The sequence below is a fragment of the Brachycentrus maculatus genome, unplaced genomic scaffold (genome assembly GCF_059751285.1).
Source record: "Brachycentrus maculatus isolate JH-2025_06_01 unplaced genomic scaffold, ASM5975128v1 h1tg000259l, whole genome shotgun sequence".
NCBI classification, from domain to species: domain Eukaryota; kingdom Metazoa; phylum Arthropoda; class Insecta; order Trichoptera; family Brachycentridae; genus Brachycentrus; species Brachycentrus maculatus.
This window is the reverse complement of record NW_028281010.1, coordinates 1,257,068-1,329,156: the sequence shown is the minus strand read 5'-3', so window position 1 is coordinate 1,329,156 and position 72,089 is coordinate 1,257,068. Positions and strand designations below refer to the sequence as shown.

At 36.0% G+C, this 72,089-nt stretch overlaps 4 protein-coding genes, 1 long non-coding RNA gene and 1 other non-coding gene across 8 annotated transcripts in view; 5 read left to right on the top strand and 1 right to left on the bottom strand.

Moving 5' to 3' along the window:
- Nucleotides 1–970, top strand: part of Nadk2 (NAD kinase 2, mitochondrial) — a 16,884-nt gene extending 15,914 nt beyond the window's left edge. The window contains exon 9 of the mRNA XM_088265937.1: nt 1–970. This exon is cut by the window's left edge and continues 71 nt beyond it. Coding sequence (XP_088122063.1) covers nt 1–42 — 42 coding nt within the window. The 3' untranslated portion in view covers nt 43–970.
- A 1,737-nt stretch (nt 971–2,707) lies between these two features.
- Nucleotides 2,708–7,236, top strand: LOC148305904 (uncharacterized). Its single transcript, XM_088265933.1, has 3 exons — nt 2,708–2,769; nt 3,528–3,768; nt 4,563–7,236. Exon 3 carries the CDS (start codon nt 4,762–4,764, stop codon nt 7,123–7,125), a length of 2,364 nt encoding a protein of 787 aa, XP_088122059.1. The 5' UTR covers nt 2,708–2,769; nt 3,528–3,768; nt 4,563–4,761; the 3' UTR covers nt 7,126–7,236.
- A 1,717-nt stretch (nt 7,237–8,953) lies between these two features.
- LOC148305903 (uncharacterized) lies at nt 8,954–10,429 on the top strand. 3 transcript variants are annotated; one of them, XR_015838092.1, is made up of 3 exons: nt 8,954–9,087; nt 9,385–9,515; nt 10,153–10,423. It is a non-coding gene; the product is annotated as an uncharacterized LOC148305903 (long non-coding RNA). The 3 variants fall into 3 exon arrangements; XR_015838094.1 differs by lacking the exon at nt 8,954–9,087 and adding an exon at nt 9,099–9,255 and having other exon boundaries at nt 9,385–9,828; nt 10,153–10,429; XR_015838093.1 differs by lacking the exon at nt 8,954–9,087 and adding an exon at nt 9,099–9,255 and having other exon boundaries at nt 10,153–10,378.
- Nucleotides 10,430–21,262: 10,833 nt separating this feature from the next.
- On the bottom strand, nt 21,263–46,889 carry Start1 (Steroidogenic acute regulatory protein-like). Its single transcript, XM_088265978.1, has 12 exons — nt 46,722–46,889; nt 43,414–43,496; nt 42,504–42,637; nt 40,220–40,378; nt 38,299–38,352; nt 35,383–35,509; nt 34,305–34,438; nt 25,922–26,077; nt 23,975–24,079; nt 23,023–23,198; nt 22,074–22,171; nt 21,263–21,657 (listed from the first exon to the last, which is right to left on the bottom strand). The coding sequence occupies exons 2-12, from the start codon at nt 43,493–43,495 to the stop codon at nt 21,548–21,550; spliced, it is 1,335 nt and encodes a 444-aa protein (XP_088122104.1). The 5' UTR covers nt 43,496; nt 46,722–46,889; the 3' UTR covers nt 21,263–21,547.
- A 1,346-nt stretch (nt 46,890–48,235) lies between these two features.
- Nucleotides 48,236–48,307, top strand: TRNAP-CGG (transfer RNA proline (anticodon CGG)). Its single transcript has one exon. It is a non-coding gene; the product is annotated as a tRNA-Pro (tRNA).
- A 2,379-nt stretch (nt 48,308–50,686) lies between these two features.
- Cdk4 (Cyclin-dependent kinase 4) lies at nt 50,687–64,810 on the top strand. Its single transcript, XM_088265971.1, has 7 exons — nt 50,687–51,011; nt 54,409–54,577; nt 55,909–56,050; nt 59,944–60,111; nt 62,273–62,433; nt 63,483–63,618; nt 64,153–64,810. Exons 1-7 carry the CDS (start codon nt 50,888–50,890, stop codon nt 64,237–64,239), a joined length of 987 nt encoding a protein of 328 aa, XP_088122097.1. The 5' UTR covers nt 50,687–50,887; the 3' UTR covers nt 64,240–64,810.
- The last annotated feature ends 7,279 nt before the right edge of the window (nt 64,811–72,089 follow it).

Below are 72,089 nucleotides of genomic sequence, written 5' to 3'. Positions count from 1 at the left end.
GAAGATTCCCTGAGGACCATAGTGCTGGACAGAACGCAATAACTGCACATGTGTACGCTCCTGTCGTTCGTCATCTCTGTTGAGACAACTTTGATATTATCTGAACGGGATTTTGTCTGCAATACTCGACACAGACTGCTAGCAAAGTCAGGCCAAGCGAGCTGACTTGACCTAGCGTTACGAAATCGTGTCTTTCCATAAAGTGTAAAAGTTTGTTCCAAATCTCAAATTTCGCGAGTTATTCACAGATTGCCTTGAAATTTCGACACTAGTTGCATTCGAATATGCTTGTTTTTTTAGGTAACTGAAAGTTTTTTTTACCTGTGTTGGATATTATGTTTTTTAACGCAACGGCTGCTCCATCTGGTGAACGAAACATCAACGCACGCAATACTCAATATTTCTCATGGCGGACTGCGTGCTTCTTGACTCTCGATAGCATTGATGTGTTTTTTTTTTACAATTTCATCATGTCCTACCGCAAAGTGAATGCCGAAACAATAAATAAAATACACATTTAAATTTATAATTTACCGGAATCTCTTTTCAGATCTGATTGCATATGCAAGAGATCTATTACATTTGTATTCATTACGCGCCGCGAGCGAGACAGTGATATGTTCTGTCCCTCACGACACCCTTCTAGATCCACACGACACAATTTGAATCATATAACTGTAGAAAATCCATATATGTATGTTGAAGATTGTTTCCGCAGATGTGGATAGCATGACGAATAACCCAGATATGTCTCTTGTGGGGTGCCAGGCGGGTGGAAGAGGTTCGGCTCACACTGTGTGCCGTAATGCACGGCCTACACTATACGAGCGACACAGACTGTGTGCCAACTGTTCAGTAAATACAATATGTTGCCCAGTGTCCATTTAGTGCGTAAGATTGTATTTCTACAAGTGTATATATTTAACAGAATCTGTATTACATATTTTAATAAATATTTTTAAAAATCATATTTGTTTTTGTTTGACTTCGTTATGAACCGTACCGCATTCGCCAGTATATAATTAAAATACTTGAAAATTATAAAAACAAAAATTAAAACTCAATTATGAAAAAAAATACTAAATTTAATATCCTAAATTGTCCTATTCCTAATGGCGGCTACAGACAGCCGAAATGAATATGGCGGCTGTAATTTTTTTCTGTATTGTATGATTCATCACATTCACTTGTGAATTTTGGGATGACTGGGACCACTAATTGGTTAATATTACACCGCTCTTTCACACACATAAAAGAGTGGGGGGGGATTATGGATTGCACGGATTATGATGCGCTCCAAACCTCCACTTGTTTCTCCCCAGAAGATGGGTTTATGAAGGGATTGCCATATAATTAAATAATTACTTACTTGATTCACAATTTATTCTACAATATTTAACAATGATAGGAAACACTTATTCCTACGTTATATTAATACAAATGAATGATCACTGATTATGTTGCACTTTGATTTTTAAATATTTCATTGAAATAACTGTGCGGCTAATGGTAACTGGAGGTACACCTGGTCCCGGTGGTGGCTGGAGAGGAGAGAGACTCAGTTCCTGGCAGTCTGTCTATTTAACGGTTCGTCTCCTTCTAGGCGCGGTAACGTCACGTTCGTTGGGGAGAAACCGATTTCTTGCTCGGAATGTTCACATAAACGTTATTTAAAAACGCAAACCCGCGAAAGTCTTTTATTGTGCCCTGGGTGCAAATATATTTGTTTATTCAAGGATCATCTTAAAAAAAACACATGCTAGCACAACCCATAAATAAATCGTTTTAGTGTTAAGAATGTACATACAAGTGCCTAAAAGGTTATTAAAAAAACAAATTATTCATACCGTCGAGAAACCATTCTCATGCTCTGAATGTCGGTACAAATTTTCACTGAAACCAGATCTCCGGAGGCATGTGCTCACCCACACTGGTATTAAACCAGCGGCAAGTTCTGAATGTAGTCATAGGTGTTCAACAAAAGGCGATTTTAAAAGGCATACTCATACTGGTGAAAAACGGTTTTCTTGCACAGACTGTACATTCATGTACTCAAGGAAAAGCGGTTTTAGAACACAAATCATGTCAATACATATCCTTTTTTGACATCTCATCAAAAATGAAGAAGAATATGGAAGTCTGGGCATTTACGGGGCTGACGACATATATATATTAAAAATTTAAATATTTTACTTTTTATTTTATCAATAAAATATACATAAAAACATTTCATATAAAAAAATAGATTTACATTTTAGGGTTTGTACATATTTTTGTATCGTACACATTGAAACGTAAATATTAAATTTCAAATTGTTATTTTCTTTGCCTACTGCATTATCAATATCACAAAATCAATGCACTATAAATGTTGATTCAATATTTTAATTCAAATTTACGTAAATTAGACAAGAGTAGAAAATAACATCATAAAAAAAGTTTTTACATGGAAACACTATTTGCCTGAAAGAATTTTCCCTATTAACCTACTCTCTACACACATCTCTTCTATACATACAAACGCGTGTACACTTCGTCAAACATACCTAAAGTACGCCTAGTAGGCGCTACCATCGCATTTTCGATACAAAACTGATTTTTACCACTCAAATATAAAAATATAATAATAAAAAATTGTAATAAAAAGTTTAAGCAGGTACCTACTTTTCTATTGTTCCCTAGTACATACTGACGCCATATTGTCTATGACAGACCTTATTGATTAATGGCCTCCCACTCCTCTCAGTGTCCTTGGCGCTCTTTGTGCAGGTAATTATTTGAATAATTTTACATTTATTGTAAATTTAGTAATACTTTTTTATGTTTGTCAATCAAGGAAGCTATTGATTTGTCATATGAATAAGCGCTCTTGTTAAAACTGATTGATTCCCCCTTGTTGATGACAAAAGTGTTAGCTGTCAAAATTTGAACAACAGGTTCTTCCGTTTTCAAAGGCGTGGATTTAGTAATTTGATAGGTAAGTCGTAAATGCGTGTATGAGATGAATTTTTTGTAGATTTAGATTATATTAGCCTAAAAACTTCTGTAATTTATTCGCCTTTACTCCGAACCTTGAGATAAAGTGATGTCCATATGGTAAATACAATATAAAATATTACTTTATTATAATAAATATTACAAATATCTACCGGTTTCGAAGCTAAACGCTTCTTTTTCAAGACTTATTAATACTAAAACACTATCTACTTTACAAAAATTTTTAAATTTACCGTTAGACAAAAGAGCTTCGGTAGATCTCAGGTGGCTTTATTTTTTGTGTTGATTAGCAGTTACAACCAAAAGGGATCAGGGATGTTGAGCGATTGGAAACGTATTTAATAACGGACTTTTAGAACAAAATGTTAAAAAATGATTGGATTTAAATTATTTTTAATTTCTAATATTTCTAAGTTTTCTAATTTAAGTCGTCTGTTGCATGCAAATCAGTTTTAAATAGAGTGTGAAAGCCTCCATAAGCTGTATGAAGTATTTTTAATTTATTATTATACTATTTTATTTTATTTTAGCAATTGTACGAGACGTCTTCGTCCGCACAAGACTGTAGTAAACTGCACAAGGGATGATCTCTCCTGCGGCCCAAGAGGGGCAAGCCCCGATGGTAGCGGTGTTGCAAGGACCACGTGATTCGGCGAAGTTCGAGACCGAAGTGTAGAACAATTTGGTGTCCAAAAAAACTCCAGTTCGCCACCAAAACCTGGTACTTGGTGTCAGCTCCGTAGTTCTTCGGATTTTACTCCTAAGAAACCGGTACTATACTAGATCCTTAATGCTAAATTGCTTGCTTACTTGTGTATATATATTTTTTAGAATATATATTGGTATCTGACTTTTTTAATGTATTGAAAAAATATTTTTACTTATTTTTTAACTCCTTACCTTTCAATAACTCTTTTCTTTTCAAAACGATATACAGTCGAACTCGTTTATTACGAGCACGGAAATAGCGATATCTCGGATATAACGAGGAAACTTTCGTTGATAATTTGGTTTATGATTTTCTCCATACATTTATTCACGGTTATAACGAGCAACTTCTCGGTTACATCGAGCAAAAATATAGTCTTTTTTTAAAAGTTGTAAACACATATTTATTTCGAAGAAAAACGTATTTTTTTCAATACAAAGTATTCCATCTATTTTCTGATTGTAAATTATAAAAATTAGCTTCCTACCATAGTTTATACTGTATTATATTTTGTTTATTTTAAATTAATGCATGTATAATGAAAAATAAAAGGTACAATTTTTCACACTGTGCAAGCCGTGACTGAATGGGTCGTAAGGGTAGCGAACTGATAGTAAGGCCCCGAAGAAATGTAAAAAACCAATGGACGTTTGTTCGAGTATGCTATTATCTTATTGAAAATTCAGCAACAAGCTCAAAAACAAACAAAAAAAATACAGATATTTAATATTTGATTACGTAAATTGTGATCTTTCTATTGTGCGACGCGGTTATAACTCGGTAATTAATTATTAGAAGGTCATCCGTCTTGCAATCTTGCACGCGTCGTACTAATAATAATTTAATTTGATTACAGATTTGGTCAAACGTGCAATAAAACCTAAATAATTCAGAGAACACAAATGACTCTCCACCTAACGGTCGCCCGGGAATGAAAACTTCGCGCCCAAAGAAATGAAATCTATGTATGTGCATTAAGTAACTCTACATCTCTATCAGTATATCTTGGGAAAAAACATTCTCCTGACAAGAGTGTGATTATAAATTTTAACACAATGGAATATACAACAGTGTACGTGTTAACTCATATAATCGAGTCCCCGCAAATTCCAGAAGGGGAGTTGTTGGGCCTCTCTAATATGAGTTGTTCAGAGCAAGACAGTTTAAACACTCGTACTATTGAGACCCAAGTCCCAGAAGAAGGTTTATGGGGACAAGATAATATGAGTTGTTTAGAGCAAGAGAGTTTAAATACTCATATTATGAATACCCAAGAAGTCCCAGAAGGGGATTTGTTAGAACTAAATAATGTGAGTTATTTAGAGCAAGACAGTTTAAATACTCGTACTATTGAGACCCAAGTCCCAGAAGAAGGTTTATGGGGACAAGATAATATGAGTTGTTTACAGCAAGAGAGTTTAAATACTCATATTATAAATACCCAACAAGTACCAGAAGGGGATTTGTTAGAACTAAATAATGTGAGTTATTTAGACCAAGAAAGTTTAGCAACTCATACCATTGAGACCCAAGTCCACGAAGAAGGTTTGTGCGGATTAAATAATATGAGTAATTCGTATCAAGAGTATTCAAACACTTCCATTATCGAGACCCGACAAATCCCAGAAAGGGGTTTGTTGGGACTCGATGAAATGAATTATTCAAAGCAAGAGGAAAAAGCAATAAAAAAAGACGTGGCGACTCAAACTGGTGTTATAAAAACTTTGTTTTGTCCAGTGTGTGATTATAGTTGTGCAATGGAACGGACAATACAGAAACACTTGCTGACTCACACTCATGAAACACCGTTCTTTTGTACAGCGTGTGATTATAAATGTCCACGGAAGAAAGATTTACAAGAACATATGTTAATTCATATTGGGGATACATTATTCTCTTGTCCTTTGTGTGATTTTAAAACTTCACACCAAACCTCTCTAAAGTTACACATGTTCTCGCATACTAGTTACAAACCATTCTCTTGTTCATTGTGCCACTTTACATGTGTACGAAAAATAACTTTTAAATCACATATGTTAATTCATAAAGGAGACAAGCTTTTCCCTTGTTCAGAGTGTAATCATAAATCTACATCAAACAGTAATTTGAAGGTACACATGTTAAGTCACACTGGTGAGAAACCACATGCTTGTTCAGAATGTGGTCGTAAATATTTAGAGAAAGCTAAATTGAAAGTGCACATGTTAACCCATACTGGTGAAAAACCATTTTCATGTTCAGACTGTGATTATAAATGTTCAGAAAAACAAAGGCTAAGAAAACATATGGTAATTCATAGTGTCGATAAACCGTTCTCTTGTACACAATGTCATTACAAAAGTTCACGGAAGTTGAATTTAAAAAATCACATGTCTATCCATACTGAGGAGAAAGAATTTTCCTGTTCATGGTGTGATTTTAAGAGTTCTCGTAAAATGTCATTAAAGCTACACGAATACTCGCATACTGGTGGGAAACCATTCTCTTGTACAGAGTGTAATTATAAATGTTCACGGAAAAAACATTTGGAAACACACATGTCAACCCACACTGGGGATAAACCGTTCTCTTGTTCAAAGTGTGATCATAAATGCTCAGGCCAAGGGAACTTAAAAAGACATATGCGAACTCATACTGGGGAGAAGCCATTCTCTTGTGCACATTGTGACTATAAATCTTCCGAGAAAGCAAGATTAAAAAGACACATGTTAGTTCATAGCAGTGAGAAACCGTTCTCTTGTACAGCGTGTGATTACAAATGTTTAATTAAAACGGACTTACAAAGACACATATTCAGTCATACCGGAGAGAAGCCATTTTCTTGTTCGGAGTGTGATTATAAATGTACACGTAAAGATAATTTAAAGTTGCACTCGTACTCGCATACTGGTGAACAGCCATTCTCTTGTTCAAAATGCGATTATAAATGTTTACGGAAAACTCAATTGAAACAACATATGTACACCCATACTGAGGACAAGCCATTCTCTTGTTCAGAGTGTAACTATAAATGTCTAAATAAACTAACATTAAGGAGGCACAAGATAATTCATATTGGGGACAAGCCATTCTCTTGTTCAGTATGTGATCATAAATTTTCAGAAAGGGGAAATTTAAACAAACACATGGTTGTTCATACAGGAGAGAAGCAATTCTCTTGTTCAGACTGTGGTTATAAAAGTAATGAGAAATGTAATTTAAAGAGACACATGTTAACCCATTCTAGAGAAAAACCATTCTCTTGTGCACATTGTGATTACAAATGTTCACGGAAAGGGGATTTATCACAACATATGTTAATTCACAGTGGTAAGAAATCGTTTTATTGTGCAGGGTGTAAATATTCAAGTTTACGGAAGGCCGATTTAGGTAAACATGTGTTAACTCACACTATTCAAAGTGGTAAGAAGCGCCCTTAAAGTAGTATTTTACGAAAATTGACAAATTTTATTATTATTATTGTCAAACAATTTCTCTTGTCAATTATGCGGCTATAAAAATGCACGGAATACGGATATACAGAAGAACATGTCAACTAACACCGTTGAACCATGATCTGTCGCAAAGGGTGAATGTTCAATGAAACAATGTCGAGAGAATTGTATGTTTACCCATATTGAGAAAAAAACATCTTATTCAAAATGTGATTATGAATATTAAGAAAAAATCAAAGAAACACTTTGTTACCATGTTGATTTACACTCGTGATAAGCGATTAATGTTTAGAATGTGATAAAAGAATATGCAAAAATGCTTTAAGATGCAAAAATAACCCCATACTGATTGTTCAGAGTGTCATTGTTATTTTAATAATAATTTCTTCTACTCAAACATTGATTTTTATAACGTAGTCATACAGGAGAAAGTGCATTTTTTACAAAAATGTGGTCATTGACTATTACTAGCTTCATATTGCTCTGAAAAAAATCCCAAAGTATTTTTAACTTGGATATTGACTTGTTAAAAATGACTAAACTGCATAAGTTTATTTTCTTGCCAAGAAAAAGTGGCAAGAATATATTTAAATAAATAAATAAATATATATGTATATATATATATATATATATATATATATATATATATATATATATATACATATATATATATATATATACATACATATATACACACATGAAGTTAACGTAATAAATGTTCAACCTGTATTGTGAATGTAAATTTAAAATGAATAAATACATCTTGTCATACTGTACATTACTGTAGTAAGTGTGTCACTATATCCAATATAATGAACTCGACTTGTGATACCAATGTTCTTGTTATGGTGTTCATATATCGCTCACTCCTTTCAAGAACGTCATAAATCAAAATACTTGATTTTTCAGGAGAACGATTTTAAAGTTTTAAAATATAACACAATGTATTAAAAATAAATATCAAGCCACTTTTTGAACTTTTTACTGTACAACAGATCTTTTTAGGTAAAACCTGAAGGTTTTTTCTACATTTGAAAAATATTTAATTTATTTATAAAAATAATTAAACAATACATTTTCTTCAAAATGCAAAAACAACATTTTCTGCCCTGTAGCGGGTAAATATTAAGTTTAAAATATGCCTCTTTTTCTGGGATATAGTACATTTTCTGGGCATTCCGAAAACATGCACAACTGAAAATCGACGATTTTTTATTTATGACGTTCTTGAAAGGAGTGAGCGATATGTTGAAGAAATATTACGATCCAACAAATTTGAGTTTCCCAGTAAAATGTTGCTTTACTCCGTACTAATGAAACGTACTAACCATGTTATCATTTTGCGGCAAAACGTTGTATGATAGATGTTCGAATGGCGATGTAAGAATGAATGCAAGGCTGGCATTATACAGCAAACTAAAGGTGTATTGGGATGTTATGGGCAAGTAGAAGGAATGAGTGAAAAAATAATGGATGAAACAAATTTACGAGGTGAATCCGGTTGGAAATAAGAGTAGAGAGAGATGGGAAAACTTGGCATGATCAATGTCATAGACAAAAATAGATTTTGATTATGGATTAGTCATAGACATTTGTTTTTTATTTACACGGTCAAACAGTGTGATGCTGGTCACTCACGACGAGGAAAATAGTAGATTTTGTTACATTTTCTCTGGTTTTGTAACGTTCAAGTACGAATTTTGGAAAGACGAAAGATTTCACTGCCAACCTGGCGATGTGACGCGAAATCGAATACCTACAGCGCCATCATTAGTATATGATATTTGTATATAAGCTTCGTTCGAGTCTAAAATAGTTAGTCTGTGTGAGTCTGGCCGGGCGACCGTCATGAATTCATTGCACAAACTAATTTATATAATTCATTGTAAACGATAAATGACACGCCGGGTGATCTCGTGTTGAAAATAACTATTATGTATTGGAAATGTGAGTACTTCATTATTGGTAAGGCGTTTCCTCTTATTCCGCCGTTTGCTAAACAGCTGTCAAACAAATTACGCAAGAAATTTGTCTCGACTGCTGCTCAAATAAGCGCTAATTAGAAGAAATATGTATTCTATAACCTCCCGAATGACCCCATCAACAGCATTGCAGGTAATCAACTGTTTTTGTTGTTGTTTTTCATGCCTGAAAAACTGTGCAATCTTCTTTGTGTGAAATGTCATTCTGACAGTCCGTTGACAGCGAGTCTGTTTTTATTATCGTTTTTATGTTATATTTTAGGTAAAGTACGGACAACCGACTCTGAGCTGTCGGCAGAGCCACCTGGGAAATTTCGGAACATTGTCGGGATGGCAGAAGCCGAGTTTAAATATCCTTTAAAGAAAATACCCTGCGTGTCCAGCGCTCAAGAGGTGAACGATTAAATGTTATTTGAAGCCCACCTTTCATAAAGAGTTACACTAATCGCGCCATATCATCCGAGCATGGACTCGTAAGAAAGAAGCCAAACATAATTACAAGTACATTTATTGTCATATAATGTTGTTTATTGCAATATATGCATATAAAATAAGATTCAACAAACACAAAAGATGTCATTCAAAAATAACTACAGCACGTGGCGTATAGATTTTGAAATGGTTTTCCAGTTTTACTTATACAGTTACAAATGTCAATTTACTAGTGGGTGCAATGCTTGGCCATGTTTTGTTCACAAAGAAATAGGTATGGATGATAATTAATAAATAATATTGGATATATGATGTAAGAAGACCAGCCCGCCGAAGCTTGCAATCGCAATACCGGACTGGACTCTTGATGCTGACAAATTTTCAGCCCCCATCTGTGCTCCACGAGCAGTTTTATGATGAGGTTGGAACTCTTCATATCAGCCCCTCCGGGAAGCCTGCCACTGTATACCTTATAAGACCATCTCAGTGTATACCGGTGTCTGATATCCTCATAATCGGAGATCGCTCAATGGGTCGTAATGCTCGCAATTATTTTTCAAACATATAAACTAATTCTGTAACTTTGTTACCTTTTCAGACTCGTACAACTATTGGCAAATGACTTGTCGCGGCAGAAGGGTTCCATTTCCCCCATTGTGTTGGCGCTTTGGACAGTTTCATTTCCTAGCGCTGGATCAGAATATATAAACTACAGAGGACGATTCGGCATTGTTTTATTTGGATGTGTAGCCAGTAATTACTGTTTTAGTGTTTGCAGATATGTATAGACAGATAGATGATATAACCATGAAACGTGTGTTATTGCACAATTTTCTTGGGAGTTATTCATCGTGACTAATATATGTATACTCTCCCCCCTGAAAATAAACATATTATGCTCTTAAATATGTTTTTATTTTGTTCATTAATGACCGAGATCCTTGAAAAGTATCATCCTATCCCGCTCTCTGTGATCTTACAACATTGACCTTAATTTTTTACAGAAATGCAATCTAAAGTAACTAACTGACCATCACGCCGCTTCCGCAGGGATAGGCAGAGAGAATAGAACACCACACCACGCTACTCTTGTCTTTGTACACATTCTTCTTTACGCATCCCCTCACACATCCTCCTCCCAACCCTTATCCGCACCCCAAAGGTGCATAGGGCACTGCATTATATAGAAGCAGTGTTATCTTGATCGTTAAATACACGAAGGAAAGGTGATCAGCCTTTCGCTTCAGGTACCAGTCCAGGGTCATATTAAATATATATTTGACTGAAAAATCAATAATATTTATTGCGACCCTCTTGGGAATCAAACCCGGGACCTCCAGCATGGTAGCCTAGAGCGCTAACCGCTACACTATGGAGGCGGACCTCATACATACCCGCCGATTATTCGGATTCCTGAATTGACCACTTTCAATTATTTTAAATACTTGATCATGCCAAGTTTTGCCCGGTCATCCTCTGCTCATGTTCCCAACAAGATTCGCCTCATAAATTTCTTTTACAGTCCTTTCTTCGCTGGTTCGTTTAGATCTTTTATAACTAACTAACTAACCATCACGCCGCTTCAGGCAGGGAGAATAGAACGCCACACCACTCTGTCTTTGCAAACATTCTTCGCCTCTTCCACGTTCATGCATCTCCTCATACATACCCGCCGATTACTACGACTCCTAACCTGACCACTTTCAAGTATTTAGCATACCTGATCGTGCTATGTTTTTCTTGGTCTTTCTCGGCATAAATTTGTTTTACCGTTCTTTCCTCACTCATTCGTTCCACATGTCCAAACCATCTCAACGCACCTTTCTTAATTTTATTGATAATGGTTATCTCCGCTTTGCATTCCTTCCTTATTTCACTATTCGAACATCTATCATGCATCGTTTTGTCGCACATTCTTCTGAGAGATTGCATTTCGACTGCACTCAGTCTACTTTCATCCTTCTTTTGCCAACTCCATGTTTTACTTCCATACATTAGAGTTGGAACCAGGACTCCGTTGCGCACTGCCAGTTTAGCTTCCGCTGATAGGTTTTTATTTGCCATAACTGATATTATTAGAGGGTATTTCTTTTTCATCGACAATTTTAATGACTTCCTTTAATCTGACTCTATCGAATGCTTTAGTAAGGCCTGCAAAGCAGAGGTAAGCTGTCTTATTGAACTCTCTTGCTTTTTTAACTATTTGTCTAACAACAAATATGTTGATATTATTTATGTCCGAGTTCACTCGGTTTCTCACCGTCACATATTTAGCATATTCTTCTGGTGACGGTGAGCTTCTGTATTTCAGATGGTTTTTCTTCGGCGAGTTCCTTGACTTCATCAGTACACCATTTTATCAATAATGATTATCTCAGCCCTGCATTCTTTCCTTCTTTCACCATTCGAACATCTATCATACATATTTTTGCCTCACATACAAATAATGTAAATAAAAATAAAAATAATAGCACAACCTGGCTGAACGGTGGAATACGCGTGAATAGCCAATAAATAAAAAAAAGACATTCATAACAACAGCAATGGGGGCGCGAGATAGAGACAGGCATGAATTAGAAAGAGATAGAAAGGCATTCGCCGGAGCTAGCGATTGAGTTTGGCTTAGTCCCCAGAACCAAAGATCAAAGACGAATATCTATTTACTTATATTTCTTCTTTTTTTATGGCTGTTCACGCTTCTAGCCAATGCGAGTTATTTTTTATTTATATATTATTATTTTACACTTTTTACAATTTAAAAAAAGATAATTGTTTGAGTTTTTATTATTTACAAAAAAAAACTTCAATTTCATACTATTTCTGTGAGCCTAAGCGGCTCATTATTAGAAAGTGGTATCAAATTGTGGTAAAGTGGGTTCGAACCGAAAAACTTTGATTAAAAAATCCGAGACACTAACCACGGGACCACAACCCGATACGATTTGAATTCAAATGCAATTCGCCGCGCCGCACATAGGGGCAAGATGACTCGAAAACAACAAAAGCGCGGTCGTGCGGAACAGCTTTTGAAGATAGTTCTGAACGATGCAATCGCCGCAGAATTGAAAATCTAGGGAACTCCACTCTACTTTCACAACTAGGTTATGCAACGACAATGAATCTGAAAGCTTCTGGATAGCCAGTTGCATCCAAATTATTAGCAGAAATAAAAATTATTGCAAACAAGTTTGGGAGGTTAATAAGGTTGAGATGTTAGTGGAAAATGGAATGCTAATGCTGGAGAGGTCTGAAAGGAAGCCGTCATTAACTCTAGAACACTACCCTCAACTTTATAGGCATGAATACTACCGTGGGGTACCTGAGTACCCCGTAGATATTTATGAGTTAGAAATAAAACTTTAAATTTATCAATTAATTTCTTGTATTTACTCAAATGTACTATTACTTAGGCCTACAAATAAAACGAATTGAAATAATTTTTAAAATTTTTGTTTGCAAAGATTGCATATTTTTATTTGATGGGTGCACAAATATGACGACGACAAGAGGAGCACGCGGTCCTCGATTTCCTATCTTTTATATGCGGACAGAAGCAGCAGCGATCAGGTTTGGTATCTCGAGGGACTGGTTCAGCAATGTCCATTTCATTTTTTAAAATACCATGTATAGATTTCCTTATATCCCGGGGCAAACATGGCCATTGTAATTTTTCTTGCATATACGGTGTTATAAGAGATTTTGCCATTTCCTTAAAAAATAGACGTCTTTTCGGAATGAGTTTCTTGTCTGGACTTCTTGACATAGTATAAAAAATCCAGGAGTTTACTCCTACTGTATTTAAGAGGGTATAGAAAATACACAAAGGCTATCTTCTCGTTTTTTCTAGACGTAGAATACTTTTTACTCATCTGGTCAAAAACATCTACCCACATTTTATTTTATTATAAAATGCTATAATTTCTGGCAGTAGTACTTTATTTTCTTCATTGATACGATACCACGAATGTCATCTTCATCGCCACTATCAGCGTATTTGCAAGCAACAAGAGTGGAGTAGTGATTTTGAGAATTAACACCAGGCTCTTCTAAAAGCTAAAATCTTGAATGAGGTCATCCAGTTCATCATCTGAAGCACCTCTAGTATTCATCTCCTCATTATCCAAATCTTCTAAAAACACTGCTTTTTCACCATCAGTTCTAAGACGTCGATTTGATCTATGAGACAAATGACTAACAAAAACGTAGATTACTTGTCATGGAAAATAACAAACTTATAAACATATGTAAAAAGAATAATAAAAACACGATTTTAAGTGATAATAAAAACATAATATACCTAATAAAAGAGTTAAATATTTATTTCAAGAATAATATTTAATAAAACTTACCAATAAATAACAAAGTTCAGCCGCCTTCGAATTTGAAAAAACTTTGACAACTACTACCGTGGGGTTCTAGAGTACCCCGGAACACCCGCCCACACGTCTGTACCTGCGCGACACTTCGATGGACAGTTCGTCGCAGTAACTAATAATTAGAGATTAGCTTGAATGGCGCAAGTGTGGATACGATATTTTTTTAAATACTGGGTTTTTAAAATCCTGTGGGGTACTCCAGTACCCATGGTAGCGTTTAAGAGTTAAACGGGTGCCCAATGAAATAAGATCTAGGTCTCCAATTAATGCCCTGCAAGTGCAGGCCTCTGACGCCCCCTCGGAATTATTAACTATCATTTTTTTAAATCAGAATATTATATTTTTTAGTCGAAAATTTTAAGATAAATTTATATGTCAAGTATTGTCTTCTCAATCCAATTCCATTTTCTACTAACATCTCAATCTCATCGACCTCCCCTAACAAACAAAATTAATTGAAAATCATTTGTAAATGTGTATGAAATATATTAAATAACTCACTAAACAAACCAACTTAATAATGAAACTAACCCCAATTACAGGAAAACAAACGATTTGAATTCAAATCGTATCGGGTTGTGGTCCCGTGGTTAGTGTCTCGGATTTTTTAATCAAAGTTTTTCGGTTCGAACCCACTTTACCACAATTTGATACCACTTTCTAATAATGAGCCGCTTAGGCTCACAGAAATAGTATGAAATTGAAGTTTTTTTTTGTAAATAATAAAAACTCAAACAATTATCTTTTTTTAAATTGTAAAAAGTGTAAAATAATAATATATAAATAAAAAATAACTCGCATTGGCTAGAAGCGTGAACAGCCATAAAAAAAGAAGAAATATAAGTAAATAGATATTCGTCTTTGATCTTTGGTTCTGGGGACTAAGCCAAACTCAATCGCTAGCTCCGGCGAATGCCTTTCTATCTCTTTCTAATTCATGCCTGTCTCTATCTCGCGCCCCCATTGCTGTTGTTATGAATGTCTTTTTTTTATTTATTGGCTATTCACGCGTATTCCACCGTTCAGCCAGGTTGTGCTATTATTTTTATTTTTATTTACATTATTTGTATGTGAGGCAAAAATATGTATGATAGATGTTCGAATGGTGAAAGAAGGAAAGAATGCAGGGCTGAGATAATCATTATTGATAAAATGGTGTACTGATGAAGTCAAGGAACTCGCCGAAGAAAAACCATCTGAAATACAGAAGCTCACCGTCACCAGAAGAATATGCTAAATATGTGACGGTGAGAAACCGAGTGAACTCGGACATAAATAATATCAACATATTTGTTGTTAGACAAATAGTTAAAAAAGCAAGAGAGTTCAATAAGACAGCTTACCTCTGCTTTGCAGGCCTTACTAAAGCATTCGATAGAGTCAGATTAAAGGAAGTCATTAAAATTGTCGATGAAAAAGAAATACCCTCTAATAATATCAGTTATGGCAAATAAAAACCTATCAGCGGAAGCTAAACTGGCAGTGCGCAACGGAGTCCTGGTTCCAACTCTAATGTATGGAAGTAAAACATGGAGTTGGCAAAAGAAGGATGAAAGTAGACTGAGTGCAGTCGAAATGCAATCTCTCAGAAGAATGTGCGACAAAACGATGCATGATAGATGTTCGAATAGTGAAATAAGGAAGGAATGCAAAGCGGAGATAACCATTATCAATAAAATTAAGAAAGGTGCGTTGAGATGGTTTGGACATGTGGAACGAATGAGTGAGGAAAGAACGGTAAAACAAATTTATGCCGAGAAAGACCAAGAAAAACATAGCACGATCAGGTATGCTAAATACTTGAAAGTGGTCAGGTTAGGAGTCGTAGTAATCGGCGGGTATGTATGAGGAGATGCATGAACGTGGAAGAGGCGAAGAATGTTTGCAAAGACAGAGTGGTGTGGCGTTCTATTCTCCCTGCCTGAAGCGGCGTGATGGTTAGTTAGTTAGTTATAAAAGATCTAAACGAACCAGCGAAGAAAGGACTGTAAAAGAAATTTATGAGGCGAATCTTGTTGGGAACATGAGCAGAGGATGACCGGGCAAAACTTGGCATGATCAAGTATTTAAAATAATTGAAAGTGGTCAATTCAGGAATCCGAATAATCGGCGGGTATGTATGAGGTCCGCCTCCATAGTGTAGCGGTTAGCGCTCTAGGCTACCATGCTGGAGGTCCCGGGTTTGATTCCCAAGAGGGTCGCAATAAATATTATTGATTTTTCAGTCAAATATATATTTAATATGACCCTGGACTGGTACCTGAAGCGAAAGGCTGATCACCTTTCCTTCGTGTATTTAACGATCAAGATAACACTGCTTCTATATAATGCAGTGCCCTATGCACCTTTGGGGTGCGGATAAGGGTTGGGAGGAGGATGTGTGAGGGGATGCGTAAAGAAGAATGTGTACAAAGACAAGAGTAGCGTGGTGTGGTGTTCTATTCTCTCTGCCTATCCCTGCGGAAGCGGCGTGATGGTCAGTTAGTTACTTTAGATTGCATTTCTGTAAAAAATTAAGGCCAATGTTGTAAGATCACAGAGAGCGGGATAGGATGATATTTTTCAAGGATCTCGGTCATTAATGAACAAAATAAAAACATATTTAAGAGCATAATATGTTTATTTTCAGGGGGGAGAGTATACGTATATTAGTCACGATGAATAACTCCCAAGAAAATTGTGCAATAACACACGTTTCATGGTTATATCATCTATCTGCCTATACATATCTGCAAACACTAAAACAGTAATTACTGGCTACACATCCAAATAAAACAATGCCGAATCGTCCTCTGTAGTTTATATATTCTGATCCAGCGCTAGGAAATGAAACTGTCCAAAGCGCCAACACAATGGGGGAAATGGAACCCTTCTGCCGCGACAAGTCATTTGCCAATAGTTGCAAGAGTCTGAAAAGGTAACAAAGTTACAGAATTAGTTTTTATGTTCCAAAAATAAGCGATCTCCGATGTGAGGATATCAGACACCGGTATACACTAAGATGGTCTTATAAGGTATACAGTGGCAGGCTTCTCGGAGGGGTTGATATGAAGAGTTCCAACCTCATCATAAAACTACTCGTGGAGCACAGATGGGGGCTGGAAATTTGTCAGCAAAAGAGTCCAGTCCGGTTTTGCGATTGCAAGCTTCGTCGGGCTGGTCTTCTTACATCATATATCCAATATTATTTATTAATTATCATCCATACCTATTTCTTTGTGAACAAAACATGGCCAAGCATTGCACCCACTAGTAAATTGACATTTGTAACTGTATAAGTAAAACTGGAAAACCATTTCAAAATCTATACGCCACGTGCTGTAGCTATTTTTTGAATGACATCTTTTGTGTTTGTTGAATCTTATTTTATATGCATATAGTGCAATAAATAACATTATATGACAATAAATGTGCTTGTAACTATGCCGGTTGTCCGTACTTTACCTAAAATATAACATAAAAACAATAATAAAAACAGACTCGCTGTCAACGGACTGTCAAAATGACATTTCACACAAAGAAGATTGCACAGTTTTTCAGGCATGAAAAACAACAACAAAAACAGTTGATTACCTGCAATGCTGTTGATGGGGTCATTCCGGAGGTTATAGAATACATATTTCTTCTAATTAGCGCTTATTTGAGCAGCAGTCGAGACAAATTTCTTGCGTAATTTGTTTGACAGCTGTTTGGCAAACGGCGGAATGAGAGGAAACGCCTTACCAATAATGAAGTACTCACATTTCCAATATATAATAGTTATTTTCAACACGAGATCACCCGGCTTGTCATTTATTGTTTACAATGAATTATATAAATTAGTTTGTGCAATGAATTCATAACGGCCGCCCGGCCAGACTCGAACGAAGCTTATATACAAACATTATATACTAATGATTTCGCGTCATATCGCCAGGTTGGCAGTGAAATCTTTCGTCTTTCCAAATTTCGTACTTGAACGTTACAAAACCAGAGAAAATGTAACAAAATCTACTATTTTCCTCGTCGTGAGTGACCAGCATGACGTTTAATACTCAAAAGTTTATTTACACGGTCAAAAAGTGTGACGTACAATATGCAAGGTTAGAACTCACTAATTAACAAGTCGTCACGTCGCTCCGCAGGGTAGGCTTAGAGAGTAGAACGCCCCACCGATCTGTATTTGTAAACAATCTTCGCCTCTTACACATTCATGTATCTCTTCATACATACCCGCCGATTATTCTTACTCCTGATGGCTTTCAAGTAATCGACATACTTTATCGTGCTAAATTTTAGCCGGTCTTCCTATGATTCTTTTTAAACCGAATTCGCCTCATAACCATCACATCACACTTTTCTTTATTTTATCGGTAATGCTTATCTCAGCCCTACATTATTTCCTGGTATCACCATTCGAACATCTATTACACATTGTTTTAGCATACGTTCGTCTGAGAGATCGTATCTCGTTTGCATTCCGTAGGTTTAATCCTTCTTTTACCAACTCCATGCCTCACTTCTGTGCAATATCTCTCCTGCACACTGAGTGATTACTTTCAACCTTAAGCATGGAGTAACATATATATTGATGATACCGTAAAAGGTAGGTACTTTTAGGCTTTCATTTCATTATTATAACCCCTACCTAGACCTAGTGATGCATTATTCTTTTTCAAACCCTTAACTGCATCCCAATGGTGCAAAGGGCACGGCATGAAATAAATACAGTGGTATCTTGATCGTTGTGTTTATATGTAAGAAAGGTGATCAGCCCTCCGGTTCAGGTACCAGTCCAGGGTAGTATTGAATAAATATTAGAGTGAAAAAATCACTTATATTTATTTGACCTCCCCTGGGAATCGAACCCGGGACCTCCAGAACGGTAGGCGAGTATGCTGACCATTACACTACGGAGGCGGAGTGCTGCATAAAGCATTGGAAAGTAAAAAAACATCGGAGGAAAAAATTAATAAATTAAACACGGTATTAATTCATGTTCCTCCCTGGGAATCGAACCCGGGACCTTCAGAACGGTAGGCGAGTATGCTGACCATTACACTGCGGAGGCGGAGTGGTGCATAGGGCATTGGAAAGTATAAAAACATCGGGGGAAAAAATTAATAAATTAAAAACGGTATTAATTCATGTTTCAAATTTATTACAGATAAAAAATTATCTTATACAGGTATAATTTTCAAGGTATACTCTAATGATAGAATTTTTTTTAAATACATACACCAAAAATGACTTAAAATTTAAAACATTACAGCGTCCCGATATTAAATTATCTAGTGAAAAGAAGTGATTTTGTTGATAAATATTAACCTGTCCGGGAGTATGGACGTAAATGAACGTCAGTGCGAATTTTCCTTAAAGGAGTATCAACATTAATGAACGTCCAAGTCCGTCTGTCAGTTAGTATGATGTATGACATCTGTGGATATCGCTCACTCCTTTCAACAACGTCATAAATCAAAAAACTTGATTTTTCAGGAAGTGATTTTTAAATTTTAAGAATATAATAAATGTATTAAAAATAAATATCAAGCCACTTATTAAACGTTTTACTGTGCAACAGATCTTTTTTAATTAAAACCTGAAGGTTTTTTCTCCATTTGAAAAATATTAAGTATATTTTAAAAAAATAATTAAACAATACATTTTCTTCAAAATGCAAAAACAACACTTTCTGCCCTGTAGCTGGTAAATATTAAGTTAAAAATATGCCGCTTTTGCTGGGATATAGTACATTTTCTGGGCATTCCGAAAACACTTGACGATTTTGGATGTATGATTTGTTTGAAAGGAGTGAGTGATATTTGTGTGTAATTTTGTCACAATTCAAAAATATTTCGAAGAGGTGTTGTTTTTTTAAAAATTATTTTAAAATAATTTCTATCTTCATAATACATTGTATTAATGGAAAAAAAATTCCATGTAAAAAGAACCCAATCCCCAGAGAAAGTCGGACATCAATTTTTGTACTCCCGGAAAGGTTAACGTGCGTATGGCTCTATCTTAGGGTTCTACCGGATAATTGTCTATGGATGATTTTCGTTGGCGGGCTCAATGCGACATCTTCCAACCAACGAAACCGTGACTATGTCATGATTAGAGTATGAATGACTCGCAGAACACTTTACACATAAATGAGCGTCACAGACGTCCATCATCTATGCTAATAAATATATAAATGTCCATTTGTTCAAAATCTTAAAGCTCCTAAAGGTTTTCACCGATAACATTGAAATTTTGACAGAATGTTGACCCATGAAAATACCCATGACAGGTGAAACCGTGTTTTTTTTGGCAATGGCAGCGCCATCTGTTCAAGCTAAAAGCGAAGTCTGGTTAAACAGATTATTAAAAAAGAAAGCACGTCACTAATATGTATAATTTATTGAAAACTATGAAACATTCGACAGATGGCGCTGCCATTGACGTAAAAAAAAATTATCCGTCCCGGGTAGAAACATGTGTCACAGGTGTATGTAAAACACGCGCATGTTCAAGCGCTAAATTGTGTCCAAATTTCAAAGCAACCCGTGAATAGCTTGAGGAGTTTTGAGATTTTGATCAAAGTAACATTTGTACCCTTATATATTTATCCTAAATAATCACATATAATGCAAAACAAATTAGGTTTTTTTTGGTGTCACATTTTTGCCTTACGCAAATTACGTTGTCATGAATTGTCCGCCACTTGATGCCCGGCTGCCAAACAGCACTACACTCATCAGTTGATACTCTAACATGTTGTTATATTACTAACCGGGTATTGTTATATTACAAACCGGGCATAGTTATATTACAAGCCAGGTATTGTTATATTACAAACCGGGCATTGTTAAATTACAAGGCAAGTATTGTTATACTACAAACTGGGCATTGTTATTTTAAAAGTCAGGTATTGTTATATTACAAACCGGGCATAGTTAAATTACAAGCCAAGTATTGTTATATTACAAACCGGGCATAGTTATATTACAAGCCAGGTATTGTTATATTAAAAACCGGGCATAGTTATATTACAAGCCAGGTATTGTTATATTACAAACCGGGCATAGTTATATTACAAGCCAGGTATTGTTATATTACAAACCGGGCATAGTTATATTACAAGCCAGGTATTGCTATATTACAAACCGGGCATAGTTATATTACAAGCCAGGTATTGTTATATTACAAACCGGGCATTGTTATATAACAAGCCAGGTATTATTATATTACAAACCGGGCATAGTTATATTACAAGCCAGGTATTGTTATATTACAAACCGGGCATAGTTAAATTACAAGCCAAGTATTGTTATACTACAAACTGGGCATTTTTATATTAAAAGTCAGGTATTGTTTTATTACAAGCCAGGTATTGTTATATTGAAAGTCAGGTGTTGTTATATTACAAGCCAGGTATTGTTATATTACAAACCAGGCATATGTGTAACGAAGCGACCCATCACCAACTTGCTAAAACGCCATAGTTTCGTATCCACGAGAATTTCGCAAATGCAAGAGATCTTGGGGCGTGTTGAAATCGATATTTTTTCGCGAGTGAATGGGCTCCGCTCGCTCGAGTGTGGAAGCCTGGCTGCAGTGGTCCAGACCCCCTGATGATGGAGGGCAGTCGGGTGATCAGAAGCGGCCGTCGGCGTGGCAGCTGGCCGCGAAGTCCCGCAGGTAGCGGAGGAAGTCCAGCTGCGCAGTGGAGAAGGCCGTGTCCAGCACGTACTGGGGGAGCCAGCCTGCAGGCAGAGAGAGAGAGTGAGATGGGATGCTATTCCCCTTGCTCCCATGGAGAGTGGGAATGAGACGGGATGCTATTTCTCGCATTCCCATATACCGAAGGAGAGTGGGAGTGAGACAGGATGCTATTTCTCGCATTCCCATGTACCAAAGGAGAGTGGGAGTGAGACAGGATGCTATTTCTGGCATTCTTATATACCATAGGAGAGTGGGAAGGGTTGGCAGGGCTTGGCAAGGGGTAGGCAAGGGTCAGGAAGGGTTGCCAGGGCTTGGCAAGAGGTGGGCAGGGGTCTGGAAGGCTTGGTAAGGGTCGGAAAGGCTTGGCCAGGGGTGGGCAAGGGTCGGGAAGGGTTGGCAAGGGCCTTCGGTGGCCCAGCGAGGCGCCCGGCAGGTGGGGAGTGTAAGGGGTACTCACCCTTGAGGTCGCAGGCCATCAGCCACTGGAAGAGCACCTTCTCCCGGCCCTCCTCCTGCGTGGCCTGGATGCTCCAGCACCCCACGTGGTTGTGTCCCCTGCAAAGCATATTCAATCGGTCATTCATTATACATAGCGCAGTTGAAGACAGGCGCCATGGCGTAGTTGGGTAGACGCTCGAATACGAAACTAGAGTTGCGGGTTCGATTCTTGCCAATTGCAAAATGAATTCAAGAAAGATTTATTTTCAGTGGGTCTGTGAGCGTGTAATGTATTTTCATATTTACCTTCCCTATCCTTACTAACCTACCTGCGGACAAGCATCTAAAATACACGCTTTGCGGGTTATTACTTTAAAAAGAAATAAAGAAGAAATACAGAAAAACAAATTTATGACGCGAATGTAGTCAGTGATAGAAGAGAGGAAGGTCTTCTTCTTCTTCTTTCCATGTTCGCTCCCTAGGTGACGTCTCCAAGTCACTCTGGCACGCGCCATCTCCTTGGCTTCCTCCCAGGTCAGTCCGGCGTCTCGAAGTTCCGCTGAGTATAGTCGGTGAATGGTCGTCAGCGGCCTTCCGGGGCGCCGGAATCCTCGTGGTTGGAAGAAGAGAAACGAGGGGTTGATGCACTCAGGTGGCATTCTAAGGACATGTCCCAACCATGTCCACCTTCTCCTCTTCAGGACCAGTATGAGGGGCTGTTGAGTTCTTCTCCTCACATCGTCATTCCTGACCAAGTCATACCACTTTTTACCCAGTATTTGCCTCAGGCACCTATTTTAAGGTAGGTAGAGGAAGGAAAACTTGGCTAGCAAAAACCCCTACAGCTGGTGAGCTCCTGAGCAGGCCCCCTACCCCTAGAGCTAGTGAGCTCCTGAGCAGGCGCCCTACCCCTAGAGCTAGTGAGCTCCCGAGCAGGCGCCCTACCCCCGCAGCGAGTGAGGCCCTACCTGATGTAGGTGTCCAGCGGCGGCAGGCCGGGGTACTCCACGCTGACGGCGCTGCTGAGAAGCCGCCCGTCCACGCGCGCCACGCGCCGCACGTTCACAAAGTCCCGCGGCTTCACCACGTTCTGCGGCCCGCCCGTCGTCACCTGGTACGTGAGCGACGTGCTGGCGTCCACTTGCTGCAACACACGCACAGTCAATAACAGATCCACAAATATCGTCGTTAATGTTTTCATTAATTATTTTATTATCGTCCGCCTCCGTAGTGTAATGGTCAGCACGTTCGGCTACCGTTCTGGAGGTCCCAGGTTCGATTCCCAAGGGGGGTAAAATAAATATAAGTGATTTTTTCACTGTCATATTTATTCAATACTACCCTGAACTGGTACCTGAAGCGGAGGGCTGATCACCTTTCCTTCATGTGTAAACGATCAAGATAACACTGCGTTTATATGACGCAGTGCCCTATGCACCATTGGGGTGCGGATAAGGGTTTTATTATTATTTTATTATTATTATTATTTTATTATTCATTAGTTGCCTAAGAAAATTTTCAGTGTCTATGTATGTACAAGGACTTATAGCACAACTGTCGTCAAGAAGAGGCGATTCAGTTGGCTTGGCCGTACTCCGCATGCCTCCCGAGAGCCGCCATCAAGCTTGCCTCCTTTACAAGGCATCAGGTTCCCGACCACTGCTGACAATTCGTCGGCAGTTCTCGTCAGAACTTCGGGACGCGGACTTGACTTGGGAGGATGCAAGGGAGCTGGCAGCCGACCGAAAAGCCTGGAGACAGTTTGTGGACTCCGTACGCTTCACACAGGGAGCGGATATATATATATATATATATATATATATATATATATATATATATATATATATATATATATATATATATATATATATATATATATATATATATATATATATATATATATATATATATGATGCATACCTTGACTATCTTGCACTCCAGGATGGTGGGGTTCCATTGGTTCATCTTCTCGATGCCGTCAGTCATCTCCTTGAAGAGGAACTCCACCGGGCAGTCCACAACTCCCTACGATAACCATCAAACAAGAGTTAAACACCGTAAGAATGGGAACAGACCTAATAATAAAGGGGCATTATTTTTTTCATTTATACAGTAGAATAACGAATCTTCCTCGATAAGCAAAACACTCATTACAGGAAACACTCAAATTGAGTGTTTAAAACTATATATATATATATATATATATATATATATATATATATATATATATATATATATATATATATATATATATATATAACTGGTGAATGTTACACGCGTGTAAAGCAATCACTTAAACCAGCCTATGACGGTCGTAAGCCCCGTAAATGCCCAGACTTTCATATTCTTCTTCATCTTCGATGAGATGTCAAAAAATTGTATGTTTATTATCTCATTTGGTCCAATTTCCTTATCAATGGATGGATAAGTCATAAAGATATGACGTTATAACTTACATATGGCTCTCCGTACAGTTGATATGTGTTGTGTAACTCTACTAATAAATCACGGTGAAATGGATTCATATCTTACACTTGTCAAAATGATATCAAATTAAAAAATCATATTTGATTTGCGAATCATTCATGACGTTCCATATTACCTAATAATCTACAGTATGATCTTCTGAGCTACGAGTATATTAATTTTTAAAGATGTGTGTATGTACAATGGAACCTCGCGTAACGAGTGCCTGACACAACGAGGCAAATTTGCATAACGGGCAAATAAAATGTGAAAAAGTCGCTGCTATACGAGTGATATTTAGCATAAAGAATCACAGAGAAAAGGCAAGTCCCTTTTTCATAACATTTACTAGTGAAACCAGTGGCGGTACTTCCCTAGAAGCCCAAAAGCCCGAAAACTCCAAATAAAAATGACTAAATCTAGACCAAATGATTAAAAATACATAATTAATAATGTGTGACTGTTTTTAAATTATCGTGCGCTTATATGTTTATTAAACACTACGCATGCCATTATATGGTGATGGTACTTATTGATAATGGTTGATATCTGAGGAAGATATTTTATTATGGTGAACATTTTCTTTGTTTAAAGGTGATGGCTATACCTTACAAAAGTTACATGTATGCATATTTTCACAATGATTACAATACATTGTTTATATTTATAATACTTTCTGGGTGCTTACTATACTGGGAATGATATGAAGTGAAGGAATTATAGGTACATCATGTATTCACGAATGTGAAAAATAGTGGGTTTGCCTTACTGGTAAACCCTAGGCACGCCACTGAGTGAAACTGACTTTTGCAACAGACAAAATAAAATATGTTCGCTAAATGAGTAAGATTCTGGGACGAATTATGCTCGTTGAGAGGTTCCACTGTACTAGGGCGTTGTCAGGTTAGGTCAAGTTAGGTCAGGTTGCTGCCTCCCTGAAGTAATGGTTAGGTCAGGTTAGGTCAGGTTGCTGTCTCCCTGAAGTAACGGTTAGGTCAGGTTAGGTTAGGTTAGGTCAGGTTAGGTTAGGTTAGGTCAGGTTCCCGGTGAAACAGGCGAGGCGCACTAGGTGGTCCTCCGTTGCGTAGGTGTGATTAGGTCGGTGGTCGGTAGTAGGCAGCTTTAGGGACGCCTGTCACTGACCGGGCCGGGCAGACCGTAGTGCCCAAATCGAAAGAGGCGAGGGAGAATACCTCACAGACCGGCAACCCAGCGAAGTATATTCATCATTGAGATCCGCTGGGTTACGCCACTGCGAGAGGGGGGAGTTTTTAGCCGGTAAAAATCTGGCACTACCTGGCAGTACGGGCTGCCAGGTTTCTACGAAGATTTTCTCCCCCTTCGCAAAAAAAAAAAAAAAAAAAAGTTTAGGTCAGGTTAGAACGCTGTCGGCGCACTGACCGTGAGGCGGAAGATCTTGCCGTAGCGCGGGTGGCGCAGCGCCTCCACCAGGTCCCCGGGGCGGGGGCCCGCCTTCTCGCGGCGCCACTCGGGCGACGCCAGCAGCTGCAGCGCCTCCCGCTCGCAGGCCGCTCCGCTGCGGACCAACTCCTCGTCCTGCAAACACAGAGACACAAACGTCACAAAATGCCATTGATAAACATGCCACGATGCTGAATAGTGCTTTTATAGGACATATTGTCTGTCAACGATTAACTTAGTCCAAATCAGTCTTTCAGTTACAAAATCATTGTTGGGCCATTTTCTAGGCGATTACTCTAGGCACAGAATTAAGGGTATTCTATGTTAATATATTAATGATGTTACTTAGAATTCCTTCTGAAATATCTAGTATATCGCTCACTCCTTTCAAGAACGTCATAAATAAAAAAAACTTGATTTCTCAGGATAACGTTTTTAAAGTTTAAAAATATAATACGACGAATTAAAAGTAAATATCAAGCCACTTTTTGAACTTTTTACTGTGCAACAGATCTTTATAGGTAAAACCTGAAAGTTTTTTCTCCATTTGAAAAATATTTAGTATATTTGAAAAATATAATTAAACAATACCTTTTCTTCAAAATGCAAAAACAACACTTTCCGCCCAGTAGCGGGTAAATATTAAGTTAAAAATATGCGGCTTTTGCTGGGATATAGTACATTTTCTGGGCACTCCGTAAACACGCACAACTGAAAATTGACGATTATTGATTTGTGACGTTCTTGAAAGGAGTGAGCGATACTCACAGACAGGAGTCGGGGGTTGAAGGCGGGGCTCTCCCCGAAGGAGAAGAGCCCCTTGAGCCAGCGGCCGAAGCCGGCCAGGCCGGCCTTGTCGGCGCGCTCCTTCATCAGCTCGCGGTGCCGGTCCTCCGTGAAGGTCAGGTCGCCCTCCTCGAAGGTTCGCGCGATCTCCGCGATCTCCGCGCTCCCTTCGCCCTTCGAACCGGCGCTAACCCTTTTCTCGCCCTCCATCGCTTCGTGTTTCAAAACCACTTTTTTTGTTTAAAATAACTTGTTTTAAAACAACTTTTTTTGCTTAAAATAAATTGTTTTACAACCACTTTTTTATTATTAAAATAACTTGTTTTAAAACAACTTTTTTTTGTTTTAAACCACTTAATGTTTGTAAAAAAATATATATACATATATTTTTAAAATTTGTATTTTAACCAGTTTATAGTTGTAAATAAACCTTGTTTTAACCCTTTGAACGCGTTAAGCAAAAAAGTTGATTTGAAAAATGCAAATTTTCCATAAAGAATTAAGTATTCCATAAATTTCCCTTATATTTATATATATATATATATATATATATATATATATATATATATATATATATATATATATATATATATATATATATATATATATATATATATAATGTAAAAAACTTGTACCACTTTATTGTCGAATGTTATTTTTATAATTAAGTTATAGAGTACATAAAAATGATCTCCCCATTTTTTCTACCACATTCGAAATCGGATTTTTTTAAAAATATTAATTCGTTTGACGTGGTTTTAAACCGTACACTTTACTGAGCAGTGTAAAAAATTACGCAAAAACGCAGTTCTGACGCAAATCGAGGAGAAAGTAAGCTGATAGTGTGAAAAATTATCGATACTTATTGGGTGGCGCAAAAACAATCACCAATGTTATAATTTTTGCAAATGGCGTCGTGCGCCATTCGTATTCGACTTTTTTTTGTTAATTTTAAGAGAAATTTTTGTGTTTTTACTACGCGAATTTCTTCAAAGCGATTTTTTTTAATAGAATCTCTTACATATATTTTTTTTATGGAGCCTCTACTTAAATTTTACATGCATTACAAATTTTTTCATGTCAATTTTTAAGATATCGATTACTCCTCTCAAGAACGTCATAAATCAAAATACTTGATTTTTCAGGAGAACGTTTTTAAAGTTTAAAAATATAATACAATGTATTAAAAAAAAATATCAAGCCACTTATTGAACTTTTTACCGTGCAACAGATCTTTATAGGTAAAACCTGAAGGTTTTTTCTCCGTTTGAAAAATATTTAGTGTTTTAAAAAAATAATTAAACAATACCCTTTCTTCAAAATGCAAAAACAACACTTTCTGCCCTGTAGCGGGTAAATATTAAGCTTAAAATATGCCTCTTTTGCTGGGATATAGTACATTTTCTGGGCTTTCCGTAAACATGCACCACTGAAAATTGACGATTTTCGATTTATGACGTTCTTGAAAGGAGTGAATTTTTTTTAGTATTTTGAGCTCTGTTTTAGACGTTTTATATAACTATCGCCATGATAATGTTTGAACTTTGGTAAGTGACGCCAGGAGACGTGTTATCTCTCGTTACATGTGTGTTTATTCATACCATCGGTCATAAACAACGATATGTATGTTATCTGACATGCATAGCATTTCGAGTGTGTCCAAATGCTCGTTCACAAATCTGAATAATCTCCAATCGGGAGTTATTTTTGACATACGGTGGAACCTCTCATAGCGAGTTTAATTCGTTCCAGCATCTCACTCGTTAAACGAAACACACGCTAAGTGAAACTTATTTTTTTTCCCTTAATGTGCCACAGCATTATCATTGAATAAATGGATAAATATCACGATGTGTGATTATTAATAGCTATTAAATTAATACTATTATGTGATGTCCGCCTCCGTAGTGTAATGGTCAGCACGCTCGGCTACCGTTCTGCAGGTCCCGGGTTCGATTCCCAAGGGGGGTAAAATAAATATTAGTGTTTTATTTTCACTGTAATATTTATTCAAAATTACCATGGACTAGTACCTGAAGCGGAGGTCTGATCACCTTTCCTTCATTTATAAACGATCAAGATAACACTGCGTTTATATGACACAGTGCCCTATGCACCATTTGGGTGCGGATAAGAGTTATATATATATATATATATATATATATATATATATATATATATATATATATATAACTATATATATAACTATATATATATATATATATATATATATATATATATATATATATATATATATATATATATATATATATATATATATATATATATATATATATATATATATATATATATATATATATATATATATATATATATAACTATATATATATATATATATATATATATATATATATATATATATATATATATATATATATATATATATATATATATATATTTATTTATATAATAAAATTTAAATAAAAGTAATTGAATGCAAATAAAATGATTTTTCTTAAAAAGAAAACTAGACTAATGTGTCATTTATTAAATTAATTACGTCATTTAACACTTGAAACCATTTTTTTATAATTCGAGAGTGTTTGACGCAAATTTAGGGACATTTAGACAGCGATATAGGTTTGTAGGTATACTAATTTATAATTAAATGCATTTAAAATGAGAAATTTTAAAGAAAACTAGACAAATGTGTCATTATTTAAATTAATTACGTCATTTAACACTTGAAACCATTTTTTTTATAATTCGAGAGTGTTTGACGCAAATTTAGGGACATTTAGACAGCGATATAGGTTTGTAGGTATACTAATTTATAATTAAATGCATTTAAAATGAGAAATTTTAAAGAAAACTAGACAAATGTGTCATTATTTAAATTAATTACGTCATTTAACACTTGAAACCATTTTTTTTATAATTCGAGAGTGTTTGACGCAAATTTAGGGACATTTAGACAGCGATATAGGTTTGTAGGTATACTAATTTATAATTAAATGCATTTAAAATGAGAAATTTTAAAGAAAACTAGACAAATGTGTCATTATTTAAATTAATTACGTCATTTAACACTTGAAACCATTTTTTTATAATTCGAGAGTGTTTGACGCAAATTTAGGGACATTTAGACAGCGATATAGGTTTGTAGGTATACTAATTTATAATTAAATGCATTTAAAATGAGAAATTTTAAAGAAAACTAGACAAATGTGTCATTATTTAAATTAATTACGTCATTTAACACTTGAAACCATTTTTTTTATAATTCGAGAGTGTTTGACGCAAATTTAGGGACATTTAGACAGCGATATAGGTTTGTAGGTATACTAATTTATAATTAAATGCATTTAAAATGTGAAATTTTAAAGAAAACTAGACAAATGTGTCATTATTTAAATTAATTACGTCATTTAACACTTGAAACCATTTTTTTATAATTTGAGAATGTTAGACGCAAATTTAGGGACATTTAGACAGCGATATAGGCTATTTTTTTTAATTTAATTTAGCTATTCTAATTTTTAATTTAATGCGTATAATTTTTTTTAATGAAAAAGAGACAAAAGCGTATTTTTTTATTGTAAAGAAAAACACTTGTTTTTTACAACCTGAGTTATATTTATTTAATTATAACGACTAGTTTTTAAATGAATTACGTCATTTAACACTTGAAATATATATTTTTTATAAGCTGAGAATGTTTGACGCATATTTAGTTACATTTAGACAGCGATATAGGCTTGTAGGTATAATAATAATAATAATAAATCCCTTACCGCACCCCAATGGTGCATAGGGCACTGCTTCATATAAACGCATTGTTATCTCGATCGATTACACATGAACGAAAGGTGATCAGCCCTCCACTTCAGGTACCAGTCCAGTGTAATATTAGAGTGAAAAAATCACTTGTATTTATTGAACCCCCCTGGGAATCGAACCCGGGACCACCAGTACGGTAGGCGGGCATGCTGACCATTACACTACGGAGGCGGACTGAAAATGTAGGTATACTAATTTTTTTTATTTAATGGATTTTATTTAAAGAAAACGAGACAAAAGTGTCATTTTTTAATTGAATAACTTCATTGAACACTTGAAACGCATTTTTTTATAATTTGAGAACGTTTGACGCAAATTTAGGGTTATTTAGACAGCGATATAGGCTTGTAGGTACGCTAATGTTATTTATTTACTTGGATATTTATCGTTTTTCGATTCGATTAATTAAACGCGGCTCGAAGCGACACACGACCGACGCGCACGAAGGCTCGAAGGACACTGAAGAATCGTGTACCGTGTACACTGTACAACTGTGTCTTGTGTCATCCGTATAACTTGTTTTGGTCAGTTATCAGTGGTCCTCAAAGTTTTAGAGCTCAGGCGCCTGACGATTGCTCTAGTAAATTACAAGTACAAGGACCGAAACGGTTTTATTATTATTTATATGAGAAGATATCTCCAAAATTGTGTACACAGAGAATGTTTACAGATCGAAGTTGTGTTTTTATTTTTTTTATGTTTTTATTTAAAAAACCAACAGAATATTGGTTAGTATAAAATAATTTAAAAAAAAAAAAAAAATATATATATATATATATATATATATATATATATATATATATATATATATATATATATATATATATATATATATATATATATATATATATATATATATATATATATATATATATATATATATATATATATATATATATATATATATATATATATATATATATATATATATATATATATATATATATATATGTTTTTTTTTTATTCATTTAATATATTTACATTTTATTTATAACATAATACATTTGAATCATTAATACATATAGAGAACTTTTATATTTCGATTCGCTGTGCCTCTCCATAAAAGAGACTGTGCTCTTGTGCTTGGAGAGGGACTTACACTCGTGGTTTAATGTTATATAATAAAAGATATAATAGTCTTTTTTTGTATATTTTTTCCAGATTTAAATGTATGGAGCTTTAATTTTTTTCTTAAGTATTTTTATACCATCTATTTTTTTTATTTCTTTAGGGAGTTTATTGAAATGTTTGATTGCCAAATATTTGAGGTTTTGCTGAAATTGCTATAAATAAATAAATAAATAGAAAAAATTAATTTTAATTGTAGGTTTCCGCATTAAAATAATGTGAAAAAAGGCATGTATTAGTATATAGTATATAGGTCGTGGTCCCGTGGTAGCGTCGGGGACTCTTGAGTCAGAGTTTCTCGGTTGGAACCCACTCTACCACAATTTGATACCTATTTCTAATAATGAGCCGCTTAGGCTCACAGAAATAGTATGAAATTGAAGTATTTTTGTAAAACTATACATGTCAAGTTTCCTCTAAATTCACACGTGTTGAGTGCGTCCAAATACTTGTTCACAAATCTGTGTTTTGCCACTCATCCACTGCTAAGAGTGAGAGAAGTTTAAATAGCATTCAACGCAATAGAATACCGTATATGCTGGACTTGACTGTTATTTATATCTCCAAGGCTTGTAATAATACTGTATTCTGCGGTCGGATGTTTTATAAAACAAGCTATGCCTCAAAGGGATCCAATTCAAATATATAATAATATTTTTATACGGTAAAATGATGTTTATTCGCCGCGTTGTGTAATGAGTCAGCACGCTCGTCTACCGTACTGGAGGTACCAGGTTCAATAACCATGGGGTCAAATAAATATAAGTATGTGCATGTTTGACCCCAGCTCTTAACGGGTGTTTGCGCTGCAATCCTTAGTGTATGTTGGTCTTTGGGTCGATCAAAAATCGCATGCGTTAAACATTTTGTGTAGTTTTAAGTGTATAAATAGACTGAATGCAGTCGAAATGCGATCTCTCAGAAGAATGTGCGACAAAACGATGTATGATAGATGTGCGAATAGCGAAATAAGGAAGGCATGCAAAGCTGAGATAAGCATTATCGATAAAATTAAGAAAGGTGTGTTGAGATGGTTTGGACATGTAGAACGAATGAGTGAGGAATGAACGGTAAAACAAATTTATGAGGCGAATGTTAGTGGGAAAAGAAGCAGAGGAAGACCGAGAAAAACATGGCATGATCAGGTATGCCAAATACTTGAAAGTGGTCAGGTTAGGAGTCGTTACAATCGGCGGGTATGTATGAGGAGACGCATGAACGTGGAAGAGGCGAAGAATGTTTGCAAGGACAGAGTGGTGTGGCGCTCTATTCTCTCTGCCTACCCCTGCGGTGAAGCGGCGTGATGGTTAGTTAGTTAGTTAGTTAATAGTGCTATGATAGTAAAGTATAGTATTGTTTGCATGCTGTGGTAGTGATTGTCCTGAGGAAGAGACGGGTACGTCTCCAAACCGGTAGACATAAAAATCTCGGTGAGTGGTTATTTACTAATATTATTACCATTAAAAAAAAATAATAATAAGTAGGTTAGGTTAGGTTAGCTTTTGAATTAAATAATATTACTAACATTTTTGTAAAAAAATACAAAAGTAAAAATGACTAACCACAAAGTAAATGCTTTAAATATTAATAATATTGAAAAAAATATAAATATAAGTGTTTTTTCACTCTTATATTTATACAATTCAAATTAATTTATTTAAAAATTGATATATACATTACAAACTAACATTTAAGGAGTATAAATTAAAAAGTAAGCAAGAAGACTCTTGTTAAAGATGTAGAAGAATCCCTTATGGGAATACCCCCTCAGGCGCATGGAACAGGTATTGTTCAGCATATCTTCCTACAGGCATAACCATCGGCAGGTTGCTCCTGTATATAGGAATGGGAAACCATCTATGCCGACGCTGTCTTAGGTAACTGTCGGGAACATACAGACCAATGCTCCGGATAGTTTCAGGATTATCCATCATAGCGCGCAACAATGGATAGAAATGCCTCATCAAATACACATTCCTTCTAGTCTGTAGACTGTTGTAGCCGAGCATACCCTGGAGAAACTGGGTCGGGTAGAGCCAAGGATAATAGCCGTACTCTCTCATGTAGAGATACCTCAGGAACTTTTTTTGGACTTTCTCTACCATAAGAGAGTACTTGAGCTCGTGTGGCCCCCAAATCATGGAGCCACTCTCGAGTCTACTTCGCACCGAGGATTTATAAAGATCTGTTATAAAGTTCCCTCAGATCATGGTCTATCACTAAGTTCTTCCCAAGAAAGGACACTTTCCATTCCTCGCCATAACACATCCTTCAGTAATTTCTCCTCTGTCCAAGCGGCCAGACTATGGTATGAATTACCTCTCCGCATAAACAAATGCACCTTCTCTATATTTTTAGTCAGTGTTTGATAATGTCTTAGTAAGAAGAAACGCGTCATATATTATCATATTTATGTAAATAAAAGTAGAATTCAATCCAATAACCGTGTTTTTATTTTGGATATATTACCCAACAATTAAAATAGAATTTTACCAACTGTCTGCAGTTACAATAAATGATTACTCTGTTTTTGGTCGGTCGGTAGACATCGCTTTTTAGCAATAAGTCCGCCAATGTACTAATTTCTTTTCTGTACATGAAGTTTAAATAAATAAATAAAGAGTACAAGATGACGGGATGGACTCACCAGGCTGGGCAGCTTGCGGTCGGGCCGGGGGCTCCCGTCGGGGCTCTCCGCGGGGCTGTAGAAGTCCCCCACGCTGGTCAGGTCGCTGGGGCCCAGCCCGTGCGGGGGCGCCGGGAACAGCAATGGCCCGGGGCCTGCCAACCGAAGAAGGAGCTCAAATCAGAGATTACTAGTTCGTTTTTCAATCCCTAAGGGATACGTTTACCTTCCTTCTCTCCGTCCAATAAAACAATTTGATGAGATGTCAAAAAATAATATGAAAATAACTCCTGTAATTGGAGATAATCCAGATTTTGTGAACAAGTATTTGGACACACTCAACATGTTGTAAATAAATTAACTGGTCAAATTATAAGCTAAAATAATAAAAATGAAAATGGTATTTTCTGGCGTTTCTCATGTGTGTGATTGAAATCCAGGATTTGGACCTCAACAACTAATATAAGAGTTTCTGCTTAGTAAAGAGCTTCTTTACATCTCACCAATAGATGTCTCTAGTGAAGTTCTAGTGATTCAAGAACAAGGTTTCTAAATTGGTTCATACATATACATAGAACTTCCAAGAATTTGAGCAGTGTGGTTGTCAATAATGGGTAGAATTGGTGAAGAGTGACACACGATGCGTGCTTTGATTTATTTGTGTTACGATCTTATTTGTTTATATTACGATATATTTCAAGAATAATGTGACACAAGTGTGAGGTTATGGAACGAAATAAACAGAATGACAGGTGAGTTACAGTCATAATAATATAATACTAAAAATAAGTAGTGTTTTATATTACCTCATATTTTCAAGAATAAATGCTTTTATTTATACTTTATGAAACATGGTCTTTGTTGCTAACCACCAGGCACACAATATGTATTTTCAATTTTATTGAGGGATAAAAATTGTATCAATCTGTGTGCACAACTTTCAGTAAATTTTCAGTTGCTTTATACACTTATTTGTAAATAATTTCTAGAAATAAAAATGTGTTAAGTAAAATATTTTTTATTCTGTCCTCAAAGGGTTAAAAGAAGGGTATATAATAGCAATAGGACGAAGGTCGAGGGTTGAGTGCCAAGTACATACCTGGTCCGGAGAAGAGCTGCTCCTGCGGCAGCACTTTGCAGTCCAGCAGCCACGCCTCCGCCCAGCAGAGAGAGAACGACACCAGCACCAACAGCACCTGGAACACGGGCTGCGCGGATCCCAGCCACTGCGCAACAGCATCAAACAAGGATATCGTAGTCGTACAGGAGAAAGTGGGCCATTTAAGTCACTTTTGCTTGGCAAGAAAATAAACATCAATGCAGTTAGTCATTTTTAACAAGTCAATATATTATACTGCCAAGTTTAAAATCCTTTGGGATGTTTTCAGGGCAATATTAAGCTAGTAAGATATCAAATAGTCAATGATTACGGTTTTGTAAAAAAATGCACTTGGTCACTTTCTCCTGTATGGCTACGATATACACATACTTATTCGCAAAAATTATTTGCGAATTTTAAATTTAAATGAACTTTATAAGGGGATACAACGCAATACAGAATTCAATCACCGGCCAACTGCCGTAGAGGTAACGTGTCTTGGATATTTTTTTTGTTTTTTAGAATATATCACTCACTCCTTTCAAGTCATATATCGAAAATCGTCTATTTTCAGTTGTGCATGTTGTTTTCGGAATGCTCAGAAAATATACTATATCCCAGCAAAAGAGGCATATTTTTAACTTAATATTTACCCGCACAGGGCAGAAAGTGTTGTTTTGACATTTTGAAGAAAAGGTATTGTTTAATTATTTTTTTAAATATATTATATATTTTTCAAATGGAGAAAAAACCTTCAGGTTTTACCTAAAATAATCTGTTGCACAGTAAAAAGTTCAATAAGTGGCTTGATAGTTATTTTTAATACATTGTATTATATTTTTAAACTTTAAAAATGTTTTGAAAAATCAAGTTTTTTGATTTATGACATTCTTGAAAGGAGTGAGCGATATGTATATGGTAAAAATTTGTTTTTAATTTTTTTTTTTTTATAAAAAATACAGCTTTTTATACCTTTTTTGAAAGTTTATGAAACAAGGACATTTTTTAAGTACTACTACTACTACTACTACTACCATCACGCCGTTTCCCCGCAGGGGTAGGCAGAGAGGATGAAACGCCACACTCTTCTGTCCTGACATACACTCCTCGCTTCCTTCACATCCACACATCTAGTCATACATGCCCTCCGATTACGCAGACTTTTGACACCGCCAGATTTTAGGTTCTGATTGATCTGATCGTGCCAAGTCTTTTTCGGTCGTCCTCGTTCTGTTTTCCCTCTCACATTCGCCACATATATTTTCTTAGTCATTCTCTCGCTATCCATTCGCTCCACATGTCCATACCACCGCAAAGAACTCTTCCTAATCTTTTCAATTATTCCTCGTTCAGCCTTACATTCCTTTCTTATATCGTCGTTTTTAATTCTGTCATACAATGATTTTCCACACATTCGTCTGAGGGAGCGCATTTCAACAGCGTTCACTCTGCTTTCATCCTTCCTTTGCCAGTTCCATGTTTCGCTTCCATACATTAGTGTCGGTACTAGCACGCCGTTGTGAACCGCTAGCTTGGCTTCCATGGATATATTCTTATTCCCAATCACTCTGTTAAAAGCACCATTTATTCTATTCCCTGCATTCACTCTTTTCTCAATATCCTTATCCACTTTTCCATCCCTTGTGAACATGCTTCATGAACATTGCCAGTTCCACGTTTCGCTTTCATACATTAGTGTCGGTACTAGCACGCCGTTCTGAACCGCTTACTTATTTTTTTTCACACATTTTTTTAGTAATTTTTACATTTAATGTCATAATGTTTTTTAAAACTGTATGAATTTTTTAAGGCCTGTTTAGAGCGCAATCTGTCACTCAGTGTGTTTACAGCAGCTGTTAGTAATAGGCGACCTCAGCAAATTTGAAAATGAAGCGTTTCTTTAAAATTTTGTGTCCCAAATGAAATTTTGTGTGCCGATTCATTAACAAGTTGATTTGTGTATGTCCAAAATGTTCTGGAGGTCCCGGGTTCGATTCCCAAGGGGGGTAAAATAAATAAAAGTGATTTTTTCACTGTCATATTTATTCAATATTACCCTGGACTGGTACCTGAAGCGGAGGGCTGATCACCTTTCCTCCATGTGTAAACGATCAAGATAACACTGCGTTTATATGACGCAGTGCCCTATGCACCATTGGGGTGCGGATAAGGGTTTTATTTTTTATATTATGTCGAAAATACATGATTTTTATATATTATTTATTTTTATTATGTCCCTTATGTCACTGCGACTATATTAGGTCTATCGTGACCTCCCTCTGTGTCATAGCTCACTCTCAAGACCTACGTGAGTCATGTAACTCACGACATGTCTTGGTGGTAGGAGCTTCACCTTCTCGGAGTCCAGTAGAGGTCTTCCAAGGATGTGACTTGGTTTACGAGCGAGTGCGTCACAATTATAGAGAATGTAGATTGGTGTTTCGTTATCCTCCATACAAAATCTGCAGACTGGGGAGTCGTGTAGTCCAATACATGGTTACAAGTAGTCTGATTTATTATCAGCGTATGCATATTACATGGAGTATTGTATGGGCAAAATGACCTGCCCCGAGTTGAACATGTTCAAAGGTTGATCTGCCTAGAGTTGGACATGTTCACAGGTGATCTGCCCTGAGTTGGACATGTTCACAGGTGATCTGCCCCGAGTTGGACATGTTCGCCGGCGATCTGCCCCGAGTTTGACATGTTCGCCGGCGATCTGCCCTGAGTTTGACATGTTCATATTTGATCTGCCTCGAGTTGAACATGTTTGCCAGTGACCTCCTCGAATTGGACACGTTCTCCAGTGACCTGCCTCGAGTTGAACATGTTTGCCGGTGACCTGCCCCGAGCTGAGTGTTCCCACCAGTGACCTGACCCGAGTTGATGTATTTAATGTAATTTTTTTCAACTTACCTCGAATATGAACACCTTGGCAATTAAGAATGTGCAAGTTCCACTAGTGGTGAGCTGAAAGGAATAAAATAATAATAATTAAAAGGAGAAAACCAAGAATAGCAGTACGGCTGTCCAAACTCAAAACACAGTAAGCGACACTTTTTTTGTAGTACGTTTTTTTTGCATTTTTGGACTAAGTAGATTCTCTCAAGTAGTTCGGACACCCGAGTAGCTTTGTCTAAAATAATGACTGTCTTTCGTATTGCGATGTAAGAATCAGGTAAAATATCATACTTTCCTTCCTCGAGGGCTCACTTGACCCAGTGATGCATAGGGCACCGCATCGCATTGACAAAATGTTATCATGATCATTAATTATGTTCTCCATGACATTTTAGGTATGTATATCTAAGCCTTTATCCACTTGGGAGTCATTTTCACGTGAAGAAGAATATGGAAGTCCGGGTATTCTTCAAACCCTTTTCCGCACCCCAATGGTTCATAGGTCATCATGTAAACACAGTGTTGTCTTGATCGTTAACACACGAAGGAAGGGTGATCAGCCCTCCGCTTCAGGTACCGGTCCAGGGTAATATTGAATAATTATTAGAATGAAAACATCACTTATATTTATTTATTGATTAGGTGTTTAATTTGTAGAACTCCATTTTAATTTATGTATTAATTTTTAAATCGAACACAGATTTATTGAGACTACTAAGTTGCATTTTATAAAAAAAAAAAACACATAGAAATTAATATTGTGATAATAGTTTAGCCTAGTTATGGCATTTAAAAACGAATGCATTAATTCGTTTCAAAATGCCATAACTAGACTGTACAATTCGCTCACTCCTTTCAAGAACGTCATAAATCAAAAAACTTGATTTTTCAGGAGAACGTTTTTAACGTATGAAAATATAACACAATGTATTGAAAATAAATACTAAGCCACTTATCGAACGTTTTACTGTGCAACAGATTTTTTGGGTAAAACCTGAAGGTTTTTTCTCCATTTCAAAAATATTTAGTTTATTTTAAAAAATAATTAAACAATACATTTTCTTAAAAATGCAGAAACAACATTTTTTGCCCTGTAGCGAGTAAATATTAAGTTAAAAATATGCCTCTTTTGCTGGGATATAGTACATTTTCTGGGCATTCCGAAAACATGCACAACTGAAAATTGACAAATTTTGATTTATGACGTTCTTGAAAGGAGTGAGCAAACTGTCACAATATTAATTTTTTATGTGTTTTTTAATAAAATAAAACTTAGTAGACTAAAGAAATCTGTGATTGATTTAAAAATTAATACATAATTACTGTAAACTTGTTTATTTCAAAACTATTGTTTTTAGCTTGCGGCTATTTACCTTTGCACATTAGTGCATCACTTATATTTATCTGACCTCCCTGGGATCGAACCCGGGACCTCCAGAACGGCAGCCGAGCGTGCTGACCACTACACTACGGAGGCGGACCAATAGTCCAATAATAGAAAAATAGTCTTCTTCTAGACTCTGGCTAATACGTGACTCTTGGACACGTTGCGCGTGGCAACGAGGATAGTTAAATGGAACGACTAGTTGTGATCGGTAGCCTGGAGGGAAAAAGAGGGAGAGGAAGATCCTCCACAAAGTGGACTGATCAAATTAAGGCAGCAGCAGGCACCTCGGTGGTTGGAGCGCTACGTGCAGCGCAGGCAAGGGATAACTGGAGAAGAGTCATTGCTTCTGCAAGGGTCACAACCCTCAGCAATGAGGAATAAGACGGAGAAGAAGTCTTCTTCTTCTTCTTCATCTTGTGGGCCTTGTGGCCTGTTTTTAAGAGGGATTAGCCCCCTGCGATGTCTTTGGTGGTCTGCCCGGGAGTCGTCTACCAATAGTCAACAATTTAAAAATGTGAGCAACGCGTTGGGGAGTGGTTGGATGCGTACCGCCACAACGGTCCAGTGGTCGAACTTGAAGGCCGCGTAGGCGAGCAGCAGCAGCAGGAAGCGCACCGCCGCCGCGGCCACCACGTCCAGCATGGAGCTGCCCACGCGGTAGCCCAGCACCTCCCGCTGCCACAAGTCCGCTATGGACTCGCCCGTCAACTGCAAGCACAACCGAATTCAAAGCCTTACACAAAATTTAAAATAAAAATCTAGGTAGTCGGTTACATTCCAATTTGAAAAAAATATTTTGTCCTCTTCTCCACATACTCGGCTGTCCAAACTCAAAACGCAGTAAGGGACATTATTCCTATAGAATGTTTTTTCGCATTTTTGGACTAAGTAGCATCTACTCAGTCCAAAAATGCAACAAAAAACGTACTACATAAAATGTCTCTTACTGTGTTTTGAGTTTGGACAGCCGTACTGTTGTAATAGATACGAGTGACAAAATTGTAAGCTTGGAATTCAAATAAATAATACTAATGATGAAAAAAATGTGGAATAACATCCGACATGGGACCTAAGAGGAAAAAATACATGTCGAATGAGATTCGGGTTAATTAATCAAAATTAAACACATTAATTGGATTGAATTCTATTTTATTTACATATATCGCTCACTCCATCCAACAACGTCATATCTCAAAAATCTTCAATTTTCAGTTGTGTATGAGAAAGACAGAGATGGATATAAAATGCGGTGGTTCTTTAACTTAGAGAGAATTTCAATTTTAAACTATCACAATTTTTTTTTAAATATATATATATATATATTTTTTAAAAATAACAAAAATAAGCATGATACATCGCTCACTCCTTTCAAGAATGTCATATATTAAAAATTGTCAATTTTCAGTTGTGCGTGTTTTTGGAATGCCCAGAAAATGTACTATATCCCAGCAAAAGCGGCATATTTTTAACTTAATATTTACCCGCTACAGGGCAGAAAGTGTTGTTTTTATTATTTTATTTTTTATAAACATATTTTGTATAAATTTATTTAAATAACAATTTTAAACATATTTTTTAAAAAAAATGCAGAGACCTACTAAGCGCCAGCACATATCGCTCACTCCTTTCAACAACGTCATTTATCAAAAATCGTCAATTTTCAGTTGTGCATGTTGTTGAATGCCCAGAAAATGTACTATATCCCAGCAAAAGAGGCATATTTTTAACTTAATATTTTCCCGCTACAGGGCGGAAAATGTTGTTTTTGCATTTTGAAGAAAAGGTATTGTTTAATTATTTTTTTTAATATCCTAAATATTTTTCAAACGGAGAAAAAACATTCTGGTTTTAGCTACAAAGATTTGTTGAACAGTAAAATGTTCAATAAGTAGCTTGATATTTATTTTCAACACATTTTTTTATATTCTTAAACTTTAAAAACGATCTCCTGAAAAATCAAGTTTTTTATATAAGACGTTGTTGAACGGAGTGAGCGATGCGTTTTCTCAGAAGGATGTTGTAAAGGAACAAAAACTTACTAACTGGCTTGCTGTTTATTAACATTTTGTATCTCACAATCGTTTGATTTAATTAAAATTAAGTTTTTTGATGTAGGCGTTGTTGAAAGGAGTGAGCGATATCCACAGATGTCATTGCTATACAAGTTACATCATACTAACTGACAGACGGACTTGGACGTTCATTAACGTCCATACTGCTTTAAGGAAAATTCGCACCGACGTTCATTTACGTCCATACTCCCGGACAGGTTAATATTTATCAACAAAATCACCTCTTTTCATGAGATAATTTAATACCGGGACGTTGTAATGTTTTAAATTTTAAGTCATTTTTGTTGTACGTATTTAAAAAAAAATCCTATCATTAGAGTATACGTTAAAAATTATACCTGTATATGATAATTTTTTATCTGTAAGAAATTTGAAATATGAATTAATACCGTGTTTAATTTATTGATTTTTCCCCCCGATGTTTTTATACTTTCCAATGCCCTATGCACCACTCCGCCTCCGTAGTGTAATGGTCAGCATACTCGCCTACTGTTCTGGAGGTCCCGGGTTCGATTCCCAGGGGGGGTGAAATAAATATAAGTGATTTTTTCACTCTAATATTTATTCAATACTACTGACAGACGGACTTGGACGTTCATTAATGTTGATACTCCTTTGAGGAAAATTCGCACCGACGTTCATTTACGTCCATACTCCCGGACGGGTAATATTTATCAACGATATATAGGACTTCCAAGAACTTGAGCAGTGTGGGTGTGTGCCTTGGCGGTAGCGGGTTGGAAGCGAGGTGTGGGACTCACCATGACGGATATGAGCCAGAGGAGGGCGGTGAAGAGCAGGTCGAAGGTGCAGAAGAGGCAGAAGAAGCGGCGTACGTCGGAGATGCGCGGCCGCCGCCGCCCGTCCGGCCCCAGCAGGCTGACGTTCGAGTTACCTAACGTGACAACAAATAACCAGATTATTATATTATAAACAGGGTGTACCTGGCGTTTTTTTACTACTCGGTAAATTTTCTGATTCATTTGTGAACGCACCAGATAAAAAAACAAAAAACCTTGAAAAAACATGTATTGCAAAGCAAAACAGTAAATAAAAACACCTACGTCCCATTTACACACTGTCAAATTTATATTATTAAACCAAATCCGCTCCGCAGGTGGAGCATACGGAGTCCACAAGCTGTCTCCAGGCCTTTCTGTAGGCTGCCAGCTCCCTTGCATCCTCCCAAGTCAGATCCGCGTCCCGAAGTTCTGCCGACGAATTGTCAGCAGTGGTCGGGAACCTGATGCCTTGTAAAGGAGGCAATCTTGATGGCGGCTCTCGGGAGGCACGCGGAGTACATGGCCAACACAACTGAATCGCCTTTTCTTGACGACAGTTGTGACCAAGATTTGCTGCGTCCTGCGCCTTATCTCTTCATTCCTCACAAAGTCAAATCACCGTCAAATTGAGGTAGGAAAAACTCAACCTAAGCTTATCGCTTGTGATTGGCTCCGGTCTCGCCTCAAGTCCGACTTATGCAATTGGAAGGCGAGAGGCTCCCGACGAGGCGCTTACAAATTTTTTTTTAGTGGCATTGCAACGCATGCCAGGTACACGCTAGCAATAAATATAAACAGTGGTAGACAGTAGAAGGTAGCGCGTTCAGGGGGTCCCAACCACCCGTCCACCGGACCTAGAGAATAGTGGAATGATGGAGCGTATGCTTACCGAGAAGATGACGGGAGTACGAGGAGTTGCTGGCGAGGAGGGACTCGGCCACCTCCCGGTAGTAGTCTCTCTGCTGCTCCATCCTGGAAATGGCAACACGGTCGTGTCAAGCAAGAATCCAACTCACTGTCAGACTGATAGTCGGGCTGAAAAGTTCCTAGGCTAACAGGAAAAAAATAAATGCTACAACCTTGTCAGTTGAGTCTTGCGTCTCTCCACGCTTTGGATTCGGATCAAACAGAATGTCAGAATTTTATTTATTGATTCGGCAGTCGCTTTGAGACAATGACAATGACTAAAGCCTCCCCCCTTTTGTCTTTATTCTCACTGATAAGAAATAAAAATTAAAAATTAAAATTAAATTAACTAACTAACTAACTAACCATCACACCGCTTCTCCGCAGGCATAGGCAGAGAGAATCGAACGCCACACCACTCTGTCTTTGCAAACACTCTTCGCCTCTTCCACGTTCATGCATCTCCTCATACATACCCGCCGATTGTTACGACTCCTAACCTGACCACTTTCACCTGATCGTGCCATGTTTTCTCTGCACTTTTTTCCACTTACATTCGCCTCATAAATTTGTTTTACCGTTCTTTCCTCACTCATTCGTTCTACATGTCCAAACCATCTCAACACACCATTCTTAATTTTATTGATAATGCTTATCTAAGCTCTGCATTCCTTCATTATTTCTCTGTTTGCACATCTATCATACATCGTTTTGTCGCACATTCTTCTGAGAGATCGCATTTCGACTGCATTCAGTCTACTTTCATCCTACTTTTGCCAACTCCATGTTTCACTTCCATACATTAGAGTAGGAACCAGGACTTCGTTGTGCACTGCCAGTTTAGCTTCCGCTGATAGGTTTTTATTTGCTATAACTGATTTCATTCAGTGCACCATTCACTTAGTTTGTGTCAGAATGTTATTTCTTAAAATCGGATTTGGACGAACTCAAAATATTGTGATAAAGTTATTTTTTAAGCAGACTGTGCTATTTAGTCGGTACATCGCTACAGGGATATTGTATGACTTCAGAGTAATATTTCTTAAAATCGGATTTGAACAAACTTAAAATATTGTGAGAAGGTTATTTTTTAAGCAGACTGTGCTATTTAGTCGGTACATCGCTACTGGGATATTGTATGATTTCAAAATGATAATTCTTAACATCGGATTAAGACAAACTAAAAATGTTGTGAAAATGTTATTTTTGAAGCAGGCTGTACTGTTTTTTTGGTTTGCATCGCTAATGTGATATTGTATGACTTCAGAATGTTATTTCTTAAAATCGTACTTGGACAAACTTAAAATATTCTGAGAAGGTTATTTTTTAAGCAGACTGTGCTATTTAGTAGGTTTACATCGCTACTGGGATATTGTATGACTTGAGAATGATATTTCTTAAGGAACCCACTGTCGCTAATGGAAGGCATTCATCTGAGTTCGTCGGGTTACTATACTGTGGACATTCTAGCACTTGTGGACCTATGCTTCTTTCCTGAGTGTTGCCAGATGGATTTTTAATATTTTTAGCTAATAAATCGAAATTATTATAATTTTTGACTTCATTTATAATTAATTAAGGGGATTAGCTATGAATATCCGTATTTTTCCGATTTAAAATGGCTTATTTTTTATTGTGTAGTGACTACCCAACACTGGGACGCGCGTTTTATTTTAGCACCGGAAGGGAAAGTTTAAGGATGATTTTTACAGTAATTTTTTGTACTGCATGTCCGTATTTTGAATGTAAGTCAATATTATAGAAGAAACCCGTTACCCAAAGATTAGCAAAATTAATGTAGAAAGGAATTCCAAATATCTAATACCCATAATCTGGAAGTAAATACTGATAAAAATTAATCACAGTCTTATCTCTTACATAGATATATTTTTTTAAAAAGACTGGAGGGGAAGAGAGGGAGAGGAAGATCGCCACACGATGGACCGATGGAGTTAAGGCGGCAGCAGGCACCTCGGTGGTTGGAGCGCCACGTGCAGCGCAGTCAAGGGATAACTGGAGAACAGTCATTGCTTCCACAAGGGTCACAACCCTCAGTAATGAAGAATAAGCCTGAAACTCCTTCCCTAAACTCCCTTCTTCCTTTGCCCTCCTTATTATCATCAATTTGTAATTCATGTTTTTTTTAAATGTTCAAGTACTATCTACCCTCTGATTGCAAACAGCTATATATGGTATCAAACGTTTTGACCAATATCACTGTCCGTTTTTGGTTGGTTGGAAGATATTGCTTTTTAGCAATCAGCCCGCCAATGTACTTATTTATTTTCTGTTTAAATAAATAAATAAGACAGAGAAGAAGAAGAAAATAAAAAAAGACAAAAATCCTGCGTAATTTACATTATACAAAAATGTTGCTTCATAATTTTTCATTACAATACAAACCATCGTGCCGCTTTTCCGCAGGGTAGGCAGAGAGAATGTACGAGATGCATGAATGTGGAAGAGGCGAAGAATATTCGGAAAGACTATTTATATTTAATTCAGTGCCATTAAAACAGTATGTATGAGGAGATTAATGTTATTTTTTGACATCTCATCAAAGATGAAGAAGAATATGGAAGTCTGGGCATTTACGGGGCTGACGACCGTCATAGGCTGGTTTAAGTGATCACTTTACACACGTGTAACATTCACCAATTCTACCCATTATTGACAACCACACTACTCAAATTCTTGGAAGTTCTATATATATGAACCAATTTAGAAACCTTGTTCTTGAATCACTAGAACTTCACTAGAGACATCTATTGGTGAGATGTAAAGAAGCTTTTTTATTAAGCAGAAACTCTTATATCAGCCCCGTAAATGCCCAGACTTCCATATTCTTCTTCATCTTTGATGAGATGTCAAAAAATAATATGAAAATAACTCCAATAATTGGAGATAATCCAGATTTTGTGAACAAGTATTTGGACACACTCAAAATGTTGTAAGGAGATTAATGAATGTGTAATAGGCGAAGAACGTTAGCAAAGACAGAGTGGTGTGGCGTTCTATTCCCTCTGCCTACCCCTGAAGAGGAGTGGCATGATTTTAAGTTAATTGATTACTTAATTTTACGAATAAATCGAACATAACCTCATTTTCAAACGCAAATATTTCATACAAAATTTCTCCAAGATAGGACGAAAGTTTCAAAAAATGCATAGTCAAGATGTATCATAACACGACAATTATTCATGACTTTTGTCCTAATTAGAATCGAGATAAGAAATGTCATATTATTATTATTTCGGAGGCAATGACATGTTTTAGCAAGGAGTGACCTACCTTAATTGATGCGATGTTCCTCCGAATGTTCCAGGAAAACTCCTATAATCTCGTCCTGTTCCTCAAGACACCATGATGAATCATACTCGAAAACTAAACACAGAACACAATCGAATTCGGACATAAAGGAAAATAATTAAACTATAATCTCACAGCTGACAAGTAAACAAAACCCAACGGGACACATTCGAAAAATCCATATAATTTTGATGCACATCAAATTGGATAAATCTACCAAAATGTCGATTCATAATCATAGTTCAGAATTTTTTATACTAATAAATAATAAGTATTTTTTAGTAATGTGTCTTTTATTGCTTATTATTGTATACTTCGATGACATTCACATTTACAGGAATCTGTTTTTTTTCACAGTCGGTAATTTTTTTTACAGGAAACTGTAATATGAAAGGTGAGTTTCTACGATTATATTCAGATAAAATCCGCTAGGTTAAAACAAGAAATCGCTGTCAAAACAAACCTGATGATTGTCTTAAAACCTCTTGTCATATTTTATCGCTGATTTGGAGGTTTTCGTATTTTTTTCGTAACTCCTCCATGCTTCACAATGCAATGGTGCCATCGATCATCGATATAAAACCACAAACAGGTGCAAATTCTACAGCGAACGTTCGTTTATATTGTCATACAGGCGCCATGGCGTAGTTGGGTAGACGCTCGACTGCGAAACTGGCGTTTCGGGTTCGATTCCCGTTAATTGCAAAATGAATTCAAGAAAGATTTATTTTCAATTGGTCAGGGTGTTTGTGATGTATTTTTCACGTTTACCTTCCCTATCCTTAGTATCCTACCTGCAGACAAGCATCTAAAATAGGCGCTTTGCGGGTTATTCCTTTAAATAAAAAATTTAAAAAATAATTAGAAAATCCGATCGTAATTTTGCTACTATCTACTACTAACATCCACACCGTTTCCTTGCAGGGGTAGGCAGAGGGCATGGAACCCTACACTCCTATATTCGTACATCTAGCCATACGTGCCCTCCGAATGCGTAGACTTTTGACGCCACCAGATTTAGGTTCCGATCGATCTGGGCGTGCCAAGTCTCATTTGTCCGTCCTCGTTCTGTTCTCCCGTTCACATTTGCCTAATATACTTTCTTAGCCATTCTCTTGTTATCCATTAGTTCCAAATGTCCATACCTCCTTAGAACAATGAAACAAGTTTATGGGGAAAACTTGATTAAATATGTAAATATTTAAAATACTTGAATGGATCAGGAGATTAAGTTTAGTTTAGTTTAAAGATTATGTTATGTTGATCCCTGATCCCTGATGCTCACCAAAAAAAACTATAGAAATGGAAAAATAACAAGTCAAAAAGACGTATTTAATTGTTTGAAGTTGAAAATGATTGTTAAATGTTTAAAAATATATACAAAATATATCGTTTTTTACATTACGTCAAGAATTATAATTTTTCAATGTCATTACAAATTTATTGTCATTTTAGTAGTGTAGATTAAAAAGTGTATACCGACGAACGCGTGTAACGGCTCGTTGGTCTAGGGGTATGATTCTCGCTTCGGGTGCGAGAGGTCCCGGGTTCAAATCCCGGACGAGCCCGTGGTTAAATTTCCTTTTTGTATTTTTTTTACAGAAACAGGATTATAAAAAAATTCAAACATGTATTTTTTTATATAGAGTTTAAGCTTAATTGTTTTTATAGCTTTACCAATCAGACTCGCTATTTTTATTGTGAGAAGAAAGTAACAGATGGCAGTAAATTTCTGTAGTGAATTGTATTTATTTTATATTTCCATCCGACTAAAATGTTGTTTTTCGATAAGCTAATTAATTTCGCAAAACATAATCATGAACGAAATCAACAGTTTTTCGGTTTTTTAAACTGTTGGAAATAAATATCATGTATTGTGGGTTCCTCGAGCGCCCGACGCGGCTGCTGAGGGACCACGCTCCAACATTTATTTAATTTTCTCTGGACATTTACATCTCAAATCTAAATTTTTTTACTCATCTATAAATATTGTTAACTTGAAATGGTTAAAAGTTATAATTTTACAAAGGTTAGCTGTAAACTGGTGAAAGTGCATCAATAATATCATTGCGTCGTTCAATATAGCAATGCGTTCCTAAACGGTGTAATGTATTTCTAAGAATCTGTGCCGAATGAACACATGTGGCAATCGGGCGTTAAAAAGTGCTCCGTGTTCGTCCCTTAAGGGTACGTTACGACCATAGTGTATTCATCCGAAACCTCTAGCTTCTCGCGAATAAATGACTGCAATAAAAATGTGCAAATACAATAACGATCCTAGAACATGCGCTTAAACGGTTAAATTTGATGAAATCGAACTACAACCTTAAACACCTTAATTACGCCTGCTCTCATTCGTATAAAAGCGAAAGCGGAAAACCTCAGAGACAAAACCATCATGTCGGATAACGGAAGGGCGGCAAAGCGGATAAAAGTGAAGTCCCGTTTGAACTGTGCTAGTCTGGAAGTTGGAAGTTGGCCATCCACAATGACGAGGAGCTCAACAAGCTGCCCTCCAGCGTGACGACCATCGCTAAGGCGTCCTGCCCAACACCTTGACCATTCTCCAGCCCGTGGGATCAAGAGGAAGGCGTTTTAATTTGTCGGCTCATTTTTTCCCCGCTCCAGACTCGACGGCCCGAGACCGAGTGACGACGCATTTATTATTATTATTTTTTTGTATATCATTATCATCATCTCCAATTATTATTATTATTATCCATGTATTTATAAGCGCCCTTGAGGTATTATTTTACGAAAATGGCGCTATGCAAATTATCCAAATTATTATTATATTGTTTGTTATATAATGTACACGCCGTATAAACCTTAGAGCCATGCCGCTCCAAGGTTAGGAATAAAAAAGATATATAATTGAAAATATTTATATTATTTATTACAAGAGCAGTACAGTTAGTTCTAAATATTATCCATAGAGAAAAATGTTCGATAGGTGCTCACGCCAGAAATATATTAGTACTGTCGTACGCATTTTATACATTAGAGACATCTATTGATGATGATGAGAAATACTGTTATTGGTATTTATATAGGGTACAGTTCTTACTTATTATCATTGTTTGCTTATTTTGAGGAAATAACTTTGTTTTTCTATGAGATTTTCTGATACGGTTTTACGCTTTCAGAATTCTGAACGCTCAAATTTCATTGAAAATTCTGAACCCAGATTTTTTAAAGCTATCATCAAATATGGGATTCATGAATTCGGAATTCCGAAGCATTAAAAAAATATATTTGAAAAAGGTAATTATCGTTTTTTTATTATTTACACCAATATTGCAATTTCATTTCTGTGAGCCTAAGCGGCTCATTATTAGAAATAGGTATAAAATTGTGGTAGATGGGTTCGAACCGAGGAACTTTGACTTAAGAATCCGTGACACTAACCACGGGACCACAACCCGACTCAAAATATTCCTACAATGCCATCTATTTAAAAAAAATCTCATTCAATCTATCTTTCATCTGTATACATTCCGATAATGAAGTAATACCACCGAATTACGAAAATATTAATTAATGGGAAAATTAGTAATAAATTGAAATTGAGTTTTAAGTGTAAAAAAGGCCAGCACGCTTAGCAAAAGAATTTTGTGTAAACCTTAAAAAAAAATATTTGGGGCTCAAAAATTTAAAAAAATCAATTGTAATATATTTTTTTAGGAAGTAAGGAAGCCAGACTAAGTAGAATCACTTTGCCTTGAATCTGAAAAATAAATCAAATATCTTATTTTTTCGCCAAAAAAAATCGTTTCTAATAACTATGTTTTTTCTATTCACCCCATTTCAAAACAAGCAAATATGTAAGTTCCTGTCTACATTATTTTTGGGATGATTTGTCATGCGCAGAATATTACTAGTTTTGATACATTAACGAGCAGACCTTAAAACGTTTACACTATGGTTTGAGTAGCAGCTGCCAAACCGAAACTTTTATCGTTGGTTTTTGTGTGATGGTGTGTGTGGTGTTTTTGTTTTATAAAATTTATTGTGCCGGTTTGTAAATACGAAACTCGACCAAACTTTGTAAATATACCAATTAATACTGTGCCGTTCCCGTAGTGTAATTTTATCCATTCTTAGTGCGTTATTTTCCTTCATTTAAACTTTAAAAGTTTTCGCCGAACATGTCGGAAGGGTGTTCTAGCACCCGGGAACGAGGGTTCTCGGTGAAATCCAGGACTAGCGGTTCCGAATTTTCTAGTATTTCGGATGCTAAAAACTACGAAGAGATCAATGTCATAGGAACCGGTAAGTTTTACTTTTATTTCAACGCTAAAAAGTAAATAAAAAGTCCAGCAATGTCCGGTTAATTGCAATGAAATAGTTCGTTATATTATTTTTTGACATCTCATCAAAGATGAAGAAGAATATGGAAGTCTGAAAATGCCAGAATATATAATTTTCTTTTTTTTTATTTTAGTTTATAATTTGACCAGTTAATTTTTATTTACAACATTTTAAGTATGTCCAAATACTTGTTCACAAATCTGGATTATCTCCAATTTTAGGAGTTATTTTTCACATTATTTTTTGACATCTCATTAGAGATGAAGAAGAATATGGAATTCTGGACATTTACGGGGCTGTCGACCGTCATAGGCTGGTGCTTGAGTGATCACTTTACACACGTGTAGCATTCACCAATTCTACCCATGATTGGCAACCACACTACTCAAATTCTTGGAATGAATTAGTCAATATGAAAATTAACTCCTATAATTGGAGATAATCCAGATTTGTGTTTTGTATTTGGACACACTCAAAATGTTGTAAATAAATTATCTGGTCAAATTATAAGCTAAAATGATAAAAATGAAAATGAAATTTTATAGCGTTTCTCATGTATGTGATTATAATCCAGGATTCGGACCTCACACACTGATAAAAGAGTTTCCGCTCAATAAAAAGCTTATTTTCTTCTCACCAATAGATGTCTCTAGTGAAGTTCTAGTGATTCAAGAACAATGTTATAAAATACACACACACACACACAAACACACACACACATACACACATACACACATACATACATACATACATACATATATATATATATATATATATATATATATATATATATATATATATATATATATATATATATATATATATATATATATATATATATATATATATATTTAATATATTTAAAAAAAAAAAAAAAAACATATATATATATATATATATATATATATATATATATATATATATATAGAATTTGAGTAGTGTAATTGTCAATAATGGTTAGTTAGAATTGGTGAATGTTACATGTCGCTCACTCCTTTCAAGAACATCATAAATCAAAAAACTTGATTTTTCAGGAGAACGTTTTTAAAGTTCAAACATAAAATACAATGTATTAAAAAAATAAATATCAAGCCACTTATTTAACTTTTTACTGTGCAACAGATCTTTTTAGGTAAAACCTGAATATTTTTTCTCCATTTCAAAAATATTTAGCATATTTAAAAAAATAATTAAACAATACCTTTTCTTCAAAATGCAAAAATAACACTTTTTGCCCTGTAGCGGGTAAATATTAAGTTAAAAATATGCCGCTTTTGCTGGGATATAGTAAATTTTCTGGGCATTACGAAAACATGCACAACTCAAAATTTACGATTTTTGATTTATGACGTTCTTGAAGGCGTGAGCGATGTGTGTAAAGTGATAAATGTAAATCAGTCTATGATGGTCCTAAGCCCCATAAATGCCCAGACTTCCATATTCTTCTTCATCAATGTTGAGATTTCAAAAAATTATAGAATTAATAACTCCTGTAATTGGAGATAATCCAGATTTGTGAACAAGTATTTGGACACACTCAAAATGTTGAAAGTTCGTTTTAATTTAGAAAACTCGTAACAGAGGATAAACTGAATTTTGCTATTAAATTAAATATATAACCACAGCACACTGGCTGTGAAATTTTAACATGTGTGTGAAAAGTAACCTGGGCCAGGGTTGACATGCTTAAACCATGTGTATTAACCATACAATTTTGAACACTTATGGGATTGAGGCAAGAGCAGATACTTCCAGAACAAAATCTCGACTTGGAACCTCCGAGATGAAGACTCTCCGATCCATAACCGGAAACACATTGCGAGACCGAGTAAGAAAAACCGACATCCGGAGCATGTGTAAGACCGAGGATATCGTGAGGTGGGGACGACAACGAAGGCGATACTAGAATGATCATGTAAACAGAATGTCAGAAGACAGACTTCCACGTATCGCCCTTCGAGGCAACCCTGAAGGACGCAGACCCCCAGGCAGACCTCCAAAAAGATGGAAAGACAGCTGGGAGTCGACATCCCAAGAGCTACAAGCGGAGGCACTAACAGATCCTTAGGATCTAGAAAAAGAAGAAGAAGAAGATAAGAAGATTTTGAGCGTGTTTAAATTCTTCTTCTTCTGCTCCCATTCTCTCCCAAGCGGTGCATAGGGCACTTTGTCCGATCGAAAGTGATTTTTTTAGTTTTTTTAAATATAGTTACTTTTTTTTAAAATACAATATCTGTACATTTGTACTTAATACAATGTTTTAATCGTAGTTGCTCTGAGCCTCTGTGAGAAAGTTACAATAATTTATAGTGATTTTAAAACAAAGTTACATTTTAATACTAAAATGAAAAATCTCAAAGTTAGTGCTTAAAATATGACTTATATATAAGATTGTGTTGACCGATTAACTGCCAAGAGCGTCTTAAGACGCATAATTTTCCGTGAACGGAGCGCCGCTCATACAAAAATTACATCTTAAGACGCGCCGTTTTAAATGGGCTTTTACTAAAGAAAATCAATTATTTAAAATGTACAAATATATTGAACGCATAGTGACATGTATTGAGAGTATCCTTGCATACTTGGAATTGAAACAGAATTTGTTTTTACCATTTTAAACGTAAATTAAAGAGAGCTTTGTCGTCGGAACAAATAATGGCGCTCAGGGTTTTCCAATAATCCCCGAGTTGCCGTCACTACCGTATTATATGACAGTGATTTTAGTGTCGATTCTGATGATTTTAAATTTTAAATTTTTTTAAATCACGGTGTGTGTGTGTATACTTTTAATATTAAACTAACATAAACAATTACTTTTTTGACATATAATTTAGTTTTCATATTTTCTATGACAAATTTTGTGACGACCCTGCACCATGAACAATTAATTTTATGATTATGGATAAATGACTGAACGGCGCGCTCTTCATTTATTTGGCAAGTTTTATAAATAAACGTTAATACACTTTTAACAACGATATGTTTAGAAGGTTTTATTTTTGTGGTAAAATTGGCGGCGTGCTGGGTACCGCCATACATGTACCTGCCGGCAGTTAACCAGTTAACACGTTCCATGCTAACTATAATTAGAAGATATTTCATGTCACGCTGAGAATATTAGGCTCTTCTAAAGTAAGTAAATAATATGTAAAATGAATTGAAATCAAGGTAAGAATACCGTCCGCACCCTTTTATGCCATTACAAATGAAGTAACTTCATCCCAGGTATAAAAGGACAGTTATTTTTTCAAAGGCGAGCGAATCAAAGCTATGTTTACACATGCAATTTTTTTTACTGGAAAGATTGTAGAAATATATAAATGACTAAATAAATTGAATTGAATTGTAATGTGTGCAGGTGCGTACGGGACGGTGTACAAGGCCAACGACCTCATGAACCCTGGCCAGGTCGTGGCCCTGAAGAAGGTGCGCGTCGCGCTGGTCGAGGACGGGGTGCCTCTCTCCACGCTCCGGGAAGTGACCCTGCTGAAGCGGCTGCAGGCCTTCCAGCATCCCAATGTAGTCAGGTACACTTGTCCGTTCATTCGTTGGCCTGCTGTGGCCGGTCTGTTCAAATGGAAAAAAATCGAAATGAGAGTAGCTATATCAGATCTCTGATATAGCTACTATATGGCTCACTCCTTTTAACGTCATATATCAAAAATCGTCAATTTTCAGTTTTGCATCTTTGTAGAATGCCTAGAAATTGTACTATATCCCAGCAAAAGCGGCATATTTTTAACTTAATATTTACCCGCTACAGGGCAGAAAGTGTTGTTTATGCATCTTGTAGAAAATGTATTTTTTAATTATTTTTTAAATATACTAAATATTTTCCAAATGGAGAATAAAACCTTCAGGTTTTACCTAAAAAGATCTGTTGCACAATAAAAAGGTCAATAAGTGGCTTGATATTTATTTTTAATACATTTTATTATATTTTTTAAAATCAAGATTTTTGATCTATGACGTTGTTGAAAGGAGTGAGCGATTTATAAAATTCATTACATTTATTTTTTAGCATTTAAAAGTCTTCATTTTTTAAACGTCTGTAGTTATTGTTGAAGTACTAAGTTCCTAAATATTTAAAGTTCTGTTGGAATTGTTTGGTATTGTAAAGTCATGTTTACATCTCAAAGATGAACTTTTATTCAGATTTAAGTCATTTACACCCTTAAATAGTTGGAGTCCATGTATTTAGTTTTTCCAAGGTTAAGTTTTGGTTAGTGAGTGTGTATCATCACCGAGTTGATATCATCACTGAGTGTGTATCATCACCGAGTGTGTATCATCACCGAGTGTGTATCATCACCGAGTGCGGGTCACCACTGAGTGTGTATCATCACCGAGTGCGGGTCACCACTGAGTGTGTATCATCACCGAGTGCGGGTCACCACTGAGTGTGTATCATCACCGAGTGTGTATCATCACTGAGTGTGTATCATCACCGAGTGCGGGTCACCACTGAGTGTGTATCATCACCGAGTGCGGGTCACCACTGAGTGTGTATCATCACCGAGTGCGGGTCACTATGAGTGTGTATCATCACCGAGTGCGGGTCACCACTGAGTGTGTATCATCACCGAGTGCGGGTCACCACTGAGTGTGTATCATCGCCGAGTGCGGGTCACCACTGAGTGTGTATCATCACCGAGTGCGGGTCACCACTGAGTGTGTATCATCACCGAGTGCGGGTCACCACTGAGTGTGTATCATCACCGAGTGCGGGTCACCACTGAGTGTGTATCATCACCGAGTGCGGGTCACCACTGAGTGTGTATCATCACCGAGTGCGGGTCACCACTGAGTATGTGTAATTGCCGAGTGTGGACAGGATTCAGAGTGGAGTGCGTTGCAGGTTGCTGGACGTGTGCCACGGGCAGCGCTGCGAGCGCGGCAGCCAGCTCACGCTGTTCCTGGTGTTCGAGCACGTGGAGCAGGACCTCGCCTCCTTCCTGGACAAGGCGCCCCGCTCCGGGATGCCCCAGGAGAGGATACGGGTAACCAATCATTCCTCATTTAATTATTTAATTTTAATTTTAATCAATTATTTTATTACATGTATTATTTCAAGGAAACAAAGAACAGTGAAACAAGTTTATGGGGAAAATTTTATTCAGCATGTAAATATTCAAAATACTTGGATGTGGTGGTGGCTGCATGCGATCCCTCAGACGAACGTGTGGCAAAACGATGTTTGATAGATGTTCGAATGATGAAATAAGGAAAGAATGCAAGGCTGACATGAGCATTATCGATAAAATTAAGAAAGGTGTGTTGAGACGGTGTGGACACGTGGAATCAATGAGTGAGGAAAAAATCGTAAAACAAATTTATGAGGCGAATGTAGTTGGAAAAAACAGCAGAGGAAGACCGAGAAAAACTTGGCACGATCAGGTATGCCAAATAGTTGAAAGCGGTCAGGTTAGGAGTCGAAACAATCGGCGGGTATGTATGAGGAGATGCATGAACGTGGAAGAGACGAATAATGTTTTTGCAAATACAGAGTGGTGTGGCGTTCTATTCTCTCTGCCTACCCCTGCGGTGAAGCGGCGTGATGGTTAGTTAGTTAGTTAGTTAATAGTGCTATGATAGTGAAGTATAGTATTGTTTGCATGCTGTGGTAGTGATTGTCCTGAGGAAGAGACGGGTACGTCTCCAAACCGGTAGACATAAAAATCTCGGTGAGTGGTTATTTTCTAATATTATTACCATTAAACAATCGGCGGGTATGTATGAGGAGATGCATGAACGTGGAAGAGACGAATAATGTTTTTGCAAATACAGAGTGGTGTGGCGTTCTATTCTCTCTGCCTACCCCTGCGGGAAGCGGCGTGATAGTTAGTTAGTTAGTTAGTTAGTTTAGACGTAATATTGCTGAAATTCGTAAAATCTGAGGTGTCAACATTGAATAATTTTCGTCGCAAAAAGTTTCATTGAATTATTTATGTATTCTTTTAATTAATGAAATTTTTATCTTGTCTGAAAAATATATATTTTTTTTTTAAATTAATGTTTTACTTGTAATTAATGTCCGCCTCCGTAGTGTAATAGTCAGCACGTTCGGCTACCATACTGGAGGTCCCGGGTTAGATTCCCAGGGGGGTCAAATAAATACAACTGATTTTTTCACTCTTATATTTATACAATACTACCTTGCACTGGTACCGGAAGCGGAGGGCTGATCGCCTTTCATTCATGTGTTAATGATCAAAATAACACTGCGTTTATATGATGCAGTGCCCTATGCACCATCGGGGTGCGGATAACGGTTCGAATGAATGTTTTACTTAGTAAATATTTCTTAAAATGTACTGTGACACGTGTTTTGATGCATTCCGCATCATTTTCAAACACCGTATGGTTATTGGGTAATATATCCAAAATAAAACAAGGTTTGTTGGATTGAATTCTACATTTATTTATGTATATGTTATTACGTGACACGTTTCGACTTCTTAGGACATTAACACTCTGTTTGCGTGTTTGATAATTTACTTTTCCGAATGCCCAAAAATGTACTATATCCCAGCAAAAGTGTCGTATTTTTAACTTAATATTTACCCGCTACAGGGCAGAAAGTGTTGTTTTTGCATTTTGAAGAAAAGGTATTGCTTAATTATTTTTTCAAATTTACTAAATATTTTTAAAATTGAGAAAAAACCTTCAGGTTTTACCTAAAAAGATCTGTTGCACAGTAAAAAGTTCAATAAGTGGCTTCACATTTTATTTATTGTTTCGGCATTAACTTTGTGGTAAGACATGTTACAATGAATAAAGAAAACACTTGTTTTATACCACTTGAGATTTATTAAAGACTGCTAGTTTCAGAAGCTAAACTTCCATCATTCAGGTCTGTATAATAACCAAAATATAAAAATGTTCTATAAATAAGGAGAGGGGAAAGTTAGGTTAGTTAAGTTAAATATTTATTTATTTGGCGTTTAATTTATAGAACCCCATTTTAATTTATGTATTAATTTTAAATCAAACACAGATTTTTTGAGTCTACTAAGTTGTATTTTATTAACAAAAACACATAAAAAATTATATTGTGACAATTGTTTCGCCTTGTTAGGGCATTATCAAACGAATGTGAAGATCAAATGGACTACGGTCCTTATGTAGCTATACAATTCTAAGTGACAGTTTTAACACGTCCAGCAATAATTGATGGGAGACAACAGTAGCTAATAGGGTATATAGGTATGTACCCTTATTTTTATTTTCTGGGAAAGGAAGAATTTATTGACATGGCCATATTTTAGAGAATTAATATTTTAAAGCTTAATACAATTGTTGGTAATATTATTTTTAAGAATTTATATATGTAGATGTAATTATTAGTTTATCAATAACGCATCATGCAAGCGTTTACATAGAGAGAGATGATGTACAGTAATAGTCTATTTAAATATGTTTAGCAGTAGTGAAGACATAAGGTTGGTTTGTTCATTAGGTAGTGGGGGATGTAAGGATGTACCTAGTAAACTAATAATTACATCTACATACATAAATTCTTAAAAATAATATTACCAAGGACCGTAGTCCATTTGATCTTCACATTCGTTTGATAATGCCCTAACAAGGCGAAACAATTGTCTCAATATAATTTTTTATGTGTTTTTGTTAATAAAATACAACTTAGTAAACTCAAAAAATCTGTGTTTGATTTAAAATTAATACATAAGTTAGTTAAAGTTAAGTTAGTTTTTATATTTCAGTTATTATTCAGACCTGAACGATGGAAGTTTAGCTTCTGAAACTAGTAGTCTTTGATAAAACTCAAGTGGTATAAAAACAAGTGTTTTCTTTAAAGGCGGAGACTGACCGGAGCATTTGGTCGTAACGTAACATGTTACGATGCGAGCATTCAGGCAGTCGGTACACCGAGCCGAGCTGCTGCCGCTCCTTCCGAATGCTCCATCCGAAGTCGGATGCTATTTTAGGTTAGTACAGGGTTGCCAACCTGTGGGGGAATTCCCTAAACTGCGGGGGATTTGTGGGGATTGGCACTATATGTATATATTTTTTTTCTTCATTTGGAGTAAGCAGTAATTTATTAAAATCACAGGACCAAGAACCACGTCTTCATCGTTCGACATTTTAACTACAGTACGAATGCAATGTTGCAAAGATTCATACAGATTTTGGGGTATTGATTCGGATTTTCAGATTTTATCGTGTGACATATCGCTCACTCCTTTCAAGAACGTCATAAATCAAAAATCGACAATTTTAAGTTGTGCATACTTTCGGAATGCCCAGAAAATGTACTATATCCCAGCAAAAGAGGCATATTTTTAACTTAATATTTACCCGCTACAGGGCAGAAAGTTTTGTTTTTGTATTTTGAAGAAAAGGTATTGTTTAACTATTTTTTGAAATATACTAAATATTTTTCAAATGGAGAAAAAACCTCCAGGTTTTACCTAAAAAGATCTGTTGCACAGTAAAAAGTTCAATAATTGATTGATATTTATTTTTAATACATTGTATTTTATTTTTAATCTTTAAAAACGTTCTCCTGAAAAATCAAGTTTTTTTATTCATGACGTTCTTGAAAGGAGTGCGCGATATGGCAACACTAAGCACAAGGCCACTAGCGAGTACTGTTCGCAGTCAGTCAGCAATGCCGTTACGTCATAACGTAACATGCTCGCCGTGAGAGATGTTACGATGTTTTGTTACGACGAAATGCTCCGGTCAGTCTCCGCCTTAATCATTGAAACCTTGTTTTATTTTGGATATATTACCCAACGATTCAATATGGAATTGTACCAACTGTCTGCAGTTACAATAAATACCGCATGGTTAGTTAGTTAGCCTGTAAAATAGCCGTATTGTTGTTCTTCTTCTCTCGGAGACCTTCAGCTAGTGCGCCTGATTGCAGTCCATGTCCCTGGAGATCCTGTCCGGCATCGACTTCCTGCACTCGCACAGCGTGGTGCACCGCGACCTCAAGCCGCAGAACCTGCTCGTCACTTCTTCAGGACACATCAAGCTCGCTGACTTCGGTCTCGCCAAGACCTACGACTTCGAGATGAACCTCACCAGTGTGGTAAGTGTGACCGTCACTTTCAGCCTCAGCGCTCACTCCTTTCAACAACGTCAAATATCAAAAATCGACAATTTTCAGTTGTGCACGTTTTCGGCATGCCCAGAAAATGTACTATATCCCAGCAAAAGCGGCATATTTTTAACTCAATATTTACCCGCTACAGGGCAGAAAGTGTCGTTTTTGCATTTTGAAGAAAAGGATTGTTTAATTATTTTTTTAAATATACTAAATAGTTTTCAAATTGAGAAAAAATTTTCAGTTTTTACCTTAAAAGATCTGTTGCACAGTAAAGAGTTCAATAAGTGGCTTGATATTTATTTTTAACACATTTTATTATATTCTTTAACATTAAAAACGATCTCCTGAAAAATCAAGTTTTTTTATATATGACGTTGTTGAAAGGAGTGAGCGATGTATTTTCTCAGAAAAAGTTTTTTCTTGGCTTTCTGTTTATTAAAATTATGTATCTCACGACTGTTTCATTTAATAAAAGTCTAATAAACTTTTATTTTATTATTATTTTTAAAAAAAAGATAAATATTTGTATTTGTATTATTTTCACAAATAGTTCAATTTCATACTATTTCTGTGAGCCTAAGCGGGTCATTATTACAAATAGGTATCAAATTGTGGTAGAGTGGGTTCGAACCGAGAAACTCTGACTTAAGAGTCCGCGACATAATTCGACATACATATTTTATTTATTGTTTCGGCATAAACTTTGTGGTAAGACATGTTACAATGATGAAAGAAAACACATGTTTTTTACCACTTGAGTTTTATTATAGACTACAAGTTTCAGAAGTTAAACTTCCATCATTCAGTTACTATACAGACCTGAATGATGGAAGTTTAACTTCTGAAACATGTAGTCTATAATAAAACTCAAGTCGTAAAAAACGAAGTGTTTTCTTTAATCATTCCGACATACATACATTATAGAATGTGGATTGGCGTTTCGTTATCCTCCATACAAAATCTGCAGACTGGGGAGTCATGTAGTCCAATTTTTGTCATGTGTTTCCTCAGTCTGCAGTGCCCTGTCAGGGTCCTGGTTAAAATCCTGATTTGTTTCTTGTTTAGCTTTAGAGTAAACCTGTCCAAATAAATAATTTTGATCGTTAAAATTTATAAAAATATTTATTACTATACAAATACAGGTGTTTTTTTTTTTTTTTTAAATTTTTTATTGGAAAACCAACAGAATATTTAACAAAAACAACGTAGTATAATAATAAATAATAAAACCCTTATCCGCACCCCAATGATGCATAGGGCACTGTGTCATATAAACGCAGTGTTATCTTGATCGTTTACACATGAAGGAAAGGTGATCAGCCCTCCGCTTCAGGTACCAGTCCATGGTAGTATTGAATAAATATTATAGTGAATAAATCACTTATATTTATTTTACCCTCCTTGGGAATCGAATCCGGGACCTCCAGAACGGTAGCCGAGCGTGCTGACCATTACACTACGGAGGCGGACAAAATTATTTACCCTGACTGATCCAATGTGGAATCTCATTCCACATGGATTTTTTCCTCTTAGGTCCCATGTCGGATGTTATTTGACATTTTTTACATCATCAGTATTATTTATTTAATTTCCAAGCTTACATTTTTGTCACTCGTATCTACTACAACAGTATGTAGAGCAGAAGAAGTCAAAATAAAATATGGAACAAAGGCAAAATAAAGGAATGGGTAAATGATCGACAGGTAATTTTATGAAAATTGTAAAATGTTTATATGTATTATAATTTATTTTTTTTGTCTATATTAGGTTAAAATTGTATAAATTGTGATTTAAATAAATGTAAAATAATAATAATAATAAAAAACCCTTATCCGCACCAAAATGGTGCATAGGGCAATGCTTCATATAAACGCAGTGTTATCTTGATCGTTTACACGTGAAGGAAAGGTGATCAGCCCTCCGCTTCAGGTACCAGTCCAGGGTAATATTAAATAAATATTACAGCAAAAAAATCACTTATGTAAATAAATGTATACAAATAATAAAAAATATCATAATCCGTACCTGTACAAGCGCCCTTGAGGTAGTTTTTTACGAAAAGGGCGCTATATAAATCATCCAAGTATATTATTATTATTATCTACAAGCGTAGCGTGTGGTCATGGTAGAGTGCACGTTGCAGGTGGTGACGCTGTGGTACCGGCCGCCCGAGGTGCTGCTGGGCCGCGCGTACCACTCGGCCGTGGACGTCTGGTCGGCGGCGGCGGTGCTCTTCGAGCTGCACGCGCTGCGACCGCTCTTCCCCGGCCAGTCCGAGATCGACCAGCTCGACAGGATATTCCGGTAATAGAGTATTCCCTTTATTCATCAAATTGACCCATCCGCCTACCGGGCGCCAAGCGTTGGCGGTAGGTATGTTTTTACATTTGCAAATCAGCCGCCGTTTAAGCCACCTCCCATCCGTGGTAGTAAACTAAACTAAACTAAACTAACCATCACGCCGCTTCCCCGCAGGGGTACGCAGAGAGAATCGAACGCCACACCACTCTGTCTTTGCAAACATTCTTTGCCTCTTCTACATTCATGCATCTCCTCATACATACCCGACGATTATTACGACTCCTGACCCGGCCGCTTTCAAGTACTTGACATACCTGATTGTGCCAAGTTTTCCTCGGTCGTCCTTTGCTTCTTTTTCCAACTACATTCGCCCCATAAATTTGTTTAACCGTTCTTTCTTCACTCATACGCTCCACATGTCCAAACCATCTCAACACACCTTTCTTCATTTTATCGATAATGCTTATCTCAGCCTTACATTCTTTCCTTATTTCATCATTCGAATATCTATCAAACATCGTTTTGCCACACATTCGTCTAAGCGATCGCATTTCGACTGCATTCTGTCTGCTTTCATCCTTCTTTTGCCAACTCCATGCTTCGCTTCCATACATAAGGGTTGGAACCAGAACTCCATTGTGTACTGCCAGTTTAGCTTCCGCTGATAGATTTTTATTTGCTAAAACTGATTTTAGTGCACCATTCACTCTGTTCCCAGCATTCACTCTCCTTTCTATGTCTTTATCAATCTTTCCCGTGGTAGTTTATAGTATAAAGATACTTTCGTGTGACATCTACAAATCAGTAAAGAAAGCTTTTTGTAATGCATTATTTCTTATAATTTTAATACAAATTTATTGACGGCACTTGACCAAAGATGTCCCTGTAAGGATACAATTATCCTTTTGATTGAAATACCAACTAAAATCAGTGAGAAATCAAAACTGTACATCCCAGGAGTAATGTTTTATTGAGTTATTTTTCAAGTTTTCATGTTAATCTTTCACATTTCTGATCTACAAAAATAATATTAAACAACGAATGTTTTGCAGAGTTATTGGGCGGCCCGTTCCGTCAGAGTGGCCGGAGAACTCCTCAGTCGTGGCCGACAACTTCCTACCTCATCCGGTGCGCTCTCTGGACACCATCTGCCCCCGGATCGGCAACCTCGCCAAGGATTTGATCACCGTAAGTACCGCTATCATCGCTCGTCCTCGCATCCCGCCCAGTAGCAAGCTCCCGCAAGGTCCAACATAGATGAAGAAGAACACAACAGTCTGGGTATTTACAGGACTTATGACACGTCATAGCCTGGTTAAGCGATCACTTTACACATGTAATGTCGCCTCCGTAGTGTAATGGTCAGCACGCTTGGCTACCGTTCTGGAGGTCCCGGGTTCGATTCCCAGGGGGGGTCAAATAAATTTATGTGATTTTTGAAATTTTTTTCAAATTAATATAAGTGATTTTTTTTTAAATGTTGATAGTTTTTTACTTGCTGTAACTGATTTCAGTGCAGTTAACTTTGTTCCCATCTAAATTGTTAAATTGGTTTATTTGGTCACATCACCCTGTTAAATTGTTTTATTTTGTCACATCACCCTGTTAAATTGGTTTATTTTGTTACATCACCCTGTTAAATTGGTTTATTTTGTTACATCACCTTGTTAAATTGGTTTATTTTGTTACATCACCTTGTTAAATTGGTTTATTTTGTTACAGGAGATGCTCTCCTTCGACCCCTCCAAGAGGCCTTCAGCTCTGGTCTGCCTGAAGCATCCTTACTTCACCGAAGAGCTGGTCTCCTAGACCCCGTGGAATTTTTCAAAACCCCATAAAATCGCAAAAACAAACACCAAACATATCTTTCAAATTCTGAACCCCGTTTGAGTCAAAGGCATAATTGGACACCACTGCTCTACAAGTCACTAACTACCTAACTTATCTACAGTGGTAGGCAGAGAGAATGGAACACTCAACATAGATGAAGAAGAATATGCAAGTCTGGGCATTTTCAGGGCTTACGACAGTCAAACCAGCCCATAAGGGGTGAAATAATTCAGGAAGGACCTTGCACACATTTAAAAAGGATCTCTGCTCAGTAGAAAGCTCACTCAAATCAACCGTAGATACTGCTGCGAACTCACGCAAGACATAACTTATGAATTATATGATAAGCATATGAGTTTAAAAAATTGAGTAGTGTGGTTGTCATTCCTACCCAATGTGTAATCATTTCTACCCAATCGTGGGTAGAATTGTGATCGTTTAAATCAGGTTATGACAGGTCGCAAGTCCTGTAAATGCCCAGTCATTTATACTCTTATTTATTTATGCTCACATGTCAAAATTAAAAAATACTCCTTAGTGAAATAAAAAACTATTGTATTTATATTATTATTTGACATCTTAACATAGATGAAGAAGAATATGGAGGTCTGGGCATTTACCGAGCTTACGACCGTCACAGGCTGGTTCAAGTGATCACCTTACACATATGTAACATTCACCAATTCCACCCATGATTGACAACCGCGCTACTCCAATTCTTGAAACTTCTAGATATATTGATCAAACTCGAAACATAGTGCTTGAATCACTAGAATTTCACTAGAGACATCTATCGTGATACGAACGAAGCTTTTTAATAATAATAATAAAACCCTTATCCGCACCCCAATGGTGCATAGGGCACTGCTTCATATGAACACAGTGTTATCTTGATCGTTTACACACGAAGGAAAGGTGATCAGCCCTCAGCTTCAGGTACCAGTCCAGGGTAATATTGAATAAATATTACAGTGAAAAAATCACTTATATTTATTTGACCCCCCTGGGAATCGAACCCGGGACCTCCAGAACGGTAGCCGAGCGTGCTGACCATTACACTACAGAGGCGGACGAACGAAGCTTTTTACTAAGCAAAAACTCTTTCATTTGCATGTGAGGTCCGAATCCTGGATTATAATCACATACTTGAGAAATGCAAGAAATATTCTTTGGTGTGCGAGGGTCATCTTCATCTATGTTGAGATGTTTATAGTTACTCCTAATTGGAGATTGTCCAGATTTTTTAACAAGTATTTGGACACACTCAAAATGTTGTTAGTAAAACATAAATTAAAATAAACCTAACCTAACCAAAAATTGTGCCTGTCGATAATATGCCCCTCAATTTATATCCCTAAATATATCGCTCACTCCTTTCAAGAACGTCATAAATCAAAAAACTTGATTGTTCAGGAGATCGTTTTTAAAGTTTAAAAATATAATACAATGTATTAAAAATAAATATCAAGACACTTATTGAACTTTTCACTGTGCAACGGATCTTTTTAGGTAAAACCTGAAGGTTTTTTCTCCATTTGAAAAATATTAAGTAAATTTAAATAAATGATTAAACAATAACAAAGCTGAGATAAGCATTATCGATAAAATTAAGAAAGGCGTGTTGAGATGGTTTGGACATGTAGAACGAATGAGTGAGGAAAGAACGGTAAAACAAATTTATGAGGCGAATGTTAGCGGGAAAAGAAGCAGAGGAAGACCGAGAAAAACATGGCACGATCAGGTATGCCAAATACTTGAAAGTGGTCAGGTTAGGATTCGTAACAATCAGCGGGTATGTATGAGGAGATGCATGAACGTGGAAGAGGCGAAGAATGTTTGCAAGGACAGAGTGGTGTGGCGCTCTATTCTCTCTGCCTACCCCTGCGGGGAAGCGGCGTGATGGTTAGTTAGTTAGTTATTTAATTAAACAATACTTTTTCTTCAAAATGCAAAAACAACACTTTCTACCCTGTAGCGGGTAAATATTAAGTTAAAAATATGCCGCTTTTGCTGGGATATAGTACATTTTCTGGGCATTCCGAAAACATGCACAACTGAAAATTGACCATTTTTGATTTATGACGTTCTTGAAAGGAGTGAGCGATATGCCCAATAATATAATTTATAATAATTTTGTTGTAAATAATCTCATTTGTGTAGGATTTTTGTTATTATTATTAAATACTAATTAAAAAATCTTGAGGAGATCTTTGATGAGACAAAAAATGCCATTTATATTAAATTTAACATAATTTTTAAATAATTACATCTTGAATGCATACACGAAATAAAAGACTGATCTTGCAAATGAAAATGTTGATCTTTTCAATTAAAAATTACATTTATTCAATTTAAATACTGATCTATTGCTTAAAAACAAATCTTTCAAATTAAAACATTGATTTATTCAATCTAAATACTGATCTTTTGCGTTAAAATCTGATCTTTGAAATCGAAACACTGATCTATTTATTTAAACTGATCTTTTAAATTTAAGTATCAATTTATTTAATTAAAGTGATCATTGAAATTAACATGTAGATCTTTTCAATTAAAACACTAATATATCACATTGAAAATAATATTTTCAAATATAAACTGATCTATTACATTAAAAAAAATCAAATTAAAACTTTGAACTTTTAAATTAAAATACTGATCTATTACATTAAATACTGATCTTTACTATTTAACATTATTAAATTTAATCAAAACAGTGTTCTTTCAAATGAAAACGATGATCTATTACATTAAAAAGTGATCTATTAAATTAAAACTTCAATCTATTAAACTCAAATACTGATCTATTACATTTAAAACTGATCTATAATATTTAAAATTAGTTTATTTAATTAAAACAATGATCTTTCAAATGAAAACGATGATCTATTACATTGAAAAGTGACATTACATATTGAAACTTCGATCTATTACATAAAAAATTTATCTTAAATATTGAATTAACTGATATTAAAAAACTTCGATCTATTCAATTAAAACACTGATCTATTACATTAAAAACTGATCTTTAATATTAAATAAACACTCATGTGTAAAAAAAACAATCTTTTCAATTAAAGCACTAATATATCACATTGAAAATAATATTTTCAAAAATAAACTGATGTATTTCATTTAAAAAAACAAATTAAAACTTTGATCTTATAAATTAAAATACTGATCTATTACATTAAATACTGATCTTTGATATTTAACATTATTAAATTTAATCAAAACAATGATCTTTCAAATGAAAACGATGATCTATTATATTAAAAAGTGATCTATCAAATTAAAACTTCAATCCATTCAATTCAAATACTGATCTATTACATTTAAAACTGATCTATAATATTTAAAATTAGTTTATTTAATTAAAACACTGATCTTTCAAATGAAAACGTTGATCTATTACATTGAAAAGTGACGTTATAAATTAAAACTTCAATCTATTACATTAAAAATTTATCTTAAATATTGAATTAAAACACTGAAATTAAAAAAAAAAACTTCGATCTATTCAATTAAAACACCGATCTATTACATTAAAAACTGATCTTTAATATTCAATAAACACTCATGTGTAAAAAAAACGATCTTTTCAATTAAAACACTGATCTATTACATTAAAAAGTGATCTTTCAAATTAAAAATTCAATCTGTTTAATTAAAATGCTGATCTGACATGACACTGATCTTTTGAACTCATGCTCATTAAAATGTAATGAATTTCATTGGGATTTAAAATCTCAACTAGGATTTTGAGGATCTTCCTTCCCCCCTCACCCGATGGTGCGCCGGGCACTGCGTTGATGCGGAAATTTGTATATTTTTATATGTATGTGGGTTTTACCGACTGCGCTGTAATTCTGATGAACTGTGATTCCATTATTGGATATTTAATGTTATGAACTATTTTAAATTAAATTAAATTAAAATTGAATATTTTCTACACTTTGTGATTTTTGTATTGCAATGAGCTAAGTTCGAAAACGGAGAAATTTTTAATAATTTCCATTTGTTGTTTTTGAATTTAATCCATTATGATGAGTGTAATATAGTTTATAAGGTAAATGTTTTTTTGTATTATTATACAAATTCAGTATGTTGTCCGATCGTGAATAAATTTAGTGTATACAATGAAAAAATTTGTTTTACTTGTCTAACTATCCACTATCCTCTGTAGTGTAATGGTCAGCACCCTCGGCTACCGTTCTGGAGGTCCTGGGTTCGATTCCCAGGGGGGGTCAAATAAATATAAGTGATTTTTTTCACTCTAATATTTATTCGATATTACCCTGGACTGGTACCTGAAGCAGAGGACTGGTCACCTTTCCTTCATGTGTCGTCAATCAAGATAACACTGTATTCATATGATTCAGTGCCCTATGCACCATTGGTGTAATGTACTGTCCGCCTCCGTAGTGTAATGGTCAGCACGCTGGGCTACCGTTCTGGAGGTCCCGGGTTGGATTCCCAGGGGGGGTCAAATAAATATAAGTGATTTTTTCACTCTAATATTTATTTGATACTACCCTGGACTGGTACCTGAAGCGGAGGACTGGTCACCTTTCCTTCATGTGTTGTCGATCAAGATAACACTGTGTTCATATGATTCAGTGCCCTATGCACCATTGGTTGCGGATAGGGTTGAAAGAAAAAACTTTTCATGGACTTGTTTCCCTGCGCGGGAGGCAGAGGAGGATAGAACACCACACCGCTCTTTTTTTAAAAATAATATTTGCCTTACACAATCATGAATCTCTCCCGCTGATTATTCGGACGCCTGACGTCTCAACGCCAAGTACAAATCAAGCTCTGTCTTCCTCTGTTTCTACTTCAAACTGACTTAGTGATTGAAAATCTGGTCTAGAGTCAGTTTTTGATGTGGGACCAGTAAATCAAATAATAATGGAAAAATACAATGAATTAAAAATAAATATCAAGCCACTTATTGAACTTTTTACTGTGCAACAGATCTTTTTAGGTAAAACCTGAAGGTTTTTTCTCCATTTGAAAAATATTTGGTATGTTTAAAAAAATAATTAAACAATACCTTTTCTTCAAAATGCAAAAACCACACTTTCTGCCCTGTAGCGGGTAAATATTAAGTTAAAAATATGCCTCTTTTGCTGGGATATAGTACATTTTCTGGGCATTCCGAAAACATGCACAACTGAAAATTGACGATTTTTGATTTATGACGTTCTTGAAAGGAGTGAGCGATGTGTGTGATTATAATCCAGGATTCGGACCTCACATACTAATATAAGAGTTTCTGCTTAGTAAAAAGCTTCTTTACATCTCGCCAATAGATGTCTCTAGTGAAGTTCTAGTGATTCAAGAACAAGGTTTCTAAATTGGTTCATGTACACAGAACTTCCAAGAATTAGAGTAGTGTGGTTGTCAATAATGGGTAGAATTGGTGAATGTTACACGTGTGTAAAGTGATCACTTAAACCAGCCTATGACGGTCGTCAGCCCCGTAAATGCCCAGACTTCCATATTCTTCTTCATCTTTGATGAGATGTTAAAAATAATAGAAAGGTTCCCCATGCCTGGTCTACCCCAATATAAAACAACATAATTATTTCATATTTTTATTTTCTTTATCAATATTCCTTTTTTATCCCTTTTTTGTAAGTGATTTATTGATGAATTTTAGCAAATCCAGAATTATGGTTTTTGAAAGAGAAGAATGCAGATCTGAATGTGAAATATTGGTAAACGGAGAGATTTTGAAACAGGATGGATGATTTCGTGTATTTGGGTAGTATGTTTTCTAGGGATGGAAAGATTGATAAAGACATAGAAAGGAGAGTGAATGCTGGGAACAAAGTGAATGGTGCACTGAAATCAATTATAGAAAATAAAAACCTATCAGCGGAAGCTAAACTGGCAGTGCACAACGGATTCCTGGTTCCAACTCTAATGTATGGAAGTGAAGCATGGAGTTGGCAAAAGAAGGATGAAAGTAGACTGAATGCAGTCGAAATGCGATCTCTCAGAAGAATGTGCGACAAAACGATGTATGATAGATGTGCGAATAGTGAAATAAGGAAGGAATGCAAAGCTGAGATAAGTATTATTGATAAAATTAAGAAAGGTGTGTTGAGATGGTTTGGACATGTAGAACGAATGAGTGAGGAAAGAACGGTAAAACAAATTTATGAGGCGAATGTTATTGGGAAAAGAAGCAGAGGAAGACCGAGAAAAACATGGCACGATCAGGTATGCCAAATACTTGAAAACGGTCAGATTAGGAGTCGTAACAATCGGCGGGTATGTATGAGGAGATGCATGAACGTGGAAGAGGCGAAGAATGTTTGCAAGGACAGAGTGGTGTGGCGCTCTATTCTCTCTGCCTACCCCTGCGGGGAAGCGGCGTGATGGTTAGTTAGATTTTTTTTTTACACAAAAACTATGAAAAAAAGTGTTTTCATGAATATACACTCTATTATGTAAAAATTGGTAGATGTCCCGTTTTGAAGACAAATATAAATGGCCAGTTCAATACATTAAAACTATGAAAAAATAGTATGTTCTTCAATATACATACTATTTTGTAAAAATTGGTAGGTGTCCCGTTTCGAGGCCAAAAATAAATGGCCAGTTTATGTATGGTAGATGCTCCAATGGTGCCTAATTAAATCCTTCTTTTGCTAACTCTATGCTTTACTTCCATACAAAAAAAGCTTCATACAAAGGAAAAGGCTTTGCACAAAGCCTCTGTTATATTTGATATTATAAATACCATGTAGGGTTTTCCAGTTTTTACGCTGAAAAATCATATTATATTCTCCTTCGCCTTCATATTATTGTTTCAAGACGCCCACAATTACGTACATTTTTTTACCATCCTGAACATCGCCATTTTGCATTTTGCAGAAAAATTGTTGTCATTCTTTGTCTATGCAAATTTGAATAATTGAAAAATACTTCTATACTCCTGTCTAAGTAAGGCGCACGCGAATATGAATTAATTATAATAAATTTTCTTATCCACAAGGTTGAATTTCCTATCACATATTTATAACCAAAGAAAACATAAAAATTAGTTACGTATCAGTAAAAAGGGTAAATCATTGCCTTGAACCGTATTGAAAATGACAACCGGTGGTGTAGACCTTTTTATTTACACGCAATTTTATTTGAATAAAACCGCCGTATTGCAATATTACATGAAATTATAGAAACTAAAACCACTCGCGAGTAGGCATAGGCTATAAAACTTAAAATGTTGAAGCCTGAGTAGGGACATGATAAGCGGTGTTGCATAAGCCGTAGCTAGATTTCAGAGTCACTGGACGTAAGGTACTGCAAAAAAAAAAATTCGTCTGCGCGTGCAATTTTGTTGGTTAGCGGGCGACAACTGTCAAAATAGTTGTTAATAAAACGGTCGAATGCAGTGCCCTGTGCACCATTGGGTGCGGAAGGGTCTGAAGTAGATGTGGGTCGTTCGTGAACGTTTAGATATTAATTAACCTGTTTAAGTACCTTGAATAAGTGACCGGATCTCGGTTTTGAGTGCATCTCGTTCACTGGTTCGCTGAAAAATTCGCTGTGGAGCGATGACCTAAAAAATGTTATAATGGCCTTTTTTCAGTAAAAGTGAGGTTATACTTGATGGTTGTCGGGTGTCGACGATGACATTTTATTTAAAGTTCTTTCGTCGTCGATTTCTACGGCAAAGGATCCGTTCAATCGATCCGGTATTAGTGAACGTATCCACTGATGCGGTTCTTTTCAACGACCGGGTTTTGTCCATCTAGAGTCGGAATAAAATGAATACAAGGATGATCAGTCAAGCCATTTTTTTTAAATTACCT

Bases quoted from the DNA above. Each gene is read 5' to 3' on its own strand.
- Cdk4 (XM_088265971.1), top strand. From the start codon at position 50,888: ATGTCGGAAGGGTGTTCTAGCACCCGGGAACGAGGGTTCTCGGTGAAA. The intron at 51,012-54,408 runs GTAAGTTTTACT...TAATGTGTGCAG, and splicing joins GATCAATGTCATAGGAACCG to GTGCGTACGGGACGGTGTAC. The intron at 63,619-64,152 runs GTAAGTACCGCT...ATTTTGTTACAG, and splicing joins TCGCCAAGGATTTGATCACC to GAGATGCTCTCCTTCGACCC.
- LOC148305904 (XM_088265933.1), top strand. From the start codon at position 4,762: ATGGAATATACAACAGTGTACGTGTTAACTCATATAATCGAGTCCCCG.
- Start1 (XM_088265978.1), bottom strand. From the start codon at position 43,495: ATGGAGCAGCAGAGAGACTACTACCGGGAGGTGGCCGAGTCCCTCCTC. The intron at 34,439-35,382 runs GTATGTACTTGG...TTCGGTTGGCAG, and splicing joins GCAGCTCTTCTCCGGACCAG to GCCCCGGGCCATTGCTGTTC. The intron at 26,078-34,304 runs GTGAGTCCATCC...CTGTGTTTGCAG, and splicing joins ACCGCAAGCTGCCCAGCCTG to GACGAGGAGTTGGTCCGCAG.